Source organism: Carcharodon carcharias, chromosome 4, assembly GCF_017639515.1.
Source record: "Carcharodon carcharias isolate sCarCar2 chromosome 4, sCarCar2.pri, whole genome shotgun sequence".
NCBI lineage: Eukaryota > Metazoa > Chordata > Chondrichthyes > Lamniformes > Lamnidae > Carcharodon > Carcharodon carcharias.
Genome location: NC_054470.1, coordinates 140510197 through 140582285, shown reverse-complemented (window position 1 = coordinate 140582285; position 72089 = coordinate 140510197). Strand labels below are relative to the sequence as shown.

At 46.2% G+C, this 72089-nt stretch overlaps 2 long non-coding RNA genes across 2 annotated transcripts in view; one reads left to right on the top strand and one right to left on the bottom strand.

Moving 5' to 3' along the window:
• Window positions 1-22789: 22789 nt before the first annotated feature.
• On the top strand, window positions 22790-53024 carry LOC121276714. The gene is made up of 3 exons (XR_005942740.1): window positions 22790-22910; window positions 23806-23981; window positions 52819-53024. It is a non-coding gene; the product is annotated as an uncharacterized LOC121276714 (long non-coding RNA).
• A 15725-nt stretch (window positions 53025-68749) lies between these two features.
• Window positions 68750-72089, bottom strand: part of LOC121277366 — a 12919-nt gene continuing 9579 nt past the window's right edge. Inside the window, exon 2 of the long non-coding RNA XR_005942866.1 lies at window positions 68750-70227. This is a non-coding gene — a long non-coding RNA (uncharacterized LOC121277366). The remainder of the gene's footprint in view (window positions 70228-72089) is intronic.

Below are 72089 nucleotides of genomic sequence, written 5' to 3'. Positions count from 1 at the left end.
CATCACTGTGAAGTGACTGGGATGATTGTGAAGCTGGTCAGCTTCACTGTGAAGAAACCAAGAAGAGTGAAGCAGGTCAGCATCACTGTGAGGAGACCGAGAGGAGAGTGAAGCAGGTCAGCATCACTGTGAGGAGACTGGGAGGAGTGTGAAGCAGGTCAGCATCACTGTGAGGAGGTGGGAGGAGTGTGAAGCAGTTCAGCATCACTGTGAGGAGACTGAGAGGAGTGTGAAGCACATCAGCATCACTGTGAGGAGAGAGGGAGGAGTGTGAAGCAGGTCAGCATCATCTTGAGGAGACCAGGAGTGTGAAGCAAGACAGCATCACTGTGAAGAGACCGGGAGGATTGTGAAACTGGACATCATCACTGATATGAGACAGGGAGGAGTATGAAGCAGGTCAGCATCACTGTGAGGAGACTGGGAGGAGTGTGAAGCAGGACAGCATCACTGTGAGGAGACTGGGAGGAGTGTGAAGCAAGTCAGCATCACTGTGAGGAGACAGTGAGTCGAATGAAGCAGCTCCATATCACTGTGAAGAGACCGGGAGGAGTGTGAAGCAGGTCAGCATCTCTGATATGGGACTGGGAGGAGTGTGAAGCAGGTCAGCATCACTGTGAGGAGGTGGGAGGAGTGTGAAGCAGTTCAGCATCACTGTGAGGAGACTGAGAGGAGTGTGAAGCACATCAGCATCACTGTGAGGAGAGAGGGAGGAGTGTGAAGCAGGTCAGCATCATCTTGAGGAGACCAGGAGTGTGAAGCAAGACAGCATCACTGTGAAGAGACCGGGAGGATTGTGAAACTGGACATCATCACTGATATGAGACAGGGAGGAGTATGAAGCAGGTCAGCATCACTGTGAGGAGACTGGGAGGAGTGTGAAGCAGGACAGCATCACTGTGAGGAGACTGGGAGGAGTGTGAAGCAAGTCAGCATCACTGTGAGGAGACAGTGAGTCGAATGAAGCAGCTCCATATCACTGTGAAGAGACCGGGAGGAGTGTGAAGCAGGTCAGCATCTCTGATATGGGACTGGGAGGAGTGTGAAGCAGGTCCTTGTCACTGTGAGGATACCAAGTGGAGTGTGAAGCAGGTCATCATTATCTTGAGGAGACCAGGAGTGTGAAGCAGGTCAGCATCACTGTGAAGAGACCGGGAGGATTGTGAAGCTGTTCAGCATCATTGTGACGAGACAGGGAGTAGAGTGAAGCAGATCAGCATCACTGTGAGGAGAGCAGGAGGAGTGTGAAGCAAGTCAGCATCTCTGTGAGGAGGCCAAGTGGAGTGTGAAGCAGGTCAGCATCTCTCTAAGGGGACTGTTAGGAGTGTGAAGCAGGTCCGTGTCACTGTGAGGACATCAAGTGGAGTGTGAAGCAAGTCAGCATCACTGTGAGGAGACTGGGACGAATGTGAAGCAGGTCAGCATCACCTTGCAGGAACTGAGAGGAGAGAGAAGCAGGTCAGCATCACTGTGAGGAGACTGGGAGGAGAGTGAAGCAGTTCAGCATCTATGTGAGGAGACCGGGGGGAGTGTGAAGTAAGTCAGCATCACTGTGAGGAGACGGGGTGTGTGTAAAGCATGTGAGCATCACTGTGAAGAGACTAGGAGGAGGGTGGAGCAGTTCAGCATCACTGTGAGTCGACAGGGAGGAGTGTGAAGCAGTTCAGCTTCACTCTGAGTAGACAGAGAGTACATTGAAGCTGGTCTGTACAACTGTGAAGTGATAGGGAGGGTTGTGAAGCAGGTCAGCATCACTGTGAAGGGACTGGGAGGATTGTGAAGCAGGTGACCTTCACCGTGAAGAAACCAAGAAGAGTGAAGCAGGTCAGCATCACTGTGAGGACACCGAGAGGAGAGTGAAGCAGGTCAGCATCACTGTGAGGAGACAGGGAGGAGTGTGAAGCAGTTCAGCATCACTGTGAGGAGGTGGGAGGAGTGTGAAGCAAGTCAGCATCAGTGTGAGGAGACCGAGAGGAGGGTGAAGCAGGTCAGAATCACTGTGAGGAGAGATGTAGGAGTGTGAAGCAGGTCAGCATCTCTGATATGAGACAGGGAGTAGTGTGAAGCAGGTCCATGTTGCTGTGAGGACACCGATTGGAGTGTGAAGCAGGTCAGCATCAATGTGAGGAGACCAGGAGGAGTGTGAAGCAGGTCAGCATCATCTTGGCGAGACCAGGAGAGTGAAGCAGGCCAGCATCACTGTGAAGAGACCGGGAGGATTGTGAAACAGGACATCATCACTGATATGAGACTGGGAGGAATGTGAAGCAGGTCCGTGTCACTGTGAGGAGACTGGGAGGAGTGTGAGGCAGGTCAGCATCACTGTGAGGAGCATGGGAGGAGTGTGAAGCAGGTCAGCATCACTGTAAGGAGACTGGGAGGAGTGTGAAGCAGGTTAGCATCACTGTGAAGAGACCAGGAGGATTGTGAAGCAAGTCAGCATCACTCTGAGGAAACAGTGAGGAGTGTGATGAAGGTCAGCATCACTGTGAGGACACCGGGAGGCGTGTGGAGCAGGACAACATCAATGAGAAGGCACCAGGAGTAGTGTGAAGCTGGACAGCATCACTGTGAAGAAACCAAGAGGAGAGTGAAGTGAGGTCAGCATCATTGTGAGAAGACTGGGAGGAGAGTGAAGCAGGTCAGCATCACTGTGAGGAGACCGAGAGAAGTGTGAAGCAGGTCAGCATCACTGTGAGGAGACTGGAAGTAGTTGAAGCAGCTTAGCATCACTGTGAGGAGATCGGGGGGAGTGTGAAGCAGGTCAGCATCACTGTGAAGAGACCATTTGGAGCATGAAGCAGGTCAGCATTACCTTGAGGAGACCAGGAGTGTGAAGCAGGCCAGCATCACTTTGAGGAGACCGGGAGGAGTGTGAAGCAAGTCAGCATCACTATGAGGAGACCGAGTGGAGTGTGAAGCAGGTCAGCATCACTTTAAGGAGACTGGGAGGCGTGTGATGCAGGTCCATGTCACTGTGAGGACACCGAGTGGAGTTTGCAGCAGGTCAGCATCACTGTGAGGAGACTTGGAGGATTGTGAAGCAGGTCAGCTTCACTGTGAAGACACCAGGAGGAGTGTGAAGCATGTCAGCATCACCGAGAGGAGAGTCAACCAGGTCAGTATCATTATGAGGAGACAGGGTTTCAACTGAAGCAGGTCCGTATCACTGTGCAGAGACCAGGAGAGTGTGAAGCAGGACATCAGCACTGTGAAGAGACCGGGAGGTGTGTGAAGCAGGTCAGCATCACTGTGAGGAGACTGGGAGGAGAGTGAAGCAGATTTGCATCACTGTGAGGAGACTGGGAGGAGAGTGAAGCAGATTTGCATCACTGTGAGGAGACTGGGAGGAGTGTGAAGCATGTCTGCATCACTGTGTGGAGACTGGCAGGAGTGTCAAACAGGTCAGCATCACTGTGAAGAGACCAGGAGGTGTGTGAAGCAGGTCAGCATCACTGTGAGGAGACTGGGCGGAGATTGAAGCAGGTCAGCATCACTGTGAGGAGACTGGGTGGAGATTGAAGCAGGTCAGCATCACTGTGAGGAGACTGGTACGAATGTGAAACAGGTCAGCATCACTGTGAGGAGACCGAGGAGAGTGAAGCAGGTCTGTATCATTGTGAAGAGAGATGGGAGGATTGTTAAGCAGGTCAGCATCAATGTGCAGAGACCAGGAGGCGTGTGAAGCAGGACAGCATCACTGTGAAGAAACCGATAGGAGAGTGAAGCAGGTCAGCATCACTGTGACGAGATTGGGAGGCGTGTGAAGCATGTCAGCATCACCATGAAGAAACTGAGAAGAGAGAGAAGCAGGTCAGCATCACTGTGAGGAGACAGGGAGGAGTGTGAAGCAGGTCAGCATCACTGTGAGGAGACTGGGAGGAGCGTGAAGCAGGACAACATCACCGAGAGGAGAGTGAACCAGGTCAGTATCATTATGAGGAGACAGGGTTTCAACTGAAGCAGGTCCGTATCACTGTGCAGAGACCAGGAGGAGTGTGAAGCAGGACATCAGCACTGTGAAGATACCGGGAGGTGTGTGAAGCAGGTCAGCATCACTGTGAGGAGACTGGGAGGAGAGTGAAGCAGATTTGCCTCACTGTGAGGAGACTGGGAGGAGTGCGAAGCATGTCAGCATCTCTGTGTGGAGACCAGGAGGAGTGTGAAGCAGGTCAGCATCACTGTGAGGAGACTGGGAGGAGAGTGAAGCAGATTTGCATCACTGTGAGGAGACTGGGAGGATTGTGATGCATGTCAGCATCTCTGCGTGGAGACCAGGAGGAGTGTGAAGCAGGTCAGCATCACTGTGAGGAGACTGGGAGGAGAGTGAAGCAGATTTGCATCACTGTGAGGAGACTGGGAGAAGTGTGAAGCACGTCAGGATCTCTGTGTGGAGACCAGGAGGAGTGTGAAGCAGGTCAGCATCACTGTGAAGGAACCGAGAGGAGAGTGAAGCAGTATGGTATAACTGTGAGGTGACCGGGCGGAGAGTGAAGCAGGTTAGCATCACTGTGAGGAGACTGGGAGGAGAGTGAAGCAGATTTGCATCACTGTGAGGAGACTGGGAGGAGTGTGAAGCGTGTCAGCATCTCTGTGTGGAGACCAGGAGTGTGAAGCAGGTCAGCATCACTGTGAGGAGACTGGGAGGAGAGTGAAGCAGATTTGCATCACTGTGAGGAGACTGGGAGGAGTGTGAAGCGTGTCAGCATCTCTGTGTGGAGACCAGGAGTGTGAAGCAGGTCAGCATCACTGTGAGGAGACTGGGAGGAGAGTGAAGCAGATTTGCATCACTGTGAGGAGACTGGGAGGAGTGTGAAGTATGTCAGCATCTCTGTGTGGAGATCAGGAGGAGTGTGAAGCAGGTCAGCATCACTGTGAAGGAACCGAGGGGAGAGTGAAGCAGTATGGTATAACTGTGAGGTGACCGGGAGGAGAGTGAAGCAGGTTAGCATCACTGTGTGGAGACTGGCAGGAGTGTCAAACAGGTCAGCATCACTGTGAAGAGAGCGGGAGGTGTGTGAAGCAGGTCAGCATCACTGTGAGGAGACTGGGCAGAGGGTGAAGCAGGTCAGCATCAATGTGAGGAGACTGGTACGAAGGTGAAACAGGTCAGCATCACTGTGAGGAGACCGAGAGGAGAGTGAAGCAGGTCCGTATCATTGTGAAGATAGATGGGAGGATTGTTAAGCAGGTCAGCATCAATGTGCAGAGACCATGAGGCGTGTGAAGCAGGACAGCATCACTGTGAAGAAACCGAGAGGAGAGTGAAGCAGGTCAGCATCACTGTGAGGAGACTGGGAAGCGTGTGAAGCATGTCAGCATCACCATGAAGAAACTGAGAAGAGAGAGAAGCAGGTCAGCATCACTGTGAGGAGACAGGGAGGAGTGTGAAGCATGTCTGCATCTCTGTGTGGAGACCAGGAGGAGTGTGAAGCAGGTCAGCATCACTGTGAGGAGACTGGGAGGAGAGTGAAGCAGATTTGCATCACAGTGTGGAGACTGGCAGGAGTGTCAAACAGGTCAGCATCACTGTGAAGAGACCGGGAGGTGTGTGAAGCAGGTCAGCATCACTGTGAGGAGACTGGGCGGAGATTGAAGCAGGTCAGCATCACTGTGAGGAGACTGGGCGGAGATTGAAGCAGGTCAGCATCACTGTGAAGAGACTGGTACGAATGAGAAACAGGTCAGCATCACTGTGAGGAGACCGAGGAGAATGAAGCAGGTCCGTATCATTGTGAAGAGAGATGGGAGGATTGTTAAGCAGGTCAGCATCAATATGCAGAGACCAGGAGGCGTGTGAAGCAGGACAGCATCACTGTGAAGAAACCGATAGGAGAGTGAAGCAGGTCAGCATCACTGTGACGAGATTGGGAGGCGTGTGAAGCATGTCAGCATCACCATGAAGAAACTGAGAAGAGAGAGAAGCAGGTCAGCATCACTGTGAGGAGACAGGGAGGAGTGTGAAGCAGGTCAGCATCACTGTGAGGAGACTGGGAGGAGCGTGAAGCAGGACAGCATCACCGAGAGGAGAGTGAACCAGGTCAGTATCATTATGAGGAGACAGGGTTTCAACTGAAGCAGGTCCGTATCACTGTGCAGAGACCAGGAGGAGTGTGAAGCAGGACATCAGCACTGTGAAGATACCGGGAGGTGTGTGAAGCAGGTCAGCATCACTGTGAGGAGACTGGGAGGAGAGTGAAGCAGATTTGCCTCACTGTGAGGAGACTGGGAGGAGTGCGAAGCATGTCAGCATCTCTGTGTGGAGACCAGGAGGAGTGTGAAGCAGGTCAGCATCACTGTGAGGAGACTGGGAGGAGAGTGAAGCAGATTTGCATCACTGTGAGGAGACTGGGAGGATTGTGATGCATGTCAGCATCTCTGTGTGGAGACCAGGAGGAGTGTGAAGCAGGTCAGCATCACTGTGAGGAGACTGGGAGGAGAGTGAAGCAGATTTGCATCACTGTGAGGAGACTGGGAGAAGTGTGAAGCACGTCAGGATCTCTGTGTGGAGACCAGGAGGAGTGTGAAGCAGGTCAGCATCACTGTGAAGGAACCGAGAGGAGAGTGAAGCAGTATGGTATAACTGTGAGGTGACCGGGCGGAGAGTGAAGCAGGTTAGCATCACTGTGAGGAGACTGGGAGGAGAGTGAAGCAGGTCAGCATCACTGTGAGGAGACTGGGAGGAGAGTGAAGCAGATTTGCATCACTGTGAGGAGACTGGGAGAAGTGTGAAGCACGTCAGGATCTCTGTGTGGAGACTAGGAGGAGTGTGAAGCAGGTCAGCATCACTGTGAAGGAACCGAGAGGAGAGTGAAGCAGTATGGTATAACTGTGAGGTGACTGGGCGGAGAGTGAAGCAGGTTAGCATCACTGTGAGGAGACTGGGAGGAGAGTGAAGCAGATTTGCATCACTGTGAGGAGACTGGGAGAAGTGTGAAGCATGTCAGGATCTCTGTGTGGAGATCAGGAGGAGTGTGAAGCAGGTCAGCATCACTGTGAAGGAACCGAGGGGAGAGTGAAGCAGAATGGTATAACTGTGAGGTGACCGGGAGGAGAGTGAAGCAGGTTAGCATCACTGTGTGGAGAATGGCAGGAGTGTCAAACAGGTCAGCATCACTGTGAAGAGACCGGGAGGTGTATGAAGCAGGTCAGCATCACTGTGAGGAGACTGGTACGAATGTGAAACAGGTCAGCATCACTGTGAGGAGACCGAGAGGAGAGTGAAGCAGGTCCGTATCATTGTGAAGAGAGATGGGAGGATTGTTAAGCAGGTCAGCATCACTGTGCAGAGACCAGGAGGCGTGTGAAGCAGGACAGCATCACTGTGAAGAAACCGAGAGGAGAGTGAAGCAGGTCAGCATCACTGTGAGGAGACTGGGAGGCGTGTGAAGCATGTCAGCATCACCATGAAGAAACTGAGAAGAGAGAGAAGCAGGTCAGCATCACTGTGAGGAGACAGGGAGGAGTGTGAAGCAGGTCAGCATCACTGTGAGGAGACTGGGAGGAGCGTGAAGCAGGACAGCATCTCTGTGTGGAGACTAGGAGGAGCGTGAAGCAGGACAACATCACTGTGAAAGAACCAAGGGGAGATTGAAACAGGTCAGCATCACTGTGAGATCGGGAGGAGAGTGAAGCAGGTTAGCATCAATGTGAGTAGACTGGGAGGTGTGTAAAGCAAGTCAGCATCACTGTGAGGAGACATGAGGAGAGTGAAGCTGGACTGCAGCACTGTGAGGAGACTGGGAGGAGAGTGAAGCAGGTCAGCATCACTGTGAGGAGACTGGGACGAGTGTGAAGCGGGACAGTATCACTGTGAAGGAATCGAGGGGAGAGTGAAGCAGCTCAGCATCACTGTGAGGAGACAGGGAGGCGTGTGAAGCAGGTCAGCATCACCATGAAGAAACTGAGAGGAGAGAGAAGCTGGGCAGCATCACTGTGAGGAGACTGGGAGGAGTGTGAAGCAAGTCAGCTTCACTCTGAAGAGACCAGGAGGAGTGTGAAGCAGGTGAGCATCACTGTCAGGAGACGGGGAGTAGAGTGAAGCAGGTCAGCAACACTGTGAGGAGGCCGGGAGAAGTGTGCAGCCAGTCAGCATCACTGTGGGAAGACGAAGAGGAGAGTGAAGCAGGTCAGCATCACTGTGAGGAGACCCAGAGGAGAGTGAAGCAGGTCCGTATCAATGTGAAGAGAGATGGGAGGATAGTTAAGCAGGTCAGCATCACTGCGCAGAGTCCAGGAGGCGTGTGAAGCAGGACAGCATCACTGTGAAGAGACCGAGAGGAGAGTGAAGCAGGTCAGCATCACCATGAAGAAACTGAGAGGAGAGAGAAGCAGGACAGCATCACTGTGAGGAGAGCAGGAGGAGTGTGAAGCAGGTCAGCATCGATATGAGGAGACAGGGAGTCAAGTGAAGCAGGTCCGTATCACTGTGCAGAGACCAGGAGGAGTGTGAAGCGGGACAGTATCACTGTGAAGGAACCAAGGGGAGAGTGAAGCAGGTCAGCATCACCATGAAGAAACTAAGAGGAGAGAGAAGCAGGGCAGCATCACTGTGAGGAGACTGGGAGGAGTGTGAAGCAGGTCAGCTTGACTCTGAAGAGACCAGGAGGAGTATAAAGCAGGTGAGCATCACTGTCAGGAGACTGGGAGTAGAGTGAAGCAGGTCAGCAACACTGTGAGGCGGTCGGGAGAAGCGTGCAGCCAGTCAGCATCACTGTGGGAAGACGAAGAGGAGAGTGAAGCAGGTCAGCATCACTGAGAAGAGACCGGGAGGATTGTGAATCAGGTCAGCGTCACTGTGAGGAGACCGGGAGGAGTGTGAAGCAGGTCAGCATCACTGTGCAGATACCGGAAGGAGTGTGAAGCAGGACAGCAGCACCGAGAGGAGAGTGAAGCAGGTCAGTATCAATATGAGAAGACAGGGAGTCAAATGAAGCAGGTCCGTATCACTGTGCAGAGACCAGGAGGAGTGTGAAGCAGGACAGCAGCACTGTGAGGAGACTGGGAGGAGTGTGAAACAGGTCAGCATCACTGAGAAGAGACCAGGAGGATTATGAAGCAGGTTAGCATCACTGTGTGGAGACTGGGAGGAGTGTGAAGCAAGTCAGCATCACTGTGAGGAGACCAGGAGGAGTGTGAAGCAGGTGAGCATCACTGTCAGGAGACTGGGAGTAGAGTGAAGCAGGTCAGCAACACTGAGGAGGCCGGGAGAAGTGTGAAGCAGATTAGCGTCTCTGTGAGGAGACTGTGGGGAGTGTGAAGCAGGTCAGCATCACTGTGAGGAGACAGGGAGGATTGTGAAGCAGGTCAGCATCACTGTGCTGAGATCAGGAGGAGTGTGAAGCAGGACAGCATCACTGTGAGGAGACTGAGTGGAACTTAAAGCAGGTCGGCATCACTGTGAGGAGACTGGGAGGATTATGAAGCAGGTTAGCATCACTGTGAGGAGACTGAGTGGAGCGTGAAGCAGGTCAGCATCACTGTGAGGAGACTGGGAGTAGTGTGAAGCAGTTCAGCATCTCTGTGTGGAGACCAGCAGGAGTGTGAAGCAGGTTAGCATCACTGTGTGGAGACTGGGAGGAGTGTGAATCAGGTCAGCATCACTGTGAGCGGACCGAGAGGAGAGTGAAGCAGGTTAGTATCACTGTGAGGAGACCGGGAGAAGTCTGAAGCAGGTCAGCATCACTGTGAGGAGACGAGGAGGGGTGTGAAGCAGGTTAGCATCACTGAGAAGAGACCAGGAGGAGTGTGAAGCAGGACAGCATCACTGTGAGGAGTCCAAGATGAGAGTGAAGCTGGTCAGTGTCACTCTGAGGAAACAGGGACTAGATTGAAGCAGGTCCGTATCACTGTGAAGAGATAGGGAGGATTGAGAAGCAGGTTAGCATCACTGTGAAGGGACTGGGAGGATTGTGAGGCTGGTGAGCTTCACTGTGAAGAAACGAAGAAGAGTCTGTGTGACATCATAGGGAAGCAGGTAGGTGATTGACTGGTGCCTATTTATCTTATCTTAATGAAGGAGTAAACTCGTGAGCCTTATCCATAGCTTTATTAATGGGGCATAGAGTAGAAGAGGAAGGAGGCTATGTTGAACTTGTATAAGACACTATTTTAGCCCCAGCTAGAGTATTGCGTCCTGATCCAGGTGCTGCACTTTTGGAAAGACCTTTTTTATTTATTCATAGGATGTGTGTATCACTGGCTAGGTCAGCATTTATTGCCCTTCCTAATTGCCTTTGGGAAAGTGGTGAGCTGCCTTCTTGAACCTCTGTGGTGTCAGTACACCCACAGTGCTATTAGGGAGGGAGTTCCAGGATTTTGACCCAGCAACAGTGAAGAAACAGTGATATATTTCCAAGTCAGGATGGTGAGTGGCTTGGAGGTGAACTTTCAGGTGTGAAGGCTTTGGAGGGAGTGCAGTAAAGATTCAGAAGAATTGTTCCAGAGATGAGGAACTCTAGTTATGAAGATAAATTGGAGAATTTGGGATTGTGTTCCTTGGAGCAGAGAAGACTGAGAGGAGATTTGATCGAGGTATTCAAAATCATAATGGGCCTGAACAGAGTATATAGGGAGGAACTGTTCCCACGCATGAAAGTATCGAGAATGAGAGGACACAGATTTAAAGTAACTGGAAAAAGAAGCAAAAGCGACAAGAGGAAAATCTTTTTTACGCAGTGAGTGGTTGGATCTGGAATGCACTGACTGAGAGTGTGGTGGAGGCATGTTTAATTGAGGCACTCAGAAGGAAGTTGGACTGTAATCTGAAAAGGAAAAATGTGCAGAAAGGGAAGAAAGCGGTGAAATGGCACTAGTGAATTGTTCATTTGGAGAGCCGGTGAAGACACGATGGGCCAAATGGCCTCCTGTGCTGTAACAATTCTGTGATTCTTTGAAATAATAATAATAATGGTATTTTATTCAAGAAACACATTCACAACCTGAAGGCTGAATTGCAGTGTGACTTATATTGAAAAATTCATATACAGACTAAGTAACCAGGTTAAAAACATGCAAACATGTAACAATCATGTAGCAACAACAATAGACAAACAAAGTCAACAGGTTACAGGGAAATGGTGGATGAGGTTTTAAAAGAAGGGTAAAACTGAATTAAAATTATATTAAAATTACAAACCAATACACCATTTCTACATTACAGGAACTGAAATCCAAATAAATGTCTTCATTTACATCAAATACAATCTTCTTTAGTAATATTTTCAGAAGTAAAATCGAAGGCCAATGTGGAGTGAGGACACTCCATAGATCTTCACTTTGCCACTTTGAATGTTTACCTCCTGTTTGGCCGAGGACAGCTCGCTTGCGCTCTGTGATCAGGGTTGTATCGCGGAGATGCACCATGACATTTTAAAGGCTTCTGATCCTTTATCTGCCTTCAGCACCTGACCCTTCAGGAGTGCAGCATCACTGGTCAAAGATGCTGAAGAGATGTGGGCCAACCCCACCTTAAAGGTGCTGAGAGCACACAGAAAGAATGGCAGAAATTTGTGACGTCTGCCCATTACATTCTGGCAGCAATAACAAGTACCGTTGAGGTGAAGGCATCACTGATATGTCAAGGGAGTGTGAGGCTGAATTTTTATTTTGGGCTGAAGGCTATACAAATCACAGGGAAGAGGCCGTGGACTGAGACACCTGCCTTTATCTCATGCAGGAACTAAGGTTTCACATCTGAGTGACATGAACACTGCTCATCAGGACAAGGAGCAGGGAGACATTCTTGGGAGTTTACTTACAATAGTGAGCATTATGTACATATAATTAACACCCATGTCCAGGCTGTGCAATTACATCTTCTTAACCTTCTTAACTCTGACGGTACATCTTGGTGTCCACTGGACCTCCACAGCAGAGGTGGCGGCAGCCTGCTGATTGCTATGCCCTGCCTGTGATGCTCTTGAAGGGCGCCCTCTGGAGGACCGAGACCTGGAGGGCTCTGGCCTGCTTTCGGAGATCTGCTGTGTGGCAGTGGCACCCCCCTTGAGCTGTGGAGCAAGGGCTTCTGGAGCCACAGAAAGTGAGGATGCGGTTGGGCTAGACACTCCCGGAGCCACATTAGTGGATGACCCTGGGGTGTGCACCTGTTGATCCTCCTCCCTATGGGTACCCAAGAGTCCCTGGTTGACCCCTTGAGGAGAAGAAGTAGCTGGAGTGAGATCGAGCTGCCCCACACCCTTCTTGCTTACACACTGTTGGAGGCCAAATATGATATCAGCAATGGAATTCACCCGTGCAGCAGTTCAGGAGCGATGTCCTGGATCAAGGTCTCCATAGTGGCTGACATCCCGCCAGTGTTGACCCTTGGTGCGTTGGCATGCCAGTGCTATCACCTCAGGCTGAAAGTGGACGGTCTCCTCCATCATGCCGTGCAATCTGAGGAGTGCAGCAGACATCCCTTCCTGATGTTCCCGAGCTTGTCTTTACAGCTCCAGCAACTGAGACATGACCAAGTCCAGAGGCTCATCATCTGATTCGGATTCAGCAACGTTCTGGCCTCCAGCAATCCTCTGAGTGCTGTTGTTGGGAAGTCCCTGCCTTCACCTGCTGTGGGTCAGAAAGTGCGATGTGCTCACTAGATTGTGATTCCGAGGCTACTCTAAAGCTAGGTCCCACCGAAGTGTATGTTTCTGCACTGGTGAAGGGTGTGGGTGAGCGCTGTGATGGGACTTCAATGAGAGTACCTTCACGTTCCCCTTCAGAGGTTTCTTCGGGGCTTGATTGGAGACCCCGGGTTGCGGACTCCACCCGGCTGTTTCCCAGATGTGCCTGCGAAAGCAAGGGGAGATAATTAGTGCATGGCAGTGGCCTGTGAAACAGGACACATCACTCACAGCATGGTTGTCTGATGGATGTCGCACTGCTGGACCCTCACTTGGTTGAGCCCGGCCAACCTCACCGTCAGCGCAGGAATGGTCCAGATCCTCGCCGGCCAGCTGGATGGCTCTGTTTTTAAAGTTCTTGAGGAGCTTGATTTCAGATATTCCTCCACCATTCTGTGATCTCTCCCTCTTGGTGTGTGCCAGCTTGTCCAGCATGAATAGAGATGGAGAAAATATAATGAGGTTGCCTGCCAGGCCAGCTGCTAAGTATACCTGGCCTGTGTGGGTGGTGAGTGGTCTCATGGACAGGATGAGGAAAATGATGGTGAGCATGAGAGATTGAATGATGATGTCCCTTGAACCGATAGTGAGTGAGGGCCCTGTGGATGTGTGATGGATTTGTGAGTGTGTGAGTTGAGAGTGATGAGAAGAGTGACTTACCCTGGTGGAACGGAGGATAAGACTGATCCTCTTGTGGCACTGGGTGGCTTTCCTCTTTTGCAGGGCGTTGGCGCTGATCACTGCTGCCACCATCTCTCAAGCCGGATTGGTAATGTTGCTGCCTATCCTGTGGCCAGAATGGGGGTAGAGGACGTCATGGCGGGCCTCTACGGTGTCCAAAAGGTGCTTGAGGGATGCATCATTAAACCTGGAGGCTGCAGTCTTTTTACCTTTCAGGGTCATGTCTTCCATGCAGCAGTCCTAGGCTGGAGGCACTGAGAGGTGTACACATAGTTGCACTTTAAATATGGTACCTGGTGTGATGAAGCGGCAAAGTGATGGCATGGCAGGTGAATGAGAGCCTACCTAACATGGAAACGGTGTGTTTCCCAGGAATGCATCATTAATGCGGTGGGCTTGGGATGATATGGCGCGAGAAGCTGCCATTGCGGCTGGTGGGTAAAACATTGTTTTCCCCACCTGCTACCACACTTAGTGCAAATCTGGGATGATTCCACCCACAGTCCGTGTACGCAGGGAGTATAAGTCCTTCCTATTGAGGTAGTTCAGGTGGTTTTGTGTAGGAGTCCATAAAGCAACATGGCTGCCATTGATTGCAATCTGTACCTCAAGAAAAGCAGCAACCCAAAATGTCTGGTTGGCACTATCTCACTGCTGCCTTCCTTTGATAGCAAAGGTGTTGAATCCTCCAAATCTCCTGTAAATTGCACCAGTCTCCTGACAATTGCATGGCCCCCCTGCAGTCATTGTCGGCGGAGGCGGCTGCCCCTTGATTCGAGGATCATGTCCCTTTAGAGTTGCTAGTTTCTGCCATGGGTCTTCATGTGACTGAACAGGCTGATTCTCAACCCGCAGATCTTTGGGCACATGGGGAAGGATGTCCCATGAGGTAGTGCGATCGGAGTGCAGGATTTGCTTCCTTTTCTTTCTTCTCTGCTACCGCTCTCCCTCATCTTTAAGACGTTGTGGCTCATAGCTAAGTGAGAATGTGTGTTGTGAGGAAGAGGCAAAGTGGGTTCAAGGGGATTTGGACAAACTTAATGTGTGGGCAAGAACATGACAGATGGAATATAATGTGGAAAAATGTGAGGTTATCCACTTTGGTAAGAGGAACAGATATGCAGAGTATTTATTAAATGGGGAGAGCTTAGAAAATGTAGATGTACAAAGGGACCTAGTTGACCTCTTCAATACATCACTGAAAGCTAACATGCAGCTGCAGCAAGCAATTAGGAAGGCTAATGATATGTTAGCCTTTATCACAAGAGGGTTTGAGTACAGGAGTAGCAAAGTCTTGCTTCGATTGCATAGAACCTTGGTGAGACTGCACCTGGAGTACTGTGTGCAGTTTTAGCCCCCTTACCAGGAAGAATAGTATCGCCATGGAGGGAATGCAGCAAAGTTCACCAGACTTGTTTCCAGTTTGGAGGGACTGTCTAGTGAAGGGAGATTTGGGAAACTGAGCCTGTATTCTCCAGAGTTTCGAAGAATGAGAGGTGATCTCATTCAAACCTACAAAATACTTAAAGGGATAGATGGGGTAGTGCAGGTAAGATGATTGCCCTGGTTGGGGAGTCTAGAACCAGGAGACATAATTTAAAAATAAGGGGGAAGCCAATTAGGACCAAGAAGTGGAGAAATTTTTTTACTCAGAGGGTTGTGAATCTTTAGAATTCTCTACACCAGAGGGCTGTGGAAGCTCAGTCACTGAGTATGTTTAAAGCAGAGATTGACAGATTTCTAAATGCAATGATATAAAGGGATATGGTTTTAGCGTGGGAAAAAGGTATTGAAGTGGGTGATTAGCCATGATCATGTGAATGGTGCAGCAGGCTTGATGGGCTGAATGGCCTACTCCTCCAAGTTCCCATGTTCCAATGTTCCAAAGCATGATGCAGCTTGAGGGACGAGTTGTCGCCATTCTGAATGATTGCAAGCAAGCTCTTTTCAATTATCAATGTCAATGCTGTCATGCTTCAAGCTGAGCGCCTTTGAATTAAGTGTTTTCTTTGTCCTCCCATGAAATGTTGGTCAGTTGAGAATTGGGAAAACAGGACCTGGAGGGGGAGATGATTTTTGGCACAGACACAGCCACAGTGCCCAGTCCATTGAAGTTGATTTTGCAGGAGTTTTGCTTGAATGCTTGTTGAGCTGGCTTCAAGAAGAACTTTAGCATTTGTTCGACAGTCCTCCCATTGAATATGGAGATGTGGTGGATCCATTGTTAATGAAGTTTCTCTAGCGTTCTTATGTGTTGCCGATACACAGTCCAGTTCTCACTGCAGTGCAAAAGTGTGGTGATGACAATTCATCTTATACGAGGTGTTTTGTTGACTAACCGAGCTCTTTGCAGAATTGATGAGGTGAATAACCGTTATCACTAAATTATAAATAGTTGGGGACTATCACACAGCCTTGTTTGGCACTGGTCTGGATTTTGAAGTTATCTGTTTCAGATCTTCCAATGCAATATGGCCAATATTACAGAGAACCCCCATAGCTGTCAGAAAGAAGCCTTCACCTGATCCATGAAAATATTATACAACCTTATACCCATAGGCAGTACCGCCACAACTCCTGCAAAGTCCTCAGCATGGGTGGCAGGAAGAGAAAATGTCCCAGTGGCCACACCAGGAAAAGTAGTGAAAAGTCCAGTGAAAATAAGGAGAATAGGGAAAAAATACTCCAAGAAGTCGTTCCTAGCTGAAGCAATCTCTAGTGAAAGCCATCTATAATCTTCAAGCTGACAAACTCTTCATTTCCACCTTGTTCTGGCAATATGCCTTAGAAGACCCAATCTGTTACCCTGAGTATTTTGCAAGTGTGAAAACAGGAAATCTGGAGCTATTGCATCACTGGTCCTTTTGTTATATATTTAAATAAGTTAACCCTAGGTTTAGTGGGTAGGGAGATCAAGAAGTGCAAGGGAACTTAAGAAAAAGTTACTTTCCCCAATTGTACACTGAGATTATATTGAAAACTGAATAAACTATTCCCTGTAAGGTAAATAAACCTTGACATTCATTTATGATTGACAGCATTGTACAGTCTATGAAGCAAGCCAAGGTTAAGATCATTAACTAATCATCCTCATTTCTCCCTGTAAACATCTCTCATTGGTGAAAGTTAGATTATATAAACTATATCGTTCCTCAGTTACACTGAGAGTTGGTGCCCTAACTTGGAACCAGCACGTGGAAAACACAAAAGCAGATTAATTATTCAGGTCTAGTTATATGTGATATCCCCAATTTACAGTGAACTACAAGGTATTCCACTGGAAAGCAATACAATTGTATTTATAGCTCATGTGCAGATTTCAAAGTGTGTATGCCAGTAGTGTATACCAATATTAAATTTAGCCATTAAATGACAAACACGTTGAAATTGTGTTAATTAATCCATTTACGTGCCTGTAACAAGGCAGCTGTCTTACATAAATATCTGTGCATTACTTTCACTGGTGGCATGCAATGGGAAATTGCAGCGATTCTTGCATTTTGCACCAAAATTTACATCTTTAACAGTATCGAGCAGCAAAATAATCCAATTTGGCTGCACCATCTCCACTAAAACTGATAAAACAAGTAACTCAAGATTAGAGTAATATGTTTCAACTCCAATTCAATGGACTAGAAATCCCAATGTATATCACAATGTCATGTAGCTATAATGTTATGACTGGGTCCCCGGGTGAGGTACCCCCAAATTGTTATGCTCCCAGGCGAGGAGGAATGAACTGGCTCCCCTTCTCAAATCAACCCACTCAGTTGGTCACAACAAGGTTTATTTAAAAAGGATCCCTTCCCTCGTGGATACCTTTTCCCAATCTAAACGTGTTTATGTTTTAAAAGGAGCCAATTTAACCAGGCTTTTTTGAGTCAGAGAATGAGTGAGTTTATTAGCTACTAAGACATGAGAAAAATAATAAAAAATGCAACACATACACACAGATTAGATTAGAAATGAGAAGTGAGTCCAGAAACAAAAGTTTAAAAAGATATACAAATCAGTCTTTGGCTTGTCCATGAGGAATAGATGGTGAAACCTTGCAACCATTAAGTTAGATGATTCCATTAGAGCTAATTTTAGCAGTTGAGCATTTGGTTTGGAGATTCTTGGTTCTGCAGGTTAGCTGAAAGGAGTTGTCCTGTTTCTTTTTCAATTGTGGCTTTGCTGACTTGTGACTTGCTTCCAGCAATCAGAGAGACTTTTTTACCTGCAAGCACAGGGATGCCTACTTGATGTTCTTCAGCTGTGATCTTCACAGAACACACTGACACATAACACATTAGAACAACAGACTAGCACACAGAGACCAGGGTTGCAGTTAGCTTTCTAACCCCTTGTCTTATGTATTCCTGGAAGGGATAAAATATATATATATCTTTCATCCAGAATTTACTTTCTTTCAACTTAGATCATGCCCACAGTCTAGGATATAACTCAACAGGAGATGGTTTCTGCTGAGATGGTAATCAGCCTCCATTTTCTCCACAACCACAGGAGATTACAGTTCAATTTGTGCATTGCATCTCTTCCTTTGAAGTGTCTCTGTCTGAAGTAGGCCTTGACACATTTTTAAGTGCAACATTCCATTTTCTCTGGGCTAGTTGGTCAAGTGTGATCCGCATAGAAATTTTCTGGCAAGTGGTGTCTTTACAGTCCCAGCCAGCTTTAGCTTCTAGGTTTTGTAAAAAAAAACACGTCTTACTTAAAGGTTCAATATATCCGTAAGTAATTCGGGGCTATGATCCATGGTCACGACAATAAGGAACATTAGGCTCATCCTGGTAAATATATATGATTTGCATGTGGCGGGGCGATAGAGGCTGTGCAGCTTGGCTGCTCTGATTTCTTAAGTGTCAAATACATGGAAAAGGCACAAATACATGATGCATGATCCTATTTTGTGCACCTGTGCCAACATAATTGTTCTCGAAGCTTTGGCAGGAACTGGAACATCATTGTTGTGAGAAGTGTACCCTTGCTGGCGTAAATGAAGTGCAATTGTTCAATCTTGGATTCACATTGGTCAGGTAAAACAACCAACAGCAAAAGAAATTCAGGAAACAATGCTTTACGGAATTGATAGTGGAGGACATGTATATCAACATGATTTTATTTTACCATCAGGAGAATGAATTAAGAATGACAACTTCCACAGAACTGAAGAATAATGAAACTAATTATGGTGATTCTTACCTGATCCAGCATTTGGGGGCAACTTGGGAAACTACAGCAGACTACTACACTTCCCTGATAAATTGAAAACTCTTGCGCTAACTCTCCTGTAGATACTAAATTGACATGGCAGCTATACATTCTGCTAACCAGGTTAGCAGATTCAGGGCTTGGCCAAATTAATTGCACTGAGCAGCAATTATACAAACTGCTTCAAGCTGGCTTGGGTCAGTTAATCAAGGATTACAGCCCTTGGTCAGCCTACTTAAGCATTTTCTTAGCTTGGCCTAAATAGCCAAGTGGTAATGGTACTGGGTTTGTAACCCCAAGATCAAGAGTTCAAATCTCACAATGGCAAACTATGAAACAATGTAACTTCATCTGAAACAGATGGAAACAGGTTTGTACTCGAAAGAGTTACCATGAAAACCATTTGAGCTTGGCCTAAATAGCCAAGTGGTTATGGTACTGGGCTTGTAACACCAAGATCAAGAGTTCAAATCTCACAATGGCAAACTGTGAAACATGTAACTTCATCTGAAACAGATGGAAACAGGTTTGTACTCGAAAGAGTATCAAGAGTTCAAATCTCACAATGGCAAACTATGAAACAATGTAACTTCATCTGAAACAGATGGAAACAGGTTTACTCAAAAGAGTATCAAGAGTTCCAATCTCACAATGGTAAACTATGAAACACTGTAACTTCATCTGAAACAGATGGAAATGGGTTTGTACTCAAAAAAGTTACTTAAGCATTTTCTCAAACTACAAACTCTTCTGCTCAACTTCTTGGCAACGCTGTGCCTGTCAAAGTTCCATTTTATGTCAGACAACCTAGCTTTGCCTCAAGTATCACTGTAACTCAAATGCTTCACTTATCTGAGGGATGTTCTTATGTCTGATGTCCCCCCGCAACAGGACTACACAAAGAGGCACTGGACTGTTATTGAAAGAATGGAAATCAATTAGAGATCATTGGTTTGACTTACACTTTCTACGTTATTAGTCTGCCTATAAAAATCCTAGTCAAAATTATGCATTGTTGAATGAAATGAAACTATATTTTTAAAGGCAGGCTAAATCATAATTACTACTAAACAACCTTCCTAGCTGAGAAAAATAAATGTTATATTTTTGGAGTATTAAATTTCTCCATACCTTGCTAAGAATTCCATAGGTATGGAAAGTATAAATATTTTTAAGCTCCCTTATTATATTTCAGCTTCTAATCATGTGTATGTCATAATCTTTATTTCATTACATAAAAAGTGAATGATAAAATCTGCTTATTACTTCCTGGTTTGCTGTCTGAGAGAATTCCACATTGTGATTGGCTGCTTAGGCTGCTTAATAAAATTAATGTTGGGATAGTTGAAGCCCATAACACAGAGATCACTAGATCTTTGTGAGCAACTTTCTTCAAGGTCAGCAGCAAGCACTATCACTTTGTCCATTGTTTTAGCCATTGATATGGGCAAGCAATGTGTTGTTGGCTGGACAAATACTGCCAGTTTAAGCTCTTTACTTGCTTCCCAAGCTGCCCTGCTGAGATACATAATGGGATAGACCACAAGTCTCAGAGTAGCTGCAGTGGAAGCCTGTGCTCAGATCTGGTTAGAGGTTGATCCAAGAGTGCCTAACCTAGAAAAATCATGACAGCTTGATTATACATTTCAGATCAGGATTCAGTGAAGCAAAATTATAAAGTTACTTATTCAGAGGGCAATTTAAAAACCAAGCCCTGCAACCAAGTGATCAAACTTCAGTTTGAGCTGATATCCTCTCACAGGCTCAGATGATTCATTAAGGCACTGAGTAAAAAAAATCTGTAAAAAATGCACTCACATCCACTACCCATTGTGTGTCTGGAGGGGAGAGTTTAAGGGAGCCAAAGTAGTTTTTTCTATAGGTAGATCTGTGAGATTCGCCAATTTGACAACCTAGGATGACCACATTGATGAAAATTCTAAAAGAATATAGAGAAAGACATTGGAAGAAGATACTGATTTTTTTTAGGTTTCCTCCAATTAAATCCTTTGGGCATCTGAAAATGAAATGCTTGTAAAATAATGGAGCACACAGGCCAAATAATGACATGCACAGAACATGTTGGCTTTTGCATATAAGAAAGAACAGCCAGTAGTTAGATATGTGTCATTACATAATTGAAAATGAATTATTTGTCCAATGCATATAAATAGGTAAATATTATAGCTGACTCCAAAGCCTGACATGCACAAGGCTTGATCATTCAGAGAAGATAAAAGAAAGATTGACTGTGAAGAAACAAAGAACAAAGAAAAGTACAGCACAGGAACAGGCCCTTCGGTCCTCGAAGCCTGCGCCGATCATATTGCCCGTCAACTAAAACATTTTGCACTTCCAGGGTCCATATCCCTCTATTCCCATTCTATTCATGTATTTGTCAAGCTGCCTCTTAAACACCACTATCATACCTGCTTCCACCACCTTCTCTGGCAGCGAATTCCAGACACTAAACTTGTGCAGTGTCGTTATTCCAGGAATCAAATCTATGAATATCTGAAAAGGAACATAACTGGCTGGTCATGACAGTGCTGGCTTTTAACCAGGTAGTTGAAATTCAAGCCACTGAACTATCTGTCACTTCAATCTGTTTACTACTGTTTCCATGAATGTTGTTCATTCTTAGCTAGGCCACTATGTGGCAGTGTTAGTAGTACATCAGCTTTCATGAGAGACGGAAGAGGATAATCCGATGTCTGTGTAGCCCTGCTAAGGTCATTAAGTGCCCTTGTCAGGGGGTGGTAGGAGGGAAGGTATCAGAAAACAGTTTCAAACTACCCTTCCATTCTAGTTAAAAGACGCCACTTCTCATCAATTGTTGGGTTAAGCAGATATAGGGGAGAATAGAAATAACATTAAAAATCAGGGTTATTCAATAGAATCATTTAATAAAACTTTCTAAAGTTTTAATCAATGAAATATGCTGTTTTAAAATCTAAACAATGACTGCTTCATTTATATTACTGCCACATGTGGTCTGTATTATACCATTATAGCAATCTATAAATTGATTCATAAACCCAATTTGGCAAAAGCAGATTTTGGCATTGGCCTGTAACTGCCGATCTGCAGGGCAGTATATCTAGAGGGTATCCCAAAGATGCACTGGGAAGCACCCTGCCCCCACCCCCCGAAAGTTCCCAGGTAAGGATTGCACAGCAATTGCAGATTGGAAGTTCAAACTTCCGATGGGCAATTGCCCTGCACTTGAAAATGTGATTTAAATCTCAAACTTTCGATGGTTCCAATTGGATTACATCAATAGTTACCCACTTCTAGCTTCTGGGTAACTATAGCACTGACCAACCCCCAACACTGACCCCATCTCCAACTCCCCTTCCTACCCCCCCGATGACTCCTATGACTGCCCATGGGATGCCCCCCAACTACACCCCAACACCCTCAAGATTGCCCTCCCCACCACCTGACTGGGGGGAAAGGGGTGATGGGATAATAGTATTGTTGCTGGACTAATAAGCCAGAGACCCAGAGTAATGCTTTGGGGACCCAGGTTCGAATCCCACAGCAGATGGTGAAATTTGAGTTCAATAAAAGTCTGGAATTAAAAGTCCAATGATGACCATGAAACTATTGTCGATTGTTGTATAACCAACTGGTTCACTAATGCCCTTTAGGAAAGGAAATCTGCCATCGTTACCTGGTCTGGCCTACATGTGACTCCAGATCCACAGTGATGTGGTTGACTCTTAAATGCCCTTGGAACTAGGGAGCAATTAGGGATGGGCAATAAATGCCAGCCTGGCCAGTAGTGAATGAATAAAAAAAAACAGCCCCCCAGACTGCCCTCCCCAACAGCCTGACTACACCCCTACCTTCCCAAACTGTCCCCCACCCTCCCAAGTGTCCTCCTGATTACACATCCACCCCTCTCCCTGAAAACTGCCCTCCCTACCCCCCCAACTATATCCCCAATCACCCACAGGACCCCCCAACAACAACCCTGGTCCCAGCTTCCCTCACAACCCCCAGACTGCCCTCCTTGTTCCCCCACCCTCTGACTGCACCCCCACCACTGGACAGCCCTCCCAACCCTGACTACACTCCCACCCCTCCCCTCGACTACACCCCCATCTCATGACTGCAATCCCCACAACCTGACTACAAACCCACCTCTGCTCTCCCCACCCCCTTGACTATTCCCCCCCACCATCCTCTAACTGCCTGGCTTCTCAGTGGCTGGACCTTTAAACTTTCCTGCTTTATGGCAGCTAGTGCTGTAAAAAAGGGTGTGTGTTCTTTTTACGCCTGTCACTCCAGTCCTGGACTGAAGGCCATGGGAATCTGTTGCACCACACAGATCCCACCCAGCCTGAGTGGGAAAGTCAGACGAGATAGGTGCGGCTGGATTTCTAGGTAAGGAAATATGAACGGAGTGGAAATTCGACTCAATTGCCAGTCCACCGGAAGTTGCGGTCCATTATTAGTTCCTAGCAATGGTGAAACTAATTTGCTTTAATTATTTTCACTATAGAATTCAAAATCAAGTTTGTGTATGTTACAGTTACTTATTTCTGGCTGAGATTAGACATGTGAAATGCAATTTATCAGATACTTAATGAGAATTTTTCACATAAAACCAATTTATTTTTCTATATTAAAAATTATGCTGCTTTTAGGCTTTGGATCAATATATCCAAATGGCTTGTTGGTGGAAATGCTTTAGGTAGTCATGGTGGATGGGAAGATTCAGTATAGAATAAATAAGATCCATTTTCAAATAACATGATTTTAAATCCCCTTATGAAATTGTGTGAAGTCATGTTCAAAATAGTAGCTACTAATATTAACATTCATTAATGGTGTATCAAGTGGGAAAATTTGGGAAAGTGATAGAAAACAATGTAGAAAATGGCACAATCAAGATAATTCTGATTATGCTTTTGCTGTTTCTATCACCAACAGTTTTTAGAGGCATAGAGTCAGAGAGTTTACCGCACAGAAAAAGGCCTTTCGGTCCATCGAGTCTGCACCAGTCAAACAAGTACCTAACTATTCTAATCCCATTTACCAGTACTAGGCCCATAGCCTTGTATTGAATTTTTCTAATTCTCTGAACATTATACTTTCGGCTGCAATGAGGTTGTTGCCTTTCTAGTAGACCACTGGTGAAATGACAACACCCATTCACTAAGAAATGCTTCACCATTGGCCATTGTATACTCAAAATCAATCTGAAATTCGATTATTTCATTCATATGCATTTTGGTCTTGCTGCTAGCATTCAAACTGTCATTCTCTTTTCTTTTAGGTCATTTTTTAACTTACTAAAACATAAAATATTATGAAGATGATCTAATGGCAACAATGAACTGCTGGTCAAAACAATTGCTGACATGGTTAAACCCCTGGGATCTGCAGACCTCATTGTTCATGACCTAATTTGTTACGTTACAAGGCAGAAGTCATCACCTGCAGAAATTCACAGTGAGTGCCTTGGTGTTCCAGAAACATGATCCTATTTGTCAGGTGTTCCATGTGAGCGTTCCTTATGGTGTAAACTCCCAATAAGGCAGCATACGTAATGTAGAATGATATCAGCAATATTTACATCTAATTTCGTGTACTTTTTGCATTGCTGAAAGGAGGCACTGTCACAAATAAATTTATGCCTCGGCAGCAATTGGGCAGAATTAAATTTCAGGCGTAATTACATCACTGCTCTCCTTAATATAGTTCATAATTCAGAGTAAACTTTTGATCGTTTATGTTGCTTTGAAGAAGTAGTGAATTTTAGTGTGCATTGGAAAATGCAGTAGTTATGATGTTGAAAATATTTATTCTAGTGATGGTATGCATATTGGTGCTCTAATGTGCTGTACATGAGCAAGCTGTTTCTCACAATATACTATAGTTACCTGTTCTCTGAGATAAGACTCTTATGATCAGGACACTGAGTCAAATGGGGCTAACGTCGTACATGTTCTTCTACTTGTCTCAAGAATGCCATTGTGAGAAAGTCACCCAAGTTTTTCATTACAGGCACTTATTTCATTATTGATCACTTATTCATCTCTCTGACCATAAACTTAAGCCCAGCTTGTGAATGAAAGAGACAAGGCTGAAGTGTTTGCAGGCATCTTCAGCCAAAAGTGCCATATGGACGTGCTGCTCAACTTCCTCATGAGGTCCCCACTATCAAAAACACTGGTGTCCAGCCAAGTTGACTAATTGTCCGTGACTCTAAGAATCAATGGAGTACGGGATACAACAAAGGCTATGGGCCTTGATAACATTTGAAGTGTATTACTGAAGATCTGTGCACCAGAATTAGCCAGTCCCTCAGCAAACTGTTCATATGCAGAAATAATTCTGCAATATCTACTCAGCCCCTCACAGCTCCTTATGGTACAAAAACCAACACCCCATTCTCAGATTTAAGGAAAATAGGTATAGCACATAACTTCTCTACCACCACATGTGGATTGATAAGAATATTTCCAGTCTTAATTTCAAGGCCAAATCTATGAACTACTTCAGGAGCAATGAAGAGAGTAATCATGAAATTTCTCAGTCTCCTTTCATGTCCTTACTATCTTCATTTCTAACACCAAATTGAAGAATTCAAGACATTTTTATTTTCCAAGATTGAGGCTACCTGCTTTGTTGACTCATCCTGCTGTTTCCCCTAACTGCCATTGTCCATTTATTCTATCTCCAACCCCACAACCCTCTCAGCACAAATCAGACTCAGTTCAATCAGGAAGAATAAAAAAAACATTGTTCTCTGCTTCTGATAGAAACTCTGCACTCTAGACAAAAATGGTTTTGGAAAGAGAAGGCTATGGGATTTGATAATGAACCCAAAGTCAAACAGCACAATAGGATTATGCAGCATTAGGCTCATCCTTACCAAGAAGTTAGACACCTAACCCCACTACAACTTCTTGGTAAGGATGAGCCTAATGCTGCATAATCCTATTGTGCTGTTTGACTTTGGGTTCATTATCAAATCCCATAGCCTTCTATTTCCAAAACCATTTTTGATAACCTTTCCTACATTTGTCCCAATAGTTTTCCCTCTGCTGAAAAGTAATCCACATTTTTGTCACCTCCAGGCTCATCTTCTGCAATTCTTTTCATAGGAATCTTTCCAGCTCCCCTTATACAAGCCCAAACTTATCCTAAACATCCTTTGCATTTTATTTCAGGCTAAGTCCTGCTTACTTCCCTTGACATCACACTCCCCAATACATTGATCATTGGATAATTATAGATGAGGAAGGCCATTCAACCCATTCTAATTCATCAGAGAAAGCCTAATGTCCCCCTATTTCAGTGTTCAATTTTCTCAAATAATTCCACAATCTTTGCCTCCACTACTTCCTCTGGAAGTTTAATCCACATGTTGTTCACTCTTTGTGTGAAGAAAAATTGAATTATGTCAGTCTTAAGTTGCTTTACATTATATTTTCTCTGCTACTTATTTTTCTTAGGCAGTATATCCCTCAGAATCAAGGATGACTGGCTTCCACTTTGGCTTGATGGATTCTGAGCTGGCTGACAAGTCCAATGTACGGCCTGCAGGCCCTATCACAGGGGGGTGGGGGGGCAAGTGGTACTCGGAGGGTCAGGTAGATGAGTTGTTTGGAGGTTTTTGTGCTCTCTCCAACACCTCGACTTTGCTTCTGCATGTTGCTGACAAAGCTTCTTGATGTGTTCAGAGTCCTTCAAATGAACCCTCTTCATTTTTGGTCGGTCACACAAGCCAGGGACTTCTTCAAGGACGCTTTGAAGACATCCCTGAAAGGTTTCAGCTGTCCTTCTGGGAGTGTTGCGCTGCGACCGGGTTTTGAGTAGAGCAATTGCTTCAGGAGTCTGGTGTCAGGCATATGAACGACATGCCCTGCCCAGTGGAGCTGGTTTTGAGGGATTAGTGCCTTGATGCTGGGCATGTTGGTTTGGGAGAGGATGCTGCTGTTGGACTGCCTTTCTTGCCACCAGATTTGGAGGATCTTGCAAAAGCACCGCTGGTGGTATTTCTCCAGTGCTTTGAGGGTATGTTGTCCAAGTCTCCGAAATATATAGGAGTGTGTGAAGAAAAATTGCATGCAATCTTGAATTACACTCCATTATATATTTTCTACATTACAACCACGACTACACTTACAAAGTACTTCACTGAGTATGAAACCATTCAGTACCTCCTGAGGTTGCGAAAGGCACAGCATAAGTGTTAGTTCTTTCTTTGTTTAAAATTAACTCTTACTAGTTTGCTATTTCAACACAATTCACGGAAATCGTACCAGGGATTATTCTTCTGATTGGCTGCCGCAAATGCAGAAAATCGGGGAACCTGAATTGTGTAATTGGGATTTCCGTCAATCTTCTGCTAAATGGTGCCTGATTGGGCGAATCTGCAAGGACATTCCTGACACATATGTTTTAAAATCCTCTTCCTTACTTAGGAGGAATCTCCAGCTCTATGTCCATTCGCTGGATTTTAGACTCTGGTCTCTACTCAATTATTAGAGGAATAAACTTCAGCTGTCCTGCTGAACTCTTGAATTCTCTTCCTAGATCTGTCTGATGTGCTATATATCTCATTTACCTTCAAAAGTCTACTCAAAACTTTCCTCTTCAGCTATGGTTCTAATCATCTCTGCTAACTCCTGATGTGTGTCCTTGCTCTTCCCTTCGGTGGTTTTGTTTTAATAATGCTGGTTGTTGTTTTTCCCTAGTTTCCTTCATCCAGGAATAGTGGATGTCAGGAGGGCAGGGTCCTGAAAAGAAACGAAAAAACTGTCAAAATTAAATACATTAGATACAGTAACCAAATGCCACAGGTTATAGCATGGCTGCTTTTTATTCCGATTTAAAATAAATGCAGTGGGAGATTTGCTGCTGGTGGAGAGGCTTTTATCTGCTTCACAGAAAAGCCTGAACTGGGTTCTGAATCTGTTGCTGATCAATTCCAAGAACAGCTATCACTAAGAGGAATGATAAGCAGACAAGTCTGAGCTAAAACATCCTGTGCTTCCAAACTATCCTTGTTATGTGGTGTGGTGCTGGTGAGTTGCAGTGCTGACTAAGTTGCCTAGCCAGATTAAACCGGTTATGTTTACTCAGAGCAGGGCTTGGCCGTCTGTGCAACAGTGTCAATTTACATCAGTGGTGTACTCTATAAAAGTCTGCAGTGAACCTCAATTTCTGTTATTTTGACCAACTCCATTACTTCGAAATGTGCTTCAGTAACAACTTAAAAAAAAGAACCCAAAAGATGTTACTGAAACAAAAGTAAGAAAGTCAGAAGTGGAACAGTAATGTTTCATTGCCTTGAAGGTGCAATGTCATTGTGGTGAAGTGCTTTCAGGCTGGTTTTTAAAGACAAAGATGGTTGCAATTAATGTATGCGACTGATGATACGGTGAGGACATGTGTCCAGGGCCACCAATTTTTTATTATTATTTTCATCTTATTTGATAAGAGAAACTGGGCCTGATTTTCTGAATGTATTCTGCCACCAGGGAGTTTCACCTGCCAGCACCAAAATTTGGAAATTGTGTCCATTTGGGAAACATGGCTGACTTGCACCTGGGCAGGCAAGTCTCACAGCCAGCCACTCTGTCTTTAGGCCTGGAGAGTGAGAACAGCCAGTCACTTTTTGGTCCTGATTATATCACACAAAAGGAGAACATTTGTATTTCTGTAACACTATGATACATTTCTGGACAATGTACTTTCATTAAGACAAAGGACAAAAGTATATTCTGTGAAGTACTTAGGGCAGGATTTTCCCTCTGTGCATCAAGCGGGCGTGAAAAGCAACATTTTCCTGCTGAGTGCAAAGGCGGGTTTTCTTGCGTTATTGTCTGCTCGCCGCCTCATTAATAATGCAACAGCAGGAAACATGTTGGTTCTTGGGCGGACGGCCTCTGATTCGCCCACCCCACTGTGACCTCAGCAGATCTTCACTCTGGGCGACATATTTAAACTGCACCCATGCACAGCCTTCTCAATGTCTGTAGCCCAGGGCTGCTCGATGGAAGACATGGTTCCCAAAGCAAAGAAGCATGCTGCTACAAAATTTATTGATGCCTCACTGGGCCACCTGCTGGATGCCATTAAGGCCCGCCGGGATGTCCTCTACCCCATGACCGGAGGAGGTCCACCAATCTCATTACTCCAGCTTGGGAGACGGTGGCATTGGTGATCAGCGCTAATGCCACAAAGTAGAGGTCAGCCATTCAGTGCAGACAGAGGATGAAAGATCTCATCTATTCCACCAGAGTAAGTCAACCATTTCATAGGTCTCAACTCTCACGCTCACAAACCCTTCAGACGTTCGCAGGCAGACACTCCACAGGGATATCACATAGTGCTAGCTCAAGGGAAATCACCATTCACTCTCTCACACACACCTTAACATCTCCATCCGGGCTCATATCCTATAGCTTACATCCTCATCCCATGCATGGCTCAACTCACTATCCACACAAGGCAGGCATCCTTGTTATCTGCCTTGGTATATATCCTGCTCACACTCTCCATTTGCCTTGGTGCGGCACAAGCTTGCACACAATCGGTGGCAGAAATTCAGGTCCTTGCTCCCTATAAGGAGAGTGCCATCATGCTGGTCGGAGAGGACAGAGACAGTGCCTGTGGCGATGGTGAGGTCAGCAGTGCACACCCAAAAGAGGGCCCTGCGCCAGCTCATCCCTCAGACAACAATAAATTTCCTTGAGAACTGAGTGGCTTGCCTGGCTAGTTCAGAGGGCATTTAAGAGTCAACCACATTGCTGTGGGTCTGGAGTCACATGTAGGCCAAACCAGGTAAGGACAGCAGATTTTCATCCCCAAAGGATGTTAGTGAACCAGATGGGTCTTTACAACACTTGACAACTGTTTCATGGTCATCATTAGACTTTTAATTCCAGTTATTTTTTCCGTTCAAATTCCACCATCTGCTGTGGTGGGATTCAAACCCAGGTCCCCAGAGCATTACTCTGGGTTTTGGGATTATCAGCTGAGTTGCAATGCCACTACACCACCGCCTCCCCCTTAAGGATGACCCTAAGGGCTTTATGATGTTTTAGCATTTGGAGTATTTCAATGAGATCATCTCTCATTCTTCTAAACTCCAGAGACTAGATCCAATTTAGGCAGCCTCTCCATAGGACATCTCTCATCCCAGGGACCAATCTAGTGAACCATCACTGTTCTACCTCCAATGAAAGTATATTCTTTCTTAAATATGGAGCCCAAAACTACACACATTATTCCAGGTACGGTCTCACCAATGCCTTGTAAAATTGTAACAAGACTTCTTTATTCCTGTACTCCAATCCTCTTGCAATAAAGGCCAAAATGCCATTTGCCTTCCTAATGGTTTGCTCTATTTGCATGCTAACTTTTTGTGTTCCATGTATGAGTATACCCAGGCCTCTCTGAACATCAGCATTTACAAGTTTCATGCCTTCTAAAAAATTCTGCTTTTCTATTCATATGACCAAACTGAATAACCTCACTCTTCCCCATGTTATACTCCATCTACCATTCTGCTGCCCACTCACTTAACCTGTCCATGTCTCTTTGTAGCCTCTTTGTGTCCTCCTAACAACTTGTATTCTCACCTAGCTTTGCATCATCAGCAAACTTAGATATATTACTCTCTGTCTTTTTGTCTAAGTCATTAATAAAAGATTGTAAATAGCTGAGGCCCCAGCACTGGTTCTTGGGGCACTCAACAAGTCACAGCCTGCCAACTTGAAAATTCCCCGTTTAAGCCTACTCTTGGCTTCCTGTCTGTTAACCAATCCTTTATCCATGGTAATATATTATCCCCAACTCCATAAGCCATTACGTTGCATATTAACCTTTGTAAGGCACTTTATCGAATGCCTTATGGAAATCCAAGTTTACTGTGTCTACTGGTTATCCTTTATCCAGCCTGCTAGTTACATCATCAAAAGACTTGAATAAATTTGTCAAAACATGATTTACCTTCCATAAAACCATGTTGACATTGACTGATTATATGATGGGGGACTCTGCATAGCATTAGTGGTGGAGGCTGCCAAATAGTGGAAATGGAGGTCACGCGGGCTTCAGACTAGAATTGCAACCTTACCCTCAAAGAGGAGATAATTTATCTTGTAGAGAACTCAATTCCTTACAAAGCGGTGCCAGTTGTCTTTTCAGGGAAGACTTGTACCCTCACCCAGACCTGGCTACTCATGTTGCATTCCATGGGCTCCAAGTTGGATGCCTGAAATGTGTCCCTGGGTCTGCATGTGGCTGCAATTCATTTGTAACTGAAAAAAGAAAAATATTTTCATTTATAAATCTTTATTCATGACCTCTGGGTGTTCCAAAGCACATTACAGTCAATACAGTGTTTTTGAAACAGTTGCTTGGTAGTATAGAATTTGAGTATTGCTGAAAAAAGATATTGTGTCAAAACTTTTTGTTTTGCACTCATCAGGACAATTGCAAGAATACCAATGTCAGGGGAAGCAACAACTTTATACTGTATGAGAAAAGAGTGTTGATTGGCTAGCAAATGGACTCTGATTTGTAGAGGCATTGCCATGGAGAATGCACCATTTAATGGTGATGGACAGTCAACTGCCAAGCATTGTTTGAAATTTAAACTAGGCAGCTTGACTTTGATTAGTCAAGGCGTTGCCCTGAGGAATGAACCAGCAAATTACTATCACTTATTTTGTTTAGCTGAAACAGGCGCAATTTGTGTACAATTCTTTCAGTCTGCAAAGAACATGGAGCTGTATATTATTACACAATGCACCACACTGTGAGCCTGACTAACAACCTTAAATTGGTTGTCAGCATAATTTTTGGTACACTGAGAATTATTTAGCAAATGTTGTCCAATCGTGGAATCACATCTAATGTTGGACACTGTGTTTTAAGTTTTGCAAGCACGGGCTGATTGGGTACGGTCTGTACCTTGCCCTTTATAAACAGTGGAAGGGACATACTGTTTGATACAATCCGCCAGTCTTTGGGACGTACGGCCTACATACTTAGCATCATGCTGGCACTGAAATTTATATACTATATTACTCATTTATGAGATAGACAAAACATCTTTTTGGCTTGATGGCAGCATCCTGTTAGTGGCGAATACCATTTACATTGCTACTGCATAGTAGCAGCGCAAAGCAGCTAGCTTCACCAGTTGCTCAACTTTTTGAGATACCTTGCCCTTCCAAGATAATCTGAGGTAGACTGGGCACTTTTCAGGGCCAAAAGTGATGGCCTTAGGCCCGTTCATGAGTTTGCACGATACATAGCGCAAAATGATCTGATCAGAGTAACCATTATTCCGCAGGATATCACGCAGTTGAGTTTAGCTTTAAAGACACCATGTATGCCTATATAGATGGTGTTGCCATGTGATCCCCTCTAGGCTCAGCTCTCACAAACATCTTTGTTGGGTTCCATGGGAAACATGTCATATATAGAATGACACCTAACCTCCTAACACTTGCATATTTCCAGTATGTGGATGATACGTTTGATATAGTTAAATCTGTAGCCACATGTAATAATTTCCTTGCAAGCCTTAATGGACTTCATCCTGTGCCTAAATTCTCCTATGACGTGGAGCAGTCAAATAAACCCCTTTTCCTTGATGTACTAGTTGAGAAATCTGCCAGGGGGTTCTCTACCATGATGTACCGCACGCCTACCTTCACTGTTCAATATTCGTGTTGGGATTCTTACAGTTCCACATGCTAGAAGTTTGGCCTCATCAACAATCTTGTAAATAGGGCCCAAGTCATTTGTTCACCATGGAAGCTTGATGCTGAAATAGGGCACATCAAATACGGGATAATGGCTACCTGGTCAGATCATTTCATGTTGTATATTGTGCAAACCCATCAATGGGCCTAAGGCCATCACCTTCTGCCCTCCGCCATGACTGAGAGGGAGTGCTTCTGAGGTGTGAAGTAGAAATCCCTAGCAGCTTTTATCCCAGTGTACTCACCAGGATGGACCTCAAATTTTCAGTGTTACTTTAGAAATGCAAGCGGTTTCTCGAGCTGTGACCGTTGTCGCATGTTAACAAATACTTGCAGCCACAGGTGAGAGCTGGGTGAAGGTGAGGACCAATGCAGGGTGAACCACTCCAAGGTGTGTGGTGAGTGCCTGTGAGAAGTGTTACCCCTCCCTTACACCCTTAGACCCCATGATAGAAAAATGGTGAACATGACTTGCACGTGAATTGGATTATAGTGAGGGAAAGTTGCACAGCATCAGCCTCACCCTCTCATTCTGACCTAGCTTGGCCCAGTAGTAAGACAAGTCTAGACGGCTAGAGATAGATCTGGATGCAGTGGGTGACCAGGACATCTGTGTCTTGACAAGCTTTAGGTGCTCCACAACATGGTGCTTACCTGCCTTCAAGACCGATGGACCGTAGGTTGGTCTAATCTGCCCAGTTTGCTAGAATCAGTCTTCACATGCCAGGGTGGACAAATCCCTAAGTCGCTAAGAGTAGGAGACTCTACAGCTACCCTCACCTTGTTTGGGCTGTCCATCGAAACAACCAGGATCTTCTGCCAGAGAGTAAATGCGGTTTCAGAAAAGGCTGACCAAAGTGAATCTTCCATAGAAACCTTGAGTCTGAGTGTGCTCTCATGAGGGTCAAAGGAAACACTACAAGAACACTCTGAGAGAAATTCAGCCAAGATTGCTGCACTTGACGTAACCAAATAAAAAATGGTACGGAATCCTTTTAAAGCATGCGCATATTGGGGCAGAGAGAAAATTCAAGAAGAGGAAGTCCCTAGCCAGCAACTTGTCCAAACATCAATCATCTGAGGTATCCTGTTCTACTTGCAGCAGAACCTTCCGAGTGCAGGTCGGCCTTAACAGTCACCTACATACCCATGGGCACCCTACCAAAAACCGCAGATGATGTACATGGTCATCTTCGCTTCAAAGGACGAACAAGAATCAATAGAAATGCAAACTGTTGCTGTTAAATACATAATATTACTTGGTGTAGATTTCTTTTTATCCATTTACATGTCCTCCAGGAAAATCTTATGTTTATTTGTTTCCATCATTATCTCATATCTTGCACGATCATCTTTTTGTCATTGAGTCACTCCTGTCTTCCAACCCATCACAGATTTTCCATTTTTTTCTTTTCTTCCCTCCCCCACCCTTTACCTCCCTCTGCACTTGCTTAAAACCTGTTAAGTTTCTAAATTTTGCCTGTTCTGATAAAGGAGGAAAGTATATAGTGGGGTTATCCAGGGGTCAGAGATAGGACCCCCCTACTTTTTCTGAAATACATTAATGACCTAGACGTGGATGTGCAGGGGCAATTTCAAAATCTGCAGAAGACACAAAACTTGGAAATATTGTGAACCATGAGGAGGATACGTAGAACTTCAAAGGGACATAGACAGGTTGGTGGGATGGGCGGACAAATTGCAGATGAAATTTAATGCAGGGAAATGTAACATGTTTCATTTTGGTAGGAGGAACAAGAAGAATATAAAATACAAAATACAATTCTAAAGGGAGTGCAGAAGACCTGAGGGTCAATGTGCAGAAATCACTGAAGGTGACAGCACAGTTTGAGGAATCAATTAATGAAGCATACAGGATGCTTGGTTTTATAAGTAGGGGCATAGATTTCAAAAGCAAGGAAGTTATGATAAACCTGTAAAAAACATTGGTTTGTCCTTAACTGGAGTGTTGTGTCCATTTCTGTGCACCACACTTTTGTAAGGAAAGGCATTGGAGAGGTGCCCAAAAGATTAATGGGAATGCTACAGGGACGAGGAGCTTCAGTTATGTGGACAGATAGGAGAAGCTGGGGCTGTTTTCCTTTGAGGAGAGAAAATTAAGAAGATATTTGATAGAAGTATTCAAAATCATGGGGGATGTGAACAGGGTAGGTAGGGAGAAACTGTTTCTGTTGGCAGAAAGATCCAGTACCAAAGGGCACCAATTTAAAGTGATTGGCAACAGAATCAATGGCAATATAAAGAAAAACTTCTTTAAGCAGCAAGTGGTAAGCATCTGGAATGTACTGCCTGAGAGTCTAGTGGAGACAGATTCAATTGTGGCTTTCAAAATAAAATTGGCCAATTATCTGAAGAGAAAATATTTGCAGGGCTATGGGGAAAATGCAGAGGAGCGGGACTAGGTGAGCCAGCATGGACAGGATGGGCTAAATGGCCTCCTTTAGCACTGTAATCATTCTATGATTCTATGATAAAAGGCCATTAACTTGAAACATTAACTTTGGGTGGAATTTTATTGGCTTCCATGTGGTGGACTAGGAGCTGGGGGAGGTTGGGGGTTGATGTGGTAAAATGCTGGCAAGAAGCATTGGGGGTTGGGGGGGAGGCTACCTGATGCAGCCTAGTTGTCAGGCTATTTTATCAGTGGTGAGACTGTAAAGGTAGTGGCTACTTACTGACTGGAGGCAGACAGCTAATTTAAATAATTAAGGGCTTCTTTATGGGCTATTTTGAGGGGCCACTAGCATTTTGCCAGCAGCACAGCAGCACCCCACTGCATGGGGACGCCACCAACTGCCAGGGGATGGCCTTCCTGTGACTTTCTGGCAGTGTGGAGTGCCATCCTGCCAATTCAGAAGATTGCTGTTACAGTCCCACTCCTGCCCACGCGGGCTCAGGGCCTGCATACAGTCCCATCACTGGGACACTTCTGAGAAAATCCTGGTCTCCGTTTCTCTCCCCAGAGACGCTGTCAGACATGCTGCGTAATTCCAGCATTTTACTTGATAATTGCTGTACTATGCCTACAACTGGAATGTTTCCAGTATCATGATAATTTGACAGTAGTTCCTGAGATGTGTACTTGAGGGCTTGTACAAATGGTAAAGGGCCTTGTAAGGTTGGATTATTCTTTTTGTAGTATTGGGAAGGGGATTGTTAGCTTATGCTTTCTATTCAGCTTTCTTGAAGGGTTGTGTTGAATTTGTGTGGAAGGCACTTCAGGCATGTGGGATTCCAGGAATGGATCTTAGATTACTGTGTTATTCCTGAGTTCTAAACAGAGTCTACCCTTTCCAACTGACATATGTCCCACAGATGTTCAACCTACATGCCTGTTGGGCGGGAGAATGTGCTCTGTGAGGGATCGGAACATCTTGTGGCCAGCAACACAGTTGTGCTGGTTTGTGTTTTGCAGGGAGGGTCTTGTGGGTAGGTCTAGCCCACAGGCTCAGATCTGCATGCACTATAAGCGCTGGTCTGTTCCCTATGGCCCAGCAGATTGCTGCCCAGTGTAGCTCAAATGAGGGAAAGGAACCCAAATGTGAGCCATTCTGTAACTCTCTGGGCTCAACCCCTCCAACATTCACCCCAAAGGAGGGCCGTCAATTGTAAATTTATTGTGTTATGATCTGTTGAATCCCATGCATTCTTCTGTGGATGGTAGTTGTGATGGGTGCTTCCAAAACACTCTCCATTCCACCTCTGTTGCCCGGCAGTCTAAATCTCACTCCCCCGTTTCTTTAATGATTTCAATGTTGCATTTGAGTCTGGAAGGTAATATGGAGATGCACTTGTGGGATTGCATTTATAAAGTGTCTTTCATGATCTAGGTGCCTCCATGACAAAGTCTTTTGAGGATTAAAGGCACAATTCCGGGGATGGGATGTGGTGCTTGGTTAACTTTGGAACATGCCTGGATGGAGCTGGAAATGGTTAACTTGAATGTAATGGAATAGATCTTGATGGTCAATGTTTTTTTTATTTGGCAGTTATCTGAAAACTTGGCCTTTTTCAACTGGCTAATAGTATTGTGACACATGTATTATGCTAGGTTGAGAATCCAATGATGATAATTGCATCTGGAAAATCTCCATTACACCAGGTTGGGGAAATAACCAATATGCCCTATGGAATTTTTAAGGAGATTGTGATAGAGCAGGCAATTATTCCAACTGACAGCCAATGGGGGATTTCATTTTACTGAACCATTCTTTTTTTTATTATTCATTTACGGGATGTGGGTGTCACTGGCTAGACCTGCATTTATTGCTCACCCCTAATTGCCCTTGAGAAGGTGGTGGTGAGCTGCCTTCTTGAACTGCTGCAGTCCCTGTGGTGTAGGTACACTCACAGTGCTGTTAGGCAGAGAGCTCCAGGATTTTGACCCAGACGGAGTGAAGGAACAATGATATATTTCCAAGTCAGGATGGTGTGTGGGTTGGAGGGAAACTTCCAGGTGGTGGTGTTCCCATGTATCAGCTGCCCTTGTCTTTCTAGATAGTAATGGTTTTGAGATAGAAGGTGCTGCCTAAGGAGGCTTGGGTGAGTTCCTGCAGTGCATCTTGTAGATAGTACACATTGCTGTTACTGGGCGTTGGTGGTGGAGGGAGTGAATGTTTGTGAATGTGGTGTCAATCAAGCAGGCTACTTTGTCCTGGATGATGTCAAGCTCCTTGAGTGTAGTTGGAGTTGCAGCTGTCCAGGCAAATAGAGAGTATTCCATCACACTCCTTGTGCCTTGTAGATGGTGGACAGGCTCCGGGGAGTCAGGAGGTGAATTACTTGTCACAAGATTTCTAGCCTTTGACCTGCTCGTATAGCCACAGTATTTATGTGGCTAGTCCAGTTCAGTTTTCAGTCGATGGTAACCCCCAGTATGTTGATAGTGGGAGATTCAGTGATTGTAATGCCATTGAATGTCAAGGGGCAATGGTTAGATTCTCTCTTGTTGGAAATAGTCATTGCCTGGCACTTGTGTGGCTCAAATGTTACTTGCCACTTGTCGGTGCAAGCCTAGATATGGTCCAGATCTTGCTGCATTTGGGCGTGGCCTGCTTCAATTGTGCAAGGATCTCAATGGGTCCCCTATCAGCTAAAGGCTGTACTTTTCTGCACCTGTGGAGATCTCACACTCTTTTAGGACTCAAACAGCCTTGGCTCATTGGTATTTTACCTCTCTGCTAGTTACTCCAGAAGATAATATTGTCAGATTCCAAAATAAGTAACTGTATTTATTTGCAGAAATGTAAGAAAGTAGGGCAGACTAACTTATGTATGATGACAGCAGTGAACAGCCTTTTTTTTAAAGCTACACTCTGTTCAAGCAGAAGGGAATAAGCCTCCTTACCAACAGAATGTAAAGGGAGAATTTTAACTCCTGGGCCTGAAGCTAGCAAGATGCTAACCTGGGAGTCTCAGGGAGAGGGCTGGCTAATAACATCTGTTGGGATCCTTTACATCCTCCTGCCCAGCTGCCCACCTGAAACAGGTGGCGGAATTTTTCATGCCTGTTGGCATCAGGCGTGTTTGGTTGCGTGAGTGGACCATATGGTGAGAAGGCCAAAAATTGGTTTCACGATGTTGTTAAACCAGTTTGCAATTGTCCACTCAGCCTGTCGATGGTGGGCCGCATTTCCTGTCATCAGACATCGGAAACCTCATTGTAGTAAACCTGCATATCATTGTAAGGCCAGCCCGCCAGAATCAGCCCCCCAACGCTGGATCGTCCACTGATGCCGGTGGGAAAACACACCGGTGCAGAACATGTCTTGACAAGTGTGACATGCAGAAGTTGGGACTTACCGCCAGAGCCTTGATCACATCACAGACATCCAAGTAACAGACAATGCTGGAGCTTGACAACGGCACACTGGAGGAACGTCCATGGCATGCTGGGTGGATTCTCATGGGCATGGCTCCACCACGAAGCAACTCACGGAAGCTGGAAATTCACCGTTGAGGGTCTGCTCACAACAGATGATGGTCGAGGGGTTGGAGAGGAAGGTCCAGCTGTGTTTGGGAGAGGAAGATGAACCGGGGGGGTTGGAGAGGAAGGTCTAGGATCGACTAGGAGAGGAAGACGTGTCAGGTGGGCGGGTGAGGTTGGGATCGGGGCAACAAAGTTGTCAGAGGGGTTAAGATTAGGAGGGGGGGATTCAAAAGTGTCGGTGGGGGTGGTTGGGAGGGTGGGGGGGTGAGTACAGGGGAGGAGAGGCAACGGGGGAGAAGATAGCGACAGGGGAGGTAGGTGTAAGGGGGGGGTGGAACATGTAAGGGAAGGAGTTCAGAGGGGGGAAGGTGTATGAAGAGGGAAGGGAGCCCAAGGGAGGAAGGAGTGCAGAGAAGGGAAGAAGGCTAGGGGGAGGAAGGAGTGTGGAGAGGGGAGGGAATAATGGTGGAGAAAGGAGTAAGGCTGGAGGAAGAAGTAAGGATGCATGAAGGAGTCAGGAAGGCGGAAGGATTAAGGCTGGAGGAGGTAGTCGATAGGGGGGATGGGCTAAGGATCGCAGAATAAGTAAGGGTGCCTGAAGGAGTCAGGAAGGGGTTAGGACTAAGCAGGGGTGGAATCTGGGGAGAGGAGGACTAAGGGGTGGGCAGTTCATGAGGGGGAAGGGGTTCCAAGGTGGGAAGGGGTTCGGAGAGGAAGGGGTTCCAAGGATGAATGTGCAAGGGAGGCGTCTGATGAATCTATGGCTGCCTCCTGGAGAGCAAACTGTGGGTGGGCATGGTAGGAGGGAATGGTGAGAGTGACCAAGAGCAAATTGAGGAAGTAGGGTGGGACAGTGAGCATTCGACGGAATTGGCAAAAGGGACGGGGAGGGTGGTTGGTGGGTACTCAGAGGCAGACACGGACCCTGGGGGTGGAAAGGAGGAGGTTGGGGACGTTAATGTGGATAGGGGTGGGATTTTAGGAGAGGAAGGGAATGTGCACATTCAGCTGGACATCCCAAGAAAAGGGTTGTGGCTGGTAGATCATGAAGGGGAGGTGGAAGGTGACGCAGGGGGGTCAACAGTGATGGGGATAAGGGAATGGGTGACTGGGGGAGAGGAAAGGCTGGGGGAGTAAATGAAATATTGTATCACCACCATGCTGTCTAAATCAAAAGTGAAACGAGAGTTGCGGTGGGTGAGATCAGGTACTGCATGGGAATGTGATCAATGGATGTGCGGAGATGCAGATCAGATGGTCAACATGAAAGCGAACACCAGCAGGCAGCATTGAAAATGCTCAGCATAATGAGGTGAGTGTGATACGTGACACACACACACTTCTCCCTCCAGAATCACTCATCAGCCAGCTGCTCCCTCTGAGGTGGCAGAGGACGAGGTTGAGGGGCCACAAGCAAAGGGGACTCGAAGGGAGCAGACAGCCTCTGAGATCACTGAGTGTATGACCCGAGTCATCCAGCTGCCACTCCTCCTCACTTTGGGTGCCTGGAGGCCGCAGCCTGTCTCCTTGAGGGGAAGGAGCACCTGGAGGGACATTGAGGTGCCCTGTATCCCTCTTATATTGTCACTGCAGTGTCCCATGGCTACTGCAATGGAGTGCAAGGTCTGTATGCATCTCTGTGTTCTGATGGACCATCATGTTGCAGGTCTGCCATCCTTCCCATGGAGACCTCCAGGTGCGCACATGTGGGTACCAGTTCATCTGAAAGCACCAGGTGCATTCCTCTGACTCACATGCCACTCTTTTGAGGGCTTCTAACAGCTCTGCGTGATGTTACCCTGCCTTCTGCTGACTCTCCAGGATGAGTTGGAAGGGCGAATCTAGAGGCTCGTCATCTGACTCATAAGTCACAGATGCCTCTTCCCCAGCAGTCCTTCGAGTGCCGGGGAGATGTGAGCAGGTTTTTCCTGCATGAAAACAGATGGAGAGAGTGTGAGCAGGACACGTGGCAATGCGTGGAATGTTTGTGTGGTGAGTGGAGCTATGGATGAGATGAGAACGTGAGCACGAGATGATATGAGCCTGATGGAGATGTGAGGGTGTGTGTGAGTTAGTGGCGTTGTCCCTTGAGATGTAAGATCCCTGTGGGTGTGTGATGGGTTTGTGAGTGTATGAGCTGAGAGTGATGAGAAGAGTGAGTTACCCTGGTGGAACGGATGAGACCATTCATCCTGTTGTGGCACTGGGTGACTGTCCTCTTTTGCAGGGCATTGACGCTGATCACCACTGCCACCGCCTTCCATGCTGGATTAGTGATGCTGCTGCCCATCTTGCGGCCAGAGCTGGGGTAGAGGACATCATGGCGGGCCTCCACGGCATCCAAAAGGCACTTGAGGGATGTCTCACTACACTGGGGAGGGGGGTGGGGGTGGTGGGGGGGTTGCGGGGAGCTGCAGTATTTTTGCCTTTTGGGGCCATCCTGTCTTCTGTGCAGCATCCTGGGCTGCAAGCACTGAGAAGTGTGCGCACGGCTGCACTTTAATGTGTTGCCCGGCTTACTGAAGCGGTGAGGTGATGGCATGGCGGGCAAGTGAGAGCGCGCCCGCCATCAAAATTGCGTGTTTCCCGGGAATGCATGATTAATGCAGCAGCTTTGGGATGATACCACATGAGAAGCCGCCATTGTGGACGGCAGGTAAAACCTTGTTTTTCCTGCTCGCTACCACACTTAGTGCAAATCTGGGAAAATTCCGCCCAGGTATTGAGGTGCCCAACAGCCCTCAGATAAATTAAGGGGGTTGCAGCTCTGATGGGTGGGAGGTGTTTGGGGAAGGGGATAGGGAGGGGAGCCGGGGGAGACCTCAAGGCAGCAGGGGCTTAGATTTTACTTTTGGGGTCTCAAGAAGCACTTGTGTTCCTCCTTTTACTTTACAGTTTACAGCTTAACTTTAGACTTCTTCCTTGATCATGATTAAAGGTAGAAATAGCTCTTTGTATAAATATGCATGGATATTGGGATTGAACTTCCTCGGAGCGGCTATCAGCGTTGGATTACCACTCTGATCTCAGTTTCTTACCTAAAATCCTATCTCGCCTAGCCTTCCAACTCAGGCCGGATGAGATCGGAGTAGTGCAGCGCATCCCTAGGTCCTAGCCTCAAAGTCAGCTCTCTTGAAGGGAAGGAAGCCATGGCTCCCTTTTTTTAGAGCACTAGCTACTGTAAAGCAGATAAGTTTAAAGGTCCAGTGAGGTTTAAAGTTTTTTAACAGGCCAGGGAGAAGGTAAGTGTATAAGGTAAGTGGCTAGGATTTGTGGCAGGGTCGGACCACATGGGGGACGGTGGGGCAGGGTTGGGCCTCGTGGGTGGGTTGGGTCAGGCCTCATTGGGGGGGGCGATTAGTCCTCAGGCTGGGGTGGGGGATCAGGCCTAAGGGAGTGGTGTCAGGTCTCGGGGTGATGGAGGATTGGGCCTCGGGGGGGTTGGAGGGTCAGGCCTTGGGTTTTGTGGGGATCGGGCATTGAGGGGCTGTCGGGCCTCGGGGTGTGGGGTCTTGGGGCTTGGAGGGTGTGTCAGGTCTCTGGCAGGGTGGGGGTTTGGGCCTCAGGAGCGTGGAGGGAGCAGGCCTGGGGGGTGCTGTCAGGCCTCAGGAGGCTGTTGGGCCCTGAGGGGGTGTCGGGTGTTGGGTGGGCAGTCGGGCCTCAGGAAGTGGAGTGGGGGGGGGTGGGTGGCAGTAATTGTAGTTCTGATAAACATAGGGCTGTAGCTTTAAGAATATTCCTGTGGTGTAAGATCACATGATCTGTGTAAACCAATGAATTAGCAGCGTGGGGATCCTCTGGGGAGAGTTCTTCTTTAGTTATAGAGTTAGATGCACACATGTAGCTGCTGCTGCTGTTGTCTTGTAAATAAAGTTCAATGTTTCCACCAGGAAAAGTTGACTGGAAAATCAACTCTATAACCAACTGGTGACGCAAGTAAATTAGATCCGGTGCTGTCCCTCGCCCAGCGATTGTGATATCGAAGGTAATGGAAAAAAAAAGGCAGATATACTCATCCGAGGTGCCACACTTTGGCAGATTCGACCCTTTGAACCAGCCGCAGATGACTGATCTCAATATATAGAATGTCATGAGTTATACTTTCAAGACCATCATGGAGGAGGAAAAGAGGAGAGTGATTCTCCCGAGCATTTGTGGGAGAAAAACCTACAGTTTATTTCGAAGCTTGATGGCCCCCAATGTCCCAGATTAAAAGGCCTTCAGTGAATTAGTAGACCTCATTAAGGTATATTTTCAACCCAAGCCCTCAGTCACAATGCAGAGGTTCAGATTCAATTTGCCAAATAGAGCTCCCGGGGAGAACATTGCTACCTACTTGGTGAAATTAAAGCAACTAATGGAATATTGTGACTTCAGTGAAACCCTGAACGATATGCTGAGGGATCGTTTGGTCCATGGCGTGCAAGAGGATGCTATTCAGCGAAGATAGCTGGCTGAAAGGTATCTTGATTTTAAGAAAGCGTTAGAAATAGCGCTTGCAATGGAAAATGCTGCAAGGGGTTCACAAGTGATTCAAGATGTGCAAAATGGCGCCATTTTCCTGATTGGGCGGGAACGGTCAGTGGAAAGTGGTGCGGAAAGCCGGGACTCCACCAAGAAGCCCCCGCTAACTGAAAATTTAGGGGATACAGCTTAGCAACAAACTCAAAAACTAATTTTTATCGATATGGAAACAATCATGCTCCTAATGATTGGCAATTTAAAAAGGTGGAGTGTTATTTTTGTCATAAAAGTGGACACATATTGAAACACTGCAAAGCGAGATTAAAATAGATTTCCAGACAAGAAACGAAGTCCAATGAAGTACATAGCGCGGAAGATCCAGAAACAACCAATTCTGACATTTATTCCTTATCAACATCAAAGTTGGGAAGGCAGAGCCAATTACTGTCATGTTGCACCTGAATGGTGAACCGTTAAAAATGGAAGTAGACACAGGTGCTTCTACCACTGTAGTAGAACACGCTTTCAGATATTTAAATAAAGGTATCAATAGTTAAATTTGGAACAAACCTCCGCCAAGTTGAAAACGTACACAGGCGAAGAATTCCAGGTAAAAGGTATCACCAGAGTACCTGAGCTCTGAAGAAGAGTCATACAGACTCGAAACGTTAACTCTGTCTTTCTCTCCACAGATGCTGTCAGACTGCTGAGTTTATCCAGCATTTTTTGTTTTTGTCACCAGAGTACCTGTTTACCATAGACACCAAACAGCAAAACTACCAGTGATGGTGGTAGGAGGTGAATGACCTTCTAGAGTGTGATTGGTTGAAAGAGATTAAATTATACTGGTCTAAAATCTTCCAGTTGCGAACAGGGAGAGTGCCAGAGCTGTTAAAATAAAAAGACACCGTCTCCAAGGATGAACTGGGAAAAATCAAAGGCCTACAGGCCAAGATTTATGTGGACCCAGAAGCAACTCCTCACTTCTTGAAAGTAAGACTGGTGTCATATGCCCTGAGAGAGAAAGTTGATGTTGAGTTGAACTGGCTGGAGAGGCTGGGTGTCATTAAAACGGTTCAGTTCTCAGAGTGGGCAGCACTCAAAGAACCTGTCCTAAAACTGGATCAGGCTGTATGGATCTGTGGGGACTATAAACTAACAGTCAACAAAGCAGCCAAACTGGACAGGTATCCTATTCCCAAGATTGAAGACCTCTATGTCAAACTAGCAGGACGGTCAACGTATACAAAGCTTGACAAGCCACACATATCAGCAACTGGAACTGGAACTGAATAATACCTCCCAAGAATTTGTGAACATAAACACCCACAAATGGTTATATCAATACACACGCCTGCCCATCGGTGTTTCTTCGGCCTGTGCCATTTTTCAGAGGACGGTGGAGAGCTTGCTACAAGGATTACCTCAAGTTGTAGTCTACATGGGTGATGTACTAATAACTGGATTCATGGAAAAAGAACACTTGGCTTATCTAGAGGGGGTCCTGAAATGATGTTTAGAAGAAGGAGTGCACCTAAAGAAGGAAAAATGCACTTTTCAGGCAAATTAAGTCATTCATTTGGGCCACTGGGTGGATACCCAAGTGTTACACCCTGTTGAAGAGAAAGCTAAAGCAACCAGAGAGGCATCTGCACTGAAGAGGATCTCTTAACTTAAATCATTTTTAGGGATGGTAAATTATTATGGCCGATTTCTACCAAACTGGGCCATTAAAGCCCCAGTTGTTGGATCTTGCGGATCCCCATTGCATGCTTGTAAGTGGTGGCTGAGTTGGTAGTATAGATAGAGTTGATCAGGAGACACTCCTTAGGTGGAAAACATTATGGGCAGAATCTTGCCCTTGGATGGCATGCGGGCCCCACCAGCTCAGCAGCAGGAGGACAGCCGACCCCCACCACCAAAACGGGGCCTGCCAACATTTTAAGTGGGCGGGCCAATTAAGGCCCGCCCAGTGGCCTGTCCGACAGGAAGCACTATGCGCTTCCTGTGCAGGGTGGGGGGGAGGGATTCCCCATCTGTCAAAGTGCGCTCTTTTGCACATGCGCATGAAAGAGCGCACTACTCCCTGAGACCAAGTGCTGTCTCAGGGAGATTAGTGACGGGTAAGTAAAGTCTAAAAATAAATAAATATTGAAGCTATTAACATGTCCCCCTCATGTGACAATGTCACACGAGATGGGACATGTTAATAATAAACACATAAAATTTATTAAATGTTTAAAAAACGGCCATAAAGCTTCATCCCGCCAGTGGATGGAGTTTCATGAATAATCAGGGTCTCCTTGCCTGCCCGCCAGCCTTAAGCTTGGACGGGCAGGTACTTAATTATCTTAACTAGACTATCAATGGCCTCAACTGACCATTGACAGGTCAGCGGGCGGACAGCTGATTTTGCTGTCCGCCCACCTTCCTAAAAATTTAAAGGGACCGGGATGACGTCGGGGGTTCCTGCTGACGTCATCCTGTGTCATTTTCCTCTCGGCAAGCGGGCCCCGCCCCCAAATTGCTGAGGGGAAAACCCTGCCCTATGTTTATTTACCACGGTATTCAACAGCAACTACATGAGTGCTTTCACTTCAAACCCTATCTCCAGACTACTGACTACTAACTACAGTTAGTCCGCACTAGTCCTCTAATGGTTACTAAAGATCATGTGATCTTTCTTTATAACGTTCTTCTTAAAGGTATATTACACATTAGGTAAAACCATAATTACCACACCAGTTGATCCCGTTATGTTGCCTGTGCGATTTCACACTCGTCGCAAGGGCAAAACAGGCAGGAGGGCAGCCAACATTTTGCAAAACCTCATCCAAGGGTGGGATAAAAAGGGTCAGCAGCAATGCCATTTTGAGTAATGAGGAGTTTAGGAGATGGTTTACTGCTGTTTGCTTATTTAAACTTGACAGTTTCATCTCAGTTCTGAACTTCATTCTTAGCATTTCTAGGCTTCATTTCAGGACTCATTGGTGTCTCTAAGACCTCCAGGGGATTTTGACCATGTGGACCCTTTGGATTTCAGACAGCCTTATATAACCTTAGTAATGGGGGATTGTGGTCTCCGCTGAAGTCACCTCCTCCCCTTAGTAAGAGAGGGGCAGAAGGGAGAGGAGGCCAGGTATCCCAAAGCAGCTCCCAGGGGAGCAACCTGTGGGAGGAGAGCTGCAGGCACAAGGGGCACAGAGCCAGCAGGTAGTCCAAGATGGAAGGGGCTGCAGAAGACGCCACTATCCTGCTGCCAGGGTTTACAGGCAGCGATGCAGCTACCTCAATATGTCTGAGGTGCAATGCCAAAGGAGGCTCCACCTCTCCAGGGAGACTGTGATCTCCATTTGTCATAAGATCATGCCAGTGGCTCTGAGGGTCACAGTGGCCCTCAACTTCTATGTCTCCAGCTCTTTCCAGGGGTCAGTGGAGTTTTGTGGAGTGTCCCAATCTGTCCACAATTGCATCAAAGGAGCTCTGTTCAGGCTGACATTTATTCATTTCTGTACAGACAAGGCCAGCCAGGTTGAGTGAGCCAGAGGCGATTGCTAGGTTCCCCTGCATCCAGGAAGCAATCGACTGCACACATGTGGCCATCAAGGTGCCAGTGGGTCAATTGGGTGCCTTCACGAACAGGAAGGGATTCCACTCGATGAACATGTAGATAGTGTGTGACCACAGGTTGCAGATTCTGCAAGTCTGTGCAAGGTACCCTGGCAGCTCCCACGGCACTTATATCCTGAGACACTCCCAGGTACCAAGGCTATTCAGTGTTCCAGCCTGGATGGATGGCTGCTCGGTGACAAGGGCTTTCTGTTGGAAATCACCCAGGAACAGAGGCAGAGCAGTGTTGCAATAGGAGTCATGGCTCCACGAGGGCAGCGATAGAGAGGAACTTATGTCTTCTGAAGATGCGCTTCCGTTGCCAGGACCATTCAAGGGGAGCAGTACAATATGCTCAGAGTGGGTGTCACTGATAGTGGTTGCATGCTGCGCTCTCCACAATCTGGCACTGGCAAGGGGGGACCCACTGAAGGAAGAGGATCTTGAGGCAGCTCCACAGGCCACAGAGGATGAGGATGAATCCAGCAGTGAATCAGAAGAGGAGCACAGTGAGGAGAATGCTGAAGGCGTGGAGGCAGACCTCTGCATCCCTGGTGTTCCTGCCCCCCCCCCCCTTCAGGGAGGCAAGGGCACCAGGGACGCCTTGATCCAATGCATCTTCAACTAGCCTGCCAAAGATCTGCTTCCACCTCACACCAGGGCTGCCACCCCCATCCAGAATATCTGAAAGGACCCTTTCATTTGAACCCAAAGTCCACTCAGTGTCTGTGCAATAAGGTTTAGAGCCCCTTGCGTCCAGCATTAGATACTGGCGTACCCTACACCAAAAATAAAGTGAAGCATGCTCAAGCCATTATGATAAAAACAAACTTTATGTAATTTTCACAATCAAAACAAATTAACATTACCATCCCTGGTGTTCATTTCCGTACCAGTAAACATAAGCAAAACACTGAAGAACATAAGATCACCCGTGACCAGCCCATCTTGTGCTCACGGTGCCTTGAACTTATGTGAACCGAGTGCTACGTCTTGGTGCCCCCCCTCACCCGGTCCCCTACTTCACTGGCAGCAGCATTGCAAGCAGCTTGCTGATCCTAGTGCCTTTTTGGCCTCAATGATTTTGGTAGTTGTCCTTTGGCCAGTGGAGCCTGTGCTGGCCCCGCCTGGGAGGGAGTGGCCAGTGCCTTGGCTGGCATCTCCCCAATTATTGCAGCCTCATCAGATGCCATGGTCACTGGCAGAGGGGTGGAGGAACTACTGCTGTCATCCAGAGCGCCCTGAGAGGATCTCACAGAGACGACAAGCAGCTTATGCGCAAATGTGAGGTCACTCTGGACCTCCCTGCTTGCCATTGATGGACAAGCACCTAGCTGGGATACTGGGTGCCTCATCCATCTCCCACACTGGAACTAGCCACCCAAGATCATTGCCTGTGTGAGGGCTTGCAGGTCCGACTGCAACCTCAGGAACTCCTCATTCTGTCCCTGGAGCTGCCTCTCCATGAGAGTGGCCACTCTCTCAATGGAGGAGGCAGTGTCATCGGCCATGAGGGTCAACACAATGCTTATGTTCTACATGGACTTCTCCACAACAGAGACCATGGCACACAGATCCTCCTGGATCTCTGCCAGATCCTCCCACATATTCCGCTGGATATCCAGCATCTGCCGCTTAATGGACGACTCCAAAGGCTCATCATCTGCCATCGACTCAGCATCGTCCTGGTCTCCAGCAGTGCCCCGACTACCAGCGCCCTGGGCACTCTCTGCCTCTGTCTGCTCCTCGAGCAAATGTGAAGTGCCCTCACCGCTGTGCACCGACCTTGTAGCCAACGATCTAAAGTCCACCAAGTGCTGGTATCTGCGCTGGTGTCTGATTCAGAGACCGGGCATGACGCAGGTGCAGCCAAAGACGAGTGGTCCTCTGGCATCTGGAGTGGCTCTTTGGGGTCCTGGGAACAAGTGCCTGCTGGCAAATCTGAGGGAAAACAATGACATGTCATTAGTGTAAGTCATCACACTGTCGCAGTGCATTCCAGGCACTCTGGTAAGACAATGGAGATCTGCCTCATGGTGCCATCACCTTTCAATGATCAATGAGGAATCCAGTTTTGAGGCTCCCATCAATGAAGAGACTACACAAGAATGTTTGCACTATCCGAAACTCTCACCTCTGTGTTCTGTGCTCTTACCTTCGTCTGACATCCCAGCCTCTCCACGACCGACTGAACAAAGAGCATGGCGCTTCTCCAGCTCCAAGGTGTCCCACTCAAATCTGGTCAGGATTAGGAGGTTTGGGGGCCTCCGCCTGTCCGTGACCTCTCAATGTTGTTATGGTTTGTCTTATCCTAAAAGAGGAGCATTGATTAGTCCACTCTCTACCTGCAGTGCCATTGCGGCCTGGCCAACCCCAGTTGAAGAACACCTTGTCAGGCATATCCGAATCGTGACCCTCAATCCACAAGGCACTCAGTCCAAGCAGCCAGGGCTCACCCCCTTTGCCAGCTCTGGTGCCATTGACGGTTGGCGCTCAAGCTAACATCCATGAGCCCCATGGGGGGACAGCCAGACCTTAATACTTCTCCACACAGATCCATGCCAACACAGTGCTAACTCTTCCCAAGTGCAGCAGGTCGTTGAACCTTTAACGACACTGCACAGTGTCGTGGCTGCTGACCTCGGCTGTCACCTTCTCCCAAGCTTTTTTGGCCAGGTGCAGTGTCCTCCTCCTTCCATCTCTGAGGACAAGGGTATCCTTCCTGGCAGCCGCCTCCTCCAAAAGCACCGCAAGGCATTCATTCAAAAACCGGGGTGGGGAGGGGGCCAAGTTCCCACTCGACCTGCCCTCTCACCTGATGTCTCCAGCTGCTGTTGAGGCCATAGCTTTGGTCTCCAGAATCAAAAAAAATGTTTCTCCCTGGCAGCCTTCAAGGAGCTGCCTGCGCTGTTTTTAGTCGGCTCTCCGGGTCGCCATTGGACCCGGCACCTGACAGGCCTCTGCCCCCGCCCAGCCCTTCCCGACATTGGGAAGACGCGTTTCATGCTGGGCAGACCTTAATTGGCCAGCCAGCACGGAATCATGGTCATGGTCCGATCATGGGCTGTTTCCTGACTGGTCCTGGGCTCGCCGATCGCGCACACCTGCCAAGGGTAAAATTCATGCCATAACATTTCCTCTGACAGCCATTTTCACAGATTACATGACCTTTGGGAAGGTATTGTTCACACCTCCCAAATAATGCTCTCCTGGCTGAATTGATATGGAGTAATACTGTGGATGAAGCCTACCTCTGAGAAACAACCTTCATGGATGTTAGGAACATAAGAAATAGGAGCAGGAGTAGATCATTAGGTCCATCAAGCCTGCTCTGACATTCAATACGATCATGACTAATCTGACTGTGGCCTCGAGTCCACTTTCCTAACTGCCTTCCCATAATCCTTGGCTCTCTTGTAGATCAAAACTCTGTCTAACTCCACCTTGAATATATTCAATGACCCAGCCTCCACTGCTCTCCATGGAGGAGAATTCCAAGGACTAATGAACATCTGAGAGAAGAAATTCTTCCCATCTCCAACTAAAATGGAGACTCCTTATTCTGAAACTGTGGCTCCTCGTTCTAGATTTCTCCATGAGGGGAAACATTCTCTCAGCATTAAGCGCCCTCAGAATTTTACATGTTTCAATAAGATCAGCTCTCATTCTCCTAAACTCCAATGAGCATAGGCCCAACTTGCTCAACCTTTCCTCCTAAAACAACCCTTTAATCCCAGGAATCAACCTAGTGAACTTTCTCTGAACTGCTTCCAATGCAAGTATATACCTCCTTAAATAAGGAGATGAGAAATGTACACAGCACTCTAGGTTGGCCTCACCAATGCCCTGTCAAGTTATTGCAAGGCTTCCCTACTTTTATGCTCCATTCCCCTTGTAATAAAGGCCAACATTCCATTTGCTTTCCTAATTACTTGCTGTACCTGCGTGTTTGCCAAATGTCCAAGGACATCCAGAGGGCATTCTGCAGTATCTCTCCATTTAAATGAAATTCTGCTTTTCTATTCTTCCTACCTCACATTTTCCCACAATATAGTCCACCTGCCAAATTTTTTGCCCACTCTCTTAATCTCTCTATATCCCTTTGCAGACCCTTAGATGTAATTTTGCCCAAACATTTTGGAGTCCCAAGAGCAGCCGGAAATCCAGCAGGCCCAATCAAAAGGCTGGTAGCTCAACAGCCTCAGCAGCACCACCAAGAGCTGTGCCCACTGCTGACATGTGCAGGGGCCCTGCAGCAATCTCTAGTTAGGGCTGACAAATTCATTAAAAGAATTAAATTGATGGAGTAAAAACACCTCTCACCAGATCACTGGGGCTGTGAGGCTGCCCTTCCAGTCCACTGTTGACTGTTATGAGGGCGTGAGGATGGGTAAAAATAACTCCTGTTCTACCACTCCAGGTCTGACCATTACAGCGGTTTTTTTTTGGTGAATTTAGAGATGATGTGCTTTGCCATTACTGCAGGAGCCCCGCTATTTACGCTCTCAGATTATAAAGGATTAGTCAGACAGGTTTTCTTAGGCTGAGCAAATAACAAGGTAGGTTTATTGAAAATATTTCCCGAATTAAAAAAAGGACTAGGTAAATTGCAGCCACCGTTCATGCGTCACACACACGTTCTCTGGGCCTACACACACACGCACACACACACACACTAGCACAGATGGTAGAATAAGAGGATTGCTTAAGGATTTTTTACATTTTGTGAAGAAGATAAAACAAAGCAGTTTACAGTTAGCAGTCCTTTGGCTGGTCCCGATGTGGTGATTCCACATCGTGGCCATTTTGTTCAGCTGTCTTCCTGGGTGTAATTTAATGGAGCAGACTTCCATGTTTTCTTCCTAAAAGATATCAGTTTGCAGTAGATTTCTCTTCTCAGGATGGTAATTTTGCAAATCTATGTACAATACTTTCAAGAGAGAGAGAAAGCGAGCAAATAACTTTTTGCAGCCTGTTTCAGCACAGCATTCTGATCTCTGAACTCTCTTGCTTGGTAACAGCCTCTTAAAATATTTTGGCTGTATATTCCAGAGGAATTTGATTAGTCCATGTCTGTTGCAGTCATTGTGTTAGAACAGGTAACTGCATTTTGATGTCTCATCTCAGAAACATTTGAAAGATTTCACGATAGCATAAAGCCAGCAGGAGATGGAGTCTTTCATGCTCCCCAGGGGGTTGTGTGTCTATTCTGCTTCATCCCACGTGGTGGAATTTAAGCTTGTATATGGTAGTTGTCCGGCAGTCCTTCATTTTCTTAAAAAGATTTCAGTTTATTTTTTAAAATCTAGTCAGAAAAAGAAAAAATAGAAAATGTTTCTTTTTATTTAAAAAAGTACATTGTTGTAACAACTCTTTAAATGAAAATATCCTTACACCACCCCTGCACCTGGGCGGCAGTTGGGAGGTTACCTGCATTTAGCTGGCAGCCTCCCCACTCGGCAGGAGTTTGAACCACCATTGGCAAAATGCTGATGGCCTGGTAAAAAGGTTCATATCAGGGCATCTGAGCATTTGGATTTGCTTCCTGCTTCCTTCTGGTGGGAAGCCTGACCACAGCCCTTCCTGCCGTCGGTAAAATTCCCCGACAGTGGAGCCTGCTCAGGGAGCTGAACCAACCTGACTCTCCTTTGTGTTCCTCTCACAGCTCACATTCTCACCTTTTTTGTAAATGTCAGCAAATTTGGCTACAATACACCTTGTCCTTAAGCTCATGGTTTATAAGGCCAGTGTTCTTAGCACCTTGCTGTATGGCTGTGAAACATGGATGACTTACAGTTGTCAAGAAAAGAAGCTCAACAAATGCCATCTTCACGGTCTGTGGTACATTAAGAGTCTATCCTGGCAGGACAATATCACAAATGCAGCAGTCCTCTCAAAGGCAGAGCTCCCTAATTTGTTAATGTTCATCAAATAGAACCAGCTTCATTGTCTCAGGCACACCTGCAGAATGGAAGACGGTCACATACCCAAGGACTTTCTGTATATTGAGGTAGCCAGAGCTGGATGACCAGTAGAACACCCAAAGGTCCGTTCAAGGATGCTTCAAGGGTGCCATGAAGGCTCTAGTCATTGATTATTGCACCTGGGAATCACTAGCTGATGACCAAAAAAAATGGTAACACCTCCTTTGGGCTGGCTTGTGCCACTACAATGACCAATGGTTATAGCAGCTTGGCAATAGACGCCAATGCCAAAATCAATAACCCAAACTATTAGACATATCACTCGGGTAATGGGACCCTGGCTGAGAGAGCAATTACCAGCCATGACCTAATCAAGGCAATGGGAATACACTAGCCATGACCATATTTGGGTCACTGGGCAGTTGGCAAGAGAAGGTCATGTGGCAAACAAATCCTTTGCATACTTAAGCACCTGCTTTCTCTGCAGAACAGGACAAGCAAATGAGATGCTGGAGGAACAAGACCCTGAATGGGTTCCTTTCCTCTCTCTCTGTGTTTCTTTCTCCATCTTGCAAGTTGAACCCTATGTGCTGATTTTGACTATACAGGTGCCACAGACAGAGAGCTTAAAAAGAACTCAACCCAGAACTGCTGTCTCCAGAAGATAAAGCATCCATTCACAGCTTAACCACTGCAACGCTGAAAGCAGCAGGACCACCGAGTGAAAGAAGCAGGATCACCAAATTCAGCCTGAAGCCAGCCAAGTCCCCAGCCTTCAAGAGCTGTGTACACCTTTAATTTTACTGGACTCTAACTTACTTAATCTATGTCCTCCACCAACCCCCACCGCCCCCCCCCCCCCCCCCCCCCCCCCAATCTGTTATCTATTTGTGCATGTATGAACTTCAAGTGTTTCATGAAGAGGCTTTCTTTCTCAATGTAGAATATCTTCATCGAATCTTATGAAATATCTCCGTAGAATGTTCCAGATCCCAAAAACTCTCTGAGTGAAAAGATTTATTCTCACCTCTCTGTTAGGTCTTTTGTTAATAATTTTATAAAATTATAAAATAATAAATTTATAATCTCTAACTATTGACCAATTCTCAATGGACTAGTTTTTTCTCTATTTACTATGTCAAAACCTCCCATCATCTTGAAAACTACTTAATCTTCTGTCTTCAAAGGAGAGCAGTCCTAACCTTTACCACCTCTTCTCATAATTGAAGTCCCTCATTCCTGGTAACACCTGGTAAGCCTTCTCTATAACCTTTCAAAGTTCTTTACATCTTTCCTGAAGTGTGGTGCCCAGAAATGTAGACACAAGTATCCAGCTTAGATCTAAACTGGGACTGATAAAGTTCTAGAATGATCTTTCTTTTATATTCTATCCCTTTATTTATAAGCCCAAGTAACACATACGTTTTTTTTAAAACCACTAATCACTTGCCCTGCCACCTTGAATGATTTGTGCAAAGGATACCAACGTCTTTCTCCTGATCTGCACTTTTCAAAATTGTGCCATTTATAGCATACCTCTTTCCATATTATTCACCCTGAAATACATTACTTCACATTTCTGTCCATTGAACAGCATCTAATATGTTTCTGCCTATTTAACCATCTTGCCCACCTCAGCCTGAAGTATACAATCACTATCTACTGCATTGTCAAGGGTCATCATTCCCATTCCGCCACTTTAATTGGCCCAGATAATGTTGAATGCTTTGATTTTGCCTTCAGTCTTATCCTCTTATAACACTTTTTTTGGTTTACTTTTACCAAGCCAATTTTCTGTTCTGATTGGAATGTTGTCAACAGTGATGAGGATAGTCTTGAACTTCAATAAAACATAGACAGTGAATTGGGCAGACAAGTGGCAGATGAAGTTCAATGCAGAGAAGTGTGAGGTGATTCATTTTGGTAGGCAAAGTATGATGAGACAGTATAAATTAAAAGGAGAACTTCAAAAGGAGGTGCAAGAGCAGAGGGACCTCAGTGTATATGTATATAGATCATTGAAGATAGCAGGGCATGTTGAGAGAGCAGTGAATAAAGCATATAGTATCTTAGGCTTTATTAATAGGAGCATTGAGTACAAGAGTAAGGATGTCATGTTGAACTTGTATAGGACACTGGTTAGGCCTCATCTGGAGTACTGCATCCAGTTCTGGGCACCATACTTGAGGAAGAATGTGAAGGCATTAGAGAGAGTACAGGGATGATTCACAAGAATGATTCATGGGATGAAGAACTGTAGCTATGAGGATAGATTGGAGAGGAAGGGACTCTTTTCCTTGGAGATAAGAAGGCTGAGAAGAGACTTGATAGAGCTATTCAAAATCCTGAGGGGTATGGACAGGGTAAATAGTGAGAAACTGTTCCCACTCAAGAGAACATCAAGAACCAGAGGACACAGATACAAAATAATCGGCAAAAGGAATAAACCATGAGGAAATATTTTTTCACCCAGAGGGTGGTTGGAGTTTGGAACAAACTTCCTGAGAGGGTGGTGGAGGCAGGTTCGATCGAGGTATTCAAAAAAGAACTGTATTACTACCCGAAAAGAAATAATGTGCAAGGTTACGGGGATAAGGAAGGGGAGTGGGACTAGGTGGAATGCTCTTTCAGAGTGCCAGTGTAGACTAGATGGGCTGACTGGTCTCCTTTTACGCTGTAAAGATACTGTGAGTCTGTGAACTTAACCAGTGTATTCATCCATTTTTCTTAAGTCTTTCATCTATAAAATCATCAGATATGAAACGTAGTCAAATATCTTTGTAAATCCAAATATCTTCTATACAGAGAATGGCCCTCAGAACTATTTCAGATGCCTCATCTCCTGAATACCAGGAGATTTGTGAGATGTGACCAAGTCGTTCCAAAATATTGTCACTGTCCTGACCCTCATATTCTTTAGATGAAGTCTGATAGCACCTTGGAAATTATTGTATTATTAATAGTTTGATGACAAATATACATAGTTAACTTGCAGTTACTTTCTAAAAACCTTCATGCTCACAGGCGAACATGTCTAATTAAAAATGTGAACCAGAAGCAGGAACAGGGATATGTAATCTGGTGAAAAAAAGTTGCTAATGATCTTTGAAAAGTAGCTGACACTTTGTTCTTAGTAGGTATGAAATGTTCTCTTTGGAGCTCTTTTTCTGTTTCAAGGAATTTCCAAGCCTCCATTTATCATTTTGAGAATCATAGTTTAATATATGGAGTTTTGGTGCAGATGTTATTCAGAAAATCACCTTTCACAGCTGATGTTAATCTTTATTGGTATTTTTAAATTATAGAATGTTAATTGCTGGAACTTGAGGATATTAACATGATGATAATCTACATCTGTTGAGATTTACTATTAAGAAATGAATGAGAAAACAAAACAATTAACCTTTGGAAATAGAGTCACTATCTGGGAATAGTAATTCTCTAATGGTTCAAGATATGTTTTGACATTGCAATAAAAATCCATGTTTACTTTAATACTTACAGTTGCCTCAACAGTTTACATCTTCTAAGGTCAGCTGAATTGGATATTCATTTTTCATCAAATTCCACTATTTGTGTTCCTCTAACTTTAGCTTTGTCCTATTTTTATTTGAGGTGAGTCTAGAAAGTAAGTATTTAACCAAACAATGGGATTTTTTGGGGGGCAGTCTTCATGCTGCTGATGTTCATTTACCTGCTGCTTCTGAACTTGCTACTTCTCTCCACAGATGCTACACCTGACTTGCTGAGTGTTTCCAGCATTTTCTGTTTTTGCATCTGAATATTCAGTGTTTAAAGGGAGGATTGCTTTGGAAACTTGGTATCTTTGAAGCTTAAAAGAGGGAGTGGGAGCAGCAGGTTTAGAATTAGCTATTTCATACAGAAGTTAGAGTGTGGGAAAAGGAAATTCTGGCAACTCTTGCGCATGCCTGCCGACAATTAATTTATTAATTAAGAGAGATTTTTCACTGCCTGTCCAACGTTATAGTTGGCAGGCGGGTGAATTAGCCTTTGCACTTTTGAAGAACCACATTAATTTAAAAAAAAATTTGATATAATTTTTGTTACGTATATGTTCATGTGAGTGAGTCCTATGTGGGGACATTTATTTCAGAATTTTCAAATCTTTATTTTTGACTTTAAGATTCCTCAGCTCCCTGAGGCAGCTTTCTGCGCTCTTCCCTGCACTGCACAGATTTCAGCCTTATTTGGCTAGCCAGCCTGAAATCACGGTTGGGGTCCAATCGCGGGGTCGGCCCACCCAATGCGCCCGCCCAACGACCAGAAAATCCTGCCCTTAGTTTTCCTGAGTGAGGCTGGTGCCGGCTGCCTCAGGGGAAACAAATACTGCAGTAGGGTCATCAAACATGTCATCAAACATCTAAAGGGCCTAATACCTGTTTCAGACATTAGCATTTAATAATATAACACTTGCGGCTAATAAAGAGTATGCACTACCTAACCATCGTATCAGAGACTTAATGGGCCATTTAGCACTCCAAAACAATGTTACACAGCCAAATTCCTAGTCTATTATGTTTTAGTGATGTTTATTGGTGGATAAATATTGCATAGGACAACAACACTGTTGCTATTCTTCAAATAGAATTGATTTTTGTACATCACTGTAGGGGGCTGATGGGGTCTTGCCCAAATGACAGAATCCCCTATTGGGCAGCATTCTACCGGTACACACAGGAGTGACAGCCTAAATTATGTGCTTACATTTATGGAGTAGAGCTTGAAATCATTATCTTCTGAGTTAGAGGTAAAAATGCTACCAGGGAGCCCAGGATTAGGGTAAAAGGTTACAAGTTAATGCCTTTGTGTAAATAAGGAGTAGTTTCTGAGAGTTATGCTCCTTTTCAATTTTCCCTGTTCCAATTTTTTGAACATCCCAATGCTTCATAACAAACAGACAGTGCAGGCTTGCATCCTTTTCCCCAGCCTCCATCAATGCTGCTCTGAAGCCATCTATATAAAGATGTATGATAAGGCCCTAACTCCTCTGATTTTCTGTCCTGAAACCATGGAAAAATACCTGCCCTACCTTAATGGCACCGTTAATATTGACATCTCTACACATGGAGGATTATGAGCATAAATATATGTCGGAATTGGACTCCAATGATCTGTTTCACTGTATTTTTGAGAGATTGTTTATGCATTACACTGGGTTAGCAACGCTTTGACCTTGCTAGCTATTTGTACAACTTTTATAGCAAAAATTAGAACAAGTGTCACTACTCCTCAAAGTGAGATGTCTCAAATTACATACACTGAGCATGCCTGAGTACTAAGGCAAATAGATACTACTTACATAATTTAATTAACATCTGTGTTGCTAGTTAACTGAAAAGCTGTATAAAATATGCTGTCATTAGAATAGCTGCTACTTACCACTCAGTCACATCAGAATTGAATCTATTATTGGGAAGATTTCTTCCCTCCTTTGCACTAGCAAATAGGAGTTCTGTTGACTTAAAAGTTTACATAACTGTTCCTGTGAAATAAAGAAAATTTATTTTAATCTGAGACACAGATGTAAGCACAGCAAGAAGAAGTTAAGTTGCAGGTATTGGATCTGCGAGTTTCATGGCAGTTACAACATGGAAATAGTCCATTTAGCACAACCTGCCAGTATCAGCCTTTAACAACTTGCAAAACTTGAAATTTCATGATATGACTGACACTAACTTCTCCGTTCCTGAATACTTGAGACCAAGGTACTTCTGGATTTTAGAATTTTCTGGATTTTGGATTAATGTTAGAATGCCTGGCCACAAGTGTGTGAACCAAATATAAATATATACCTGAGACATAAAACAGTGATAAACATTATAAAGCAGTAATAAAAATTGTTTTCTTCAACCAAATACTGTATTTTCCATGTTTCCAAAACACTGTGCTCTTTAACATTTGGAAACACATTTATCGCTGATTGTTGAGCGGGCCTGGAATGTTTGCATACCATCTTGGCATAGGCAGAGGCAGAGGCAGACAAGTTTTACTCAGCGACTGACTGAGTGTAGGACAAACTGGGAGGCCACATGGTTGATATGGGAAGGTGAGTGGTGGATTCAAACTTGGCTGTGTTCCTGCTCTTGTCTGCCTGTTGTACAAGCTCCTTATCCAAAGATTACTGGCAACTAGATGAAAAGATGGAGTGAGAAAGGGGCTCATTACTTTGCGTGTGTGTGTGTGTGTGTGTGTGTGTGTGTGTTGGGGGGGGGGTGTGGGGGTGGGGGTGGAGAGGGGCAGGTTATTATGTATATGTGTGTGGGTGGGTGGAGAGGAGCTGATTATGTGAAATACATCTCTGCCCATTCTACAGTCAGTATTGTAGTGAGAAATGATCTTGGTTCAAGGATCAAGATATAGGGCTGGATTTTTGTGGAATCGGGGAAACACCACAGTCCTTTAAAATTTGTGGGCAGGACTCAATTCTGGGATTCTTAGCCCCATTCCTGGTGCCACTCATTTTCAGCAGCTTGGGATAAGGCTGCGGGCTGGTGGAGGTCACAAATTGCACCCTGCGCTCTTGACCTGGCTGACTCAATCATGGGGATAGGCATCGTTGAGCCTGCCACAATTTTTGTGGAGTTGGGCCAGCTTTTCAATGCGTCTCTCATGCATAGTCTGGATGAGGGAACCTTTTGAAAAGTAAAATCAAAAGATCTTACCCATGCCTCCCATGCCCCTGTGCCTCTCCAGCCATCCCCAATGACCCCACATGCTCTCCATATCAACATATGCCCATCCACTCAGCCCCAATGGCCCCTCATATCCTTCATTACAACCTATGATACTTCAAAACCTATTTAGCAGCATACAATGAATGCTATGCAACAACACCATTTTGTGAAAAAGCTTTAAAAAGCAGTCATTCATTCATAATTTTCTGACAAAAGCTCCTTTTACTACAACCTCATAGAATTGTCAATCAACCAACCCTTTAAAGTACCAATTTCAGAAACTGCGAGCAGTTGACACCTCTTGATCCTGGAGGTTCCATTGATAAGAAAATGAACTGGACCTGCTATATGAATACTGTGATGACAAGAACAGGTCAGGGGCTCAGATTTCTGTGGTGAGTAACTCACCTGCTGACTCTCCAAATGCTGTCCACCTTCTACAAGGCACAAGTCAGGCGTATAGTGGAATACTGTCCACTTGCCTGGATGAGTGCAGCTCCATAAACACTCAAGGAGCTCAACACAATCGAGGATAAAGCAGCCCGCTTGATTGGCATGAAATTCACCACCTCCAACATCCACTTCCTCCACCACTGACACACAGTGGCAGCAGTGTGTGCCATCTACAAGATGCACTGTCAACTCAACAAGGTTCCTTCGATAACACTTTCCAAATCCATTATCTTTACCACCTAGAAGTACAAGGGCAGCAGATGCATGGGAACACCACCACCGGCAAGTTCCCCTCCAAGCCACACACCATCCTGACTTGAAACTATATCAATGTTCCTTCACTGTGGCTGGGTCAAAATCTTGGAACTCCCTCCCAAAAAGCACTGTGGATGTACTTACACCAAATGGACTGCAGCAGTTCAAGAAAGCAGTTCACCCCCACCTTCTCAAGGGCAATTAGTGATGGGCAATAAAAATGCTAGCCTAGCCAGCGACACCCATGTCCTGTGAAGGAATGCAAAAACAAATATTGAGCAACTGAGAAATAGATCTAAGAGAGAAATCTGTCACTCAAGCAAAGTTTTCCCTTGGGTGCAAATGTTTGAACAGATTAATGGATGTTTGGGCTCTCAACCAAGCCTCATTATGCATTCTTGGCACAAAAGCCTCCTTGATACATACCTCTTTGATTGTATCCTCTTCTATCTCCTCTCCTCCTCCTACTTGGATATGTTAGAAGTACTTGTGCCTGACAAAGGTCATTAAATTAATGCCTGGAAGACCTCTGGAGATTTTTAATAGACTTAGTACCATTAACAACCATTCAGGCCAGAATGTTAACTTTGTTGTAGCACCTCAATTGGCAAGTCCTGGAGTTGCATGTGTGCTCAAAAAAAATTCTGGGCAACAGGGACCAAATTTTCATCTTCCAATGGAGTTGCTAATTGGGTCACAAAATGCTGAATTTATTTTTTTCTTCTGGAAAAACAATTTTCTTGTGCTTTCCCATCCCCGTACCATTGTTGTGGGCCTTTTAGGAGGTCAGGAAGGCCTTGGCTGTGAAATGCACATGCACCTCTTCTGAGGTCGGGGTCCCCATTGTGAGGACCAAGGGAAAATGGCATTTCTTCCAGCACAGGATTTCCTCTGCTGGTCTTGGTTTTGGAAGCCCTAAAAATGTATCTCCTTGGGGATACTCTGGAGTGAAGTCTGCTGAGGACTTGGGAACATTCTGAAATGTAAGCATAAACTGTCACTATTAGATGCTTTATTGTAATGTAGATGTGTTTTTCATACAGTGATGCTTCATAAGAGTCTGTCCTGCAAAGGTAAATTGACCCTTACATTGTGTAATTGTTGTCAAGCATAACAATACTTATCCAATTATCATAAGTGCCACAATGCATTAAAGCATGTAAAGAAAAAAAATGTCCTGTAAGCCTCTGGTATATGCTGTAATTTAAATCAAGTTGAAGCTCTGGTTGTTAAAAAAAAACTGCTTTTGAAAGTTGTAAAAACATTTCTGTACCTGCTCCCCTCCATTGATTGACAGGCACTCTGTTTTGAAATGGAAATCAGATGACATTCAGTTCATTCAGTTTCAAGAAATGTAGCTGGAAGTTTTTTGTTATAACAGCTGTAGCCATTATGAATTCTTGATTGGGTTTTTAAAAGCTTCAGCTCAGCAACTGGTCTTTTGATCCAAAAACAGTTTAAACTCTTAAGAGGTTGTAATAACAGAATATGTAATTGAAGTAGTTTCTTGTTCGTTTGTAAACCTAATAGGCACTTAAAGGTTTATCATTTTTTTCACACTGAAACATCAATGATAGTGTGTTTGAATTCAAGGTTTTATCAGATTGTTAGAGGTTTACTTTTTTTCCAAATTATTTTGAGATAATTCCCATTGCTATTGCATGGCTCCTGAGGACTGTACACAATACATGCTGGGTGAGTGACTAGGGAGTGTACATGGGGGGGGCATGGGGTGGTACGAAGGTAGCATGGAGGATCTGAGAGGGGATTGGGTGGCATGTATGAGGTGGGGGTGAGGGGTGAGGTTTAGGGGACCTTCAGGTGATGTTGGGAGCTGGGTTGTTGTGTTGGAGAACCAACACAGACCTTCTAACTGCCCCGCCTCCACACCCACATTCCTCATGAACTCCAATATGGCTCACAAAATTCATTGCAAACTCAACTCATGAGGGTTGATCATTGGTTGGTTGGTGGGGCTGGGTTGGGTATCTGCTGCTGGTTGGGGAATTAGGGATGATGGGAATGGGTGGCATCAACAGTCTCAGGGATTTTGGAAATTTAATTAGGGTCTGGTGGGGGTCTAGACCAGGGCTGGGTGGAGTGGGGAATCGGAACTTGGTGGAATGGAGTGGGGATTCATGCCTGGTGGAGGCGGGGATGTTGGAGGCTTCATGGTGAAGCAGGTTGTTGTGAAGGGATGGGGTATGGGGTGTCCAATCATAGTGGCACTTGGATCCAAGGATAACTGTGAAGACACTCACCTCCTGAATCCAGTAAGCCTTGAGGAAGCTATGGGGTTCCTTGACACTCGGGAAAACAGTTCAACTGCTCTCAACTTTCAAACCCTGCTTGATAATGCGGCCTACAGCCTCATTATCATATTTAATGTTACAGACTGCCTCCTTGGAGCAGGTTGAGCGACCAAAGGGTGGGTTAGGAGGCGGGTTTTGGTTGACAAACAGTTTTCTGAGGCTTTAACTCCTGATCTGACCCAAACCTACTCATTTTCTGAAGTTAAGATTCGGCCTATTGGCTTGGCTTCTTTCTCTACTGATGCTGCCTGACCTGTTGTGTGTTTCCAGCGTTTTCTGTTTTTATTTCTGCTTTCCAGCATCTGAAGAATGAGCATCATTCCAATGTGTTGAAATCCCTCCATGACCTCACTCCTCCATTTGCGGATACAAATTCTCGGCCCCTATGCTCCTCCATATTTCCCTGTTCCCTTGACATTGGCCTCTGGTGCATCCTACCCTTCCCCTTGCCTTCAACCACTTACTACAGAACCCCTTCCCTAAACACCTTCAGTTTTCCAATCTCTCACTTCCTTTAAGACCCGCATAAAAACCTACTTCTTCAATCAAGATTTTGATGACCCATCCCAATTTCTCCACCTTTGGTTTTAGGAGCAAGATTTGGGATCCTGTTGGTGGCGAGCGGGGGCAGGGCCCGCTAGCCGCTGTGTAAAATGATGCACTGTGGCTTCGGGGGGAGCTCCCAAACTCACCATGACCCATTTAAATTTTCAGGTAGGCGGGGGCGCAGTGAAATCAGCTGCCCGCCCGCTGACCTGTCAATGACCAATTGAGGTCATTGACAGAGTCAATTAAGTAATTAAAGGACCTGCCCATCCAACCTTAAGGTTGGCGGGTAGGCCAGGAGCCCCGGTGGGAATTAGAAAAAGCATGAAACCTCAACCACGGGCGGGATGAGGTTTTATGTAGGTTTTAAAAAGTTTCAATAAAGTTTTTGTAAAAATTATGGACATGTCCCAACTCATGTGACAGTGTCACATGAGGGGAATTATTAGGAAAATTTTATTTTTCTATTTAGCTTTTTTTAGTTTACAGCCGATCTCCCTGAGGCTGCACTTAGCCTCAGGGAGATGAGTGCACTCTTTAGTGCGCATGCACGAAAGAATGCACTTGCGATTTTGGGATCCTCCTCTGCCTGCACAGGGAGCGCCTTAATTGACCCGTCCATGTAAAATGGCGCCGCATCACTGATTGGGGGTGCCGATCGGAAGCACGCCTGTGTGTGTCCCCCCTTCAACTTCGCCCCTGACGAGGGGAAAATCCAGCCCTAGGCCTTTTTTGTCCTTATGGCTCTGTGAAGCGCCTTGAGATTCTCTTCTAATTTAAAGATGTGGCACAACGTCTTGGGCTGAATTTTCCGTTCTTCAGGCAGGCGGAGCTGACCCAATCACAGGTGGGCGCGGAGCCGATCGCTGCCGGCGATCCGGGTCGCTTCGCCATTTTGCATGGGCGGGCCAATTAAGGTCTGCACAGGGCATTTCACACTCCTGTGGAGAGCGGGATTTTTAAATTGCGTCAAGCGTATACAGACCACCAGGTCCAATGGGGAACCAGCAGTCTGTATAAAGAAAGGCCAGGCAGCCTCCTTTAGGCTGATCACCATGGCCAGCTCCAGGTGCAGTGAAGGGAAGGCCAGAGGAGGAGGGCAGGCCCAGAGGAGAAGGTCAGGCTGCAGGGTAGGCCAGCTGGGGGGGGGGCAATGTGCCCCAATGTGCCCCTTGCTTCTCTGATGCTTGCCTTGCTGCCCTTCTCAAGGAGGTGGCAGCACGGCGAGAGGTCCTGTTTCCCAAGGATGGGAGGAGGAGGGCCCCCCACGTGATGAAGCAGGCCTGGGAGAAGGTGGCGGAGGTGGTCAGATCCAGACCCAGTGCCGCAAGCACTTTAATGATTTGTTGTGCTCTGGAAGGGCGAGTACCATGTTGGCCTTGGCCATTTAACCCAGCAGGTAGCTTTAGCCTTTGAGGCCACCCCCCCCAACTCCACGTCTTAGTGTCAATACTGTATTGGACATTTGGCGCACACTGGGTTGGCAAACAGATAGTGACCATGCTTACATCAGCCTTAATGGTTGATGAGGAGATAGGTTCTCCGCGCAGCATATGTTGGCGTTTGTCGCATTTGAGTAGTCCGGGGGCAACCTGCAGGGGAGGCAGCTAGACACATACTCAGAACTCCAACACATCTTATTGATGGTGATGAGAAGGTGGAAGGGGTGCCTCAAGGTGTCATGGCCAAGAACCATCTGCTGGCATTGGCACCGCACCTAGTTGCGCCTCCTTGCCATGGGCGCTAAGACCCATGTGTTATTCAAAGTGATGGACGCTGAATGTGTCCAAGGTAGCTGTTTGTGGAGGGGGTTGGGTGAGCAGCCGTACTATCTTCTGGTGACTGATCACCAGTAGTGTGGATAGGAGCCACTGGAGGCCTCAGATGGGCCACTGTGGTTGGGGTGCGGTGTGTGCATGCAGCGTACGTGAGCGATCAGCCCCAATAAATGGTGCTCTCTGTTCTGCAGGTGAAAACTGCGCACAACACCCATGAGCGTTTGCACACTGGTGGTGGCCAGGCCATGCTGCACACACTGACCCACTTCGAAGAACAGGCCATGGAGCTAGAAAGTAGCCAAGTGACCAGGTCGTCAGGTGTCGGCGAGGCTGGGGTGCAGGGCCAGGTATTTGAGGCCAACAGTCTCATCCACTCTGTCTTCCCAGCATCCAAAGCACTGATGTTTGCTGCATTGTTAATGCAGCAACACTGCTCATTCACAGACTGATACAGTCAGATGTGTGGGTCATGCGCAAATGTCCCTCGGCCCCTTGAGGATGTGCATCTCTAGCACCTTCCAAAGTCACCTTATCCCATTTCTGACCATTATCCCCATGGCCTAACATGTCATGGCATTGCTGCTGCACATCCAAAGACTTATTGCATTTTAGGAGGGTTTGTACCTCCACCACCCTTTCAGCCAGTGCATCCCACATTACTCTGTCCAAAAGGTCCTCAGCACCTCACCTGTCAACCTGTCAACTTAAATAAATACCACCACGTTAGTTATCCCACGCCAAGGGGAAATGTTGCCTTCTGTCCACCCAGTCTATGCCCCTCATAACGGTATGAAGGTCAATAATGTGACCTGTTAATCTCCTGTGCTCCACGGCGAATGTCACAAGGGTTTGCAACGTTTCCTCATCACTCCAACTCTCCAGGCCAGCCTGCATCTAGGTCAGGAACCTCTGCACTCTTTCCACTCCAATGCCATTCCTCCCATGAAGCGCAGGTCACAACTGAACGCAGGAGTGTAGCTGTTGCCTCGACAGCATTTTTTGCACTTGCAACATGACCTCTCTTTTCCTACATTCTATTCCTGAATGAAGGCAAGTCTGGCTTTTACCTATTTAAACGCCTTATGTTCCTGTTCTGCTACCTTAACGGATCTGCCCAGCAAGGTCCCTGTAATCGTCCTTACTTTCCACGGTCCTACCATTTCTCCTGTATTCCCGTACCTTGTTTGTCTTGCCCAAGTGCATAACCTCACACTTATCCACATAACCTTCCATGTGGCGTTCCTAAGGCCAACTGAGCAGCCTGTCTGTATGCGGGTGTAATGTTTGGGCTTCCTCTTGACTATTTACCACCCCACCAATGTTGCTCTCCTTAGTTCTTGAAGGTTGAGCGCACTGTGAGCCTGGGAGGAAAAGGGATGAATTGTGTTACTGACTGAACGCTAATTGATGCACTGTCCTTGTTGTTAATTTCAGCATCACCACAGCATGGCTGCCAGGAGGACGTCCAGACACACATCGGTGGGGAATATAACGTTGGCTAGTGTCCCAGGGCACAGTGGAAAGGTCACTTCACAATTGCTGAACAGAGAGTGCCAATGGCGCCAGCAGCCAGAGTTCTGCAGGTGACCAGGCACATGCTGAGTCGGGCAGTGATGATGTGCCTCTGGAGATGTCAGTCATGCAGCAGCTACAGGACAAGTGGCCGGATGCGCGGGAGCATCTGGCAGTGTTGCATGAGAGTGTGATTCACTTGGTCTCTGTGGTGGAGGAATCCAGGTAGGGTATCAGTTAGGGCATGAACCTCATGTCAGAGCGTCAGGCTACCTCCATTGAGAGATTGGCGACTGTCATGGACAGGGGCTTCCAACGGATTGATCAGCATCTGATGGGGCTACGCTCGGACCTGCAAGCCCTCACAGCGCCAAAGGCCACAGGTCGTCATTGGCAACGTGGGAGATGTTCTGGGCACCAAGTGTCGCCGCTCGGTGACCATCCATCTGCAGTGAGCAGGGAGGTCCAAAGTGACCTCACATCGGCACAGCAGCTGCCTGTTGTCGCTGTGAGCTCCTCTCAGGGCGCTCCGGATGAGGGCAGCAGCTCCTCCGCCCCTCTGACAGTGACCATTGCATCCATAGAGGCTGCAACAACTGGGGAGATGCCAGTTCTGGAACTGGCCACTCCCACCCAGGCAGGGCCAGCACAGGCTCCACGGACCAGAGGAGGTCCGCCAAGGTCATCAAAGCCAACAGGACAGCAGAGTCAGCAGGATGTCTCAGATGCCACTCCGAGTGGTGGGGCATCACCTAGACGAGGCACCCGCAAACGTAAGCATAAGGCACGTTAGGCACTCCACGGGTTTCTTACTGGTGCTTTCCTGTTGCCCCCTTGATTAGGGAATTTATTTTTGTCAACGTCAGAGCAACATTTTGTTATGATTTTTGTGGCACCATCTGATGGATGGCAATAAAATCCACATTTGTTACCATGGCTGAGGGTGTCTCCTTTATGCTGCATTTGTATGTTTCACAGACATATCATGAGTGTTTGAGTGGACATTGATGTTTATGTACTAAGCCCTTAGTTGCAGCTGATGAGGTGGAAGATGTAGCACTTAAGTGCTGCATATGGATGTGCCAGGCAAGGCTGGTCCTCCTGATCCATGTGTGTGGAGCTAGCTGAAGGTTCATTGGATTAAAGTGTCCCAGGTGTCCCTGCCTCCTCGGTGTAGTTGCGGGTCAGCGTGCTGTCCCTGTGCTTCCTCATCCTCATCCTCTGAACCAGTGCTGGTCTCATCGTGTGCAGCCGTATCCACTGCGTCAAGGTCTTCATCGTCAACTGCATCCTCCCTTTTCAGCACAAGATTGTGGAGAGTGCAGCATGCTACCACTATCAGAGAGACACGGTCTGGGTGCTACTTGAGTGCGCCCTCTGAGCGGTCCAGGCATTGGAAGCACATCATGAGAAAACTGATGGGTCTTTCCCCCACAGCCCTTGTGGAGCCATGGCTCCTATTGTAGTGCTCCTCAGCTTCTGTTCTTGGATAGCGGAGATACATCATGAGCCACCTTCTGAGGGGATAGCCATTGGCACCCACCAGCCATCCATCCAGCCGAGCCAGAGCACTGAAGGGCCCCGGCACCTGGGAGTGTCTGAGGATGTAGGCATTGTCGGAGCTGCCTGGTTACCTTGCACAGACTTGCAGAATCTGCATCCTGTCTGAAAGTTCATGGAGTGGAAGCCCTTCCTGTTGACGAAGGCACCGGGCTCATCTGCTGGTGCCTTGATGGCCACATGTGTGCAGTCTATAGCACCCTGGACGCGGGGGAAGCCAGCAATGTCCATTAAGCCTCTAGCTCACTGTGTCTGGCTTGCCTGGTCCCAACGGAAGTGGATGAAGATCAATACGCACCTGAACAGAGTGTCTGTGACCTGCTTGACACAAGTGTGGACAGCTGACTGGGAGACACCACAAAGATCATCACCGAGCCCTGGAAGGAGCCAGATGCATAGAAGTGGAGGGCAACTATGACCTTCAAAGTTGCTGGCATGGGGTGTCCACCCACACAGTTAGTGGATATCTCAGGGCCAATCATCTGACAGATGTAGTTGACTGTTTCCCTTGACAGTTGAAGCCTCCTTCGACACTGCACCTCAGTCATATTGAGGTAGCTGCTTCGCTGCCTGTATACCCTGGCAGCAGGATAGTGGCTTCTTCTGCGGCCCCTTCCAACTTGGACTAACTCTTGGCCCTGCGTCCCTTGTGCCTGTGCCTGGCCTCCCAAAGGTGGCTCCCCTGGAGGCTGATTGTCCACTCCTGGCATCCTCCTTGTTCTAGCCTTCCCTTTCTCCTCAGAGGAGCTGCCTCCAGTGGACATGTCAGAACCCATACCCAGGCTAAATGGAGGCCTCTGGAAAGCTGCAGGCCCGATAAAGATTCCTGACTGCAGAGTGCTGAACTGTAGCTTCAAAGTACAGAGAAAGCTGCTGGAAATCGATCTGAGCTGCTACAGATCACACAGGCAAGTTTAAAACACTTGCTGCAATAAACACTTCACATAAAACATTAACAACCCCTCTGAGCCCACATATCCCGCCAGTGGATGAGTTTTGTTAAAAAGTCACTTACCCGCCTGCCAGTTGCGCCCGTGCGCTGAACCGAAGATCGTACGGGCACCTCAAAACCGGCATCGATTGCCGCATTAAGGGCCTTAACAATCCCTTTAATTAATGGTGGGCGCGCGTCGCACTTCATCGTGCACCCGCCCAACTAAATATCGTGATGGCGCGCGGTGACATCAGGATGCTCGCCCGACATCAGCGCACGCCATTTTAAGTGCTGACGTGCAGGGCTCGCCACCTGCATGTCACCCAGAAAATTCTGCCCCTTACGTTTCTTGTGCTAACAGTGGATCTCAGCCAGCACAGATTATATACACAAGTGCAGAAATATTGTGTTCCACTATTCACAATGTCATTGCATCAATAGCAGAGGTATCAGCAATCTAATGTTACTGAAGTGAAAACAAAGTATTGCAAAGCTTATTTTTTATGTACAGAGGGTCAATATTGTGATATTTATTTGCTGTCATGCACAGTTAGTGTCCAACATGATCATTTATTTTTCCCTTATTTTGACCAACATTTTGTTCTTCCTGTACTCTTTATGTCTCTCTGTACCATGCATAGTGTTACACGTTAAGAGCAGTGAAGTGATCTGCTTCTTGATGTCTGCTAATGATGCTCTAACGTGGACTGGCAGAAGACGAAAGAAATAAGCTTTGACTTTCGGCTGCAATAACAACAATGCCTTTGAAGCACTTTGGGTATTTTTCTATATTAAAGGTCCTATATATGTGGATGCCTTATTTTGTTCTAGTTACAGGCGAAAACTTTCAACTTACTACTTCACCTGGAGAATCAATGTCACCCTTGCTGTTAGCCCACTGAGCTTTCAATCAACAAGTTAAAGATTATTTCAAAATTGCAGCAGTGATGAATCAAGAAAGTCCAAATGCTGAAATTGATACTCATCCAGGGTTGCCAACATCAGAGAAATTTTGTAAGTCATATTTAAGATCAACAATGGCACCAGCTAAAAATCTATTGAAAAACGCAAAGCTAAGTTTACATATCAGAGTGACAAAAATCAAAGTGGGTTACATTTTTCAACCAAAAATGTGTGTTTGTCACACCTCAGAAGAGAGACTTGGAAAGTCTGATTGGACATGTTGACTGTGTTGTACTTATTTTTTGTCCTGTAATACTCGAGATAACTCTGCAATGGATTTACTCTTGAACAAGTTTTGGTTGCAGAAAGTATCGCCACCCACATGCGAAATGCAATGTTATCTCATGAAGATGTTCAAGTTCTGTTCTAGGGATAAATGAATGTAGGCTGATACTTCAATACAACACATACTGCATTGCCAGAGGTAATGTCCTTCGATGCAACGTTAAACCAAGGTTCCATCTGACTGGATATTAAAGATCCTTTGGCACTGGCAGAAGAATAGATGAATTTTCCTGGCCAAAATTTAAATCTCAACTAACACTGCTATATCATATTAACTGGTCAGTTAGCACAGTTGTTACTTATGGGACCTTGCTGTGCATAAATTGACTGCTGGGTTTCTGTACCTTACAACACTGACTACACTTTAGAAGTAGTCCATTGGCTGTAAAGCAGTTCCAGGTGTCCTGAGAATGTGAAAGGTACAGTTTATCCTTTCTTGGTTAAATCTGTTTGTGACATTGTGACACTGGTTCTCGGTCATCTGCAGGAATGAAAGGTGGCATCTATAGACCATGGCTCTAGCTAGGCGCTGACCAGCGATGACTTGCTGCGGCTTTTCAGCAGCGTGTGTGGGACCCCCATCCACCCCTTCTTCCTAAGGGTGCTGCTCCTCCTTCTGCACAGCCAGGCACCTTTGTTGATCTCTTCTCTGTCGTCTTCACTTTCTGTATGCCGTGAGGCATACAGCTAGGTCACCAGGCTCCATGCTGCTAATGTACTCCTCCTGCAGGATGGAAGAGAGAGACGTATGTGTAAGCATGGGTGTTCTAAGAATTTCTCCTGGTTTAGCCCGAAGGCCCTTTAACTCATCTTGAAGATTCATCTGGCCACTTGGATGGCCAGAGTTTAGAACATTACTTGGCTCCCCGAAACCCCATCCACCTCCTTCCCACTCCACCTAGCCAACTGGTGGCAGCTTTGCCCACTGGACTGCATTCTGTGCTCTCAGCTCAGACACAGGCATTCTCCTAAACTGTGCTGCAAGGCTGCACTGTTAGCTTGAACCATGTGGGAAACTGGTCCAAACCTGAATGATGACACTGCAAGGGGCTGTGCGCGCCTCCACCAGTGACTGCTCCATGGCCAGTTTTAGCAAGGAGATTGTACAAAGTGCCCAGTCATCCAACTGTTCTGCAGTCCACTAAAATGCTCACTAGTTTGCAGTCTATCCTCAAGGAGTGAAATGCTCTGGTGGCATTTTCATGTCTCTGCATTGCCTGTGTGGACAGATCAGCTAGAGATTGGACTCCATGCATGTCAATGTGGCTGCATCTGAACTGTTGCAGCTGCAGAGAAATGGTCAATTCATACAAGATTTCCCTAATGCGTGGCTGCTTCCCTTCCACCCCAAACCCACACATGTTTGTGCACCACCTTCAACCGCAGAGCAGCCTTTGCCCACCGCCCACCCTCCCCAGGGTGCCTCAACCTTGAAGTCCAACATAGGACCCTCATGAGTGCTGCGCAATGTTACTGTGCACTCACCTCCGAGTGCCCCTCAAAGTGCAGCCCGACAAGTGCCTGCCTTATATTTGCTGTTGTGAGACATGTCGGTGGGTGGATGATCTGGGGGTTGGGGTGGGGGTGTTGGGGGGGAGGGTGAATGATCCTTGCGGGCTAACCTTCTAATAATGTGCAGATGTATTACAACGATGGCAGGAAGCACGGCCAGCCATCGATGGGCTGAGCAGACAATCACAGACTGGTTTCACATCGTGAAGCCAATTTCTGGCCTTCTTGCCATAATGTCCACTCATGTCACTGGGCACGCCCGATGCTAGCTGGCACGGAATTTCTGCCCATTGACTCCCATCCTGCATAACTCAGCTAGATGCACATCTCCAAGGCCTCTCAATTGTTCTGCTAAACTTTCAGATCTGAGCTTTCAGAGCTACTGGAAATTTTAGATTTTGGATGTAGTACCTTTAAGCTGCAGCAGGCCATAAAAGCCTTGCAGCAATACACAAACAGCTGCCTCCACAATGGCAAGGTATCTTCATCATGTTAATTTGATTGGCCCCTGGAATTCTGGTGGGGTAAGCCCACTTCTTATTCAATGGACTTCACTCATTTCTGCACATTTTGCCCAAGCAAAGAACTTAGGCTTGTTTCTCTGGACTGCTGAATGCTTCAAGTTGCTAAGAATGATGCTACCTGCTGTGCTAAGGCTGTCTGCTAAGAGAGGCTGCCTTGTTGCTCCTGAGATCTATAAAAAGAAAAGGGCAGGCAATATATGCTTGTACGAAGTTAGACATTCTGTTGCTACACAGAAAAGAAGTGGGCCCACAATAACTGGTTCTCACCTGTTGAAATATGTTTGCACAATTAAGGTATTGAATTATAATTACACAAGCCAGCCTTTAATGTAGGGGAAAAAAAAGCACTTCATAGAAATATAATCTGACAAAAATATGAATTGAACCACAAATGAGTAATTCGGAGTTTGGCGAAAGAGATGGGTCTTAAGGAGGGTCTCAAATGAGAAGGGAGAGATGGAGAAATGCAGATAGTTTAAGGAGGGAATTTCAGAACATGGAGACTAGACAATTTAAGGTATAGGATGCCAAAGGTGAGGCAAAGGGAAGA